The sequence below is a fragment of the Python bivittatus genome, unplaced genomic scaffold (genome assembly GCF_059951505.1).
Source record: "Python bivittatus isolate LINGU-HERP-01145 unplaced genomic scaffold, Pbiv_v1 ctg000310_np1212, whole genome shotgun sequence".
NCBI lineage: Eukaryota > Metazoa > Chordata > Lepidosauria > Squamata > Pythonidae > Python > Python bivittatus.
In genome coordinates this window covers 4,713,118-4,764,255 of record NW_028277054.1, presented here as the reverse complement: position 1 = coordinate 4,764,255, position 51,138 = coordinate 4,713,118, and the positions used below count along the sequence as shown (strand labels likewise).

The window sequence follows — 51,138 nt, the reverse complement described above, 5'->3', positions numbered from 1 at the left end:
GTGACACAGACCCCCGTCGCTCTGCGAGGCTGAGTGCGTGCAACTCAGCATCCTAATCCTGGATTAGCCAAACAACTGCGTGTTGTGTGAACCCTGCAAACAAAACCCAACCCCTGAACAACCCTGCTTTTCGTTTCCGCCCCTTTCCCCGGATCGGACTCAAAGGCAACCTTGGATCCGAACCCCGATAAATGCCCACAAGGACCCCGAGGCTTCCCTTTGCTCGGGCCATCCGAGGCGAAAGATGCTCCTTGGGCCAAGGCCTGCCCCTTCCCGACCCCTGAAGCCTCCTGGTGGGCGGACGGAGGGGTCGATCCACCTGCCCGGCCCGTCGGTGGTGCTGAAGGGGCAAGGGATGAGGTGGGACGCCTCGGCTAACTCGGGAAACCCAAAGGCTCCTGTCTCCTAGCAACGCGGATGCCTTGCCAGGAAGTGGAGGGGAGGAGCAGCGCTCGGGCTGACAGACATTTGTCAGTGCACCCACGTTTTGCACGCCCCTGCTTGGTCCTGCCCGGGTCAGCCTTGGGCCCTGGTGTGCAGGGGCCATGGGCCTCCAGAGAAGGGCGTGTGCGCGTGGTGCAAGGCTGTCATCATCTTCTAATTAAATTAAACTCAACGGCCTCCAGGAGAAAAGGCTCGGTTTTTCACCCTTGACTTGCATTCGCTGTCCCTGGGTTCCTCTCTTGAACGCCCCAGTCCCCACTCCTCTACTTACCCCCCCAAAACCTGATGATGGTGAGGGGGGAGCCTTTACATTCCTGTACTGGAAGGCTGTGGGTGTGGAAGATACTTCCTTTTTGGTCTTGTCTCCCCTGTCGATGGCTACTTGGCTATCATGAGGCCAGTCGAGTGGTCAGCACTGCTGCGTCCAGACGGCGAAGCTCCAGATTTCTCTTGCAGTCGCGCAGGAATTGGTTCGTTCCAGGGATTTAATGAGGGCTGGCGATGGCTAGGAATGGTCACTCCTAACGGGCCACTTCCAGCATGATCAGCCTGGCTAGTTGGCAAGCAGGATGAGACGAAGAGGACCAGTTCTAGGGACTTGACTCTGGCACTGGGAAATGAGCAGGACTACGCAGAACGTCAACTTCTCACAGTCTCGGGCCACCTCGGTTTTACTTAACTTGGCTTCAAACGTTTGCATCCAGTTTTATTTCTGCAGCCTCCCACGTATACTCCAAGAAGGGATATTCAACAATAGTCCTGGAGATGTTGTATAGCCATTGTGATTACTAGTAGCGATTAATGTCTGTGTTTCTGGTGAATGCTCAGGTTTCTGGCACATTAGCCAAGAGGTTTATCGGTCTCTCTGGTATAGAGTCATGCCCAACACATATTCCATAGATCAGTGTTTCTCGGCAACTTTAAGACATGTGGACTTCAACTCCCAGAATTCCCCAGCCAGCCTGCTGGCTGGGGAATTCTGGGAGTTGAAGTCCACATGTCTTAAAGTTGCCACGGTTGAGAAACACTCCAATAGATTAAACATTCCTCAGTGGGTTTTTAAGGCCCCGGCCTAGTGCTGGAACTTTAGTAACCATTTTACCGGTAGAAAGCAGAACATTATAGAAGGTATGAGTTGGGAGGGACCACAGAGCACATTTAATCCATTCCCCGTCTCAAGACAGGAATCTGTCAAACGATTACCAACCCAATTATTCCCAACCGGTAGCCCTCCGATACTTACCCAAAAACCTCTAGTGGGGGAATCCACAACTGCTCTAAACTGTGCCACAACTCTTACTGCCAGTACGTTCTTCCTAATATGCCAGCTAAATCTCCTCCATTTGTCAACCTGCTGGTCCTTCTCCTATTCTTACAGTTTTAACCCCTTTGTACATGACACCTGTTTAGATATTTGTAGACTGCTCCATTTAGTCTTCTCATTTGCAAGCTGAATGCATGCAGTCCCTTTGGCCAAGGTCTCACAGCACTTGGCTTCCAGATCCTGGTAGCTCTCCCCTGAACCTGCTCCCGCTTCTCCATGTCTCTTTCAAAACGCAGTCCAGAACTGGACACAGTAGTCAGTGCAGTCTAACCAGCACAGAATATAATGAAACAATTACTTCCTGCAATCTGGACATGATGCTTCTGTTAATGCAGCCCAAGATTGCACCGGCCTTGTTAGTGGCTACATTACGCTATTGCTCACATTCAGGTGAACGTAGACCAAGACCTTTCTAGTCCCTTCTCCCATTCACTGGCCCCCAAGCCAGGCTTCCCTGCTCTGATTCACTCCCTTCTATGCCGTCCTCTAGATCAGGGGATTTCAAACTTCTTTTAGGCCATAGTACCCAAACATTTTGCAAAACACTTTGCCCAACCCTGCTCTAGATCACTTATCAGATAAATAATACATCAGGCAAAGTATTTTGTGGAATGAGGATAATCTAACCACCTGCCACAAACTGATGCTAAAGAAAGAGGCACGTAGGCAGTTCAAAGAAAAAGTTAACAGTTAGAAAAGATGTTCAGAATCAGACTATAATGGCAGCGGATTAAAAAAAAATAAAGATCCCCTTGAGTTGAACTCAACTTCTGTTTACTGTACGGACACATCTGTAAAATTTTGCTGGTAACAGCATGGAAGTGAGTCACTACAGTCCTGACTTAGAGGATTATTTTTTCCAACGTCCCAATCTGGCCAACAGCCTTAGGATTCCTGGTCTCCAGTCCAAGTACAAACAGGCCTGATTCTTTTTAGCTTCCAAGCTCAGATATGATTGGCTAGCACCGATTCATTAACTGGTTGGAAACATTAATGGTGTGCAGCTCCAGGGTTCAGTATGTCTAAAAGTTCTCTTTCCCCTGCTTATTGTTTTATCGGCGCTCTAAGAAAGACCGTATTTCCACCTAGATCTTCTTTGTCTCTTGACTTTTGATCTCCCAGGAGACTGTCCACCACTAGGGTAGCTATCAGCCTGGGGTAGAAATCAACCTTTTCCTGGTTGGATTGCCCAGTGCCTGTCCAAACTGCCTGGTTCACATTTATGGGGCAAACAGACTGGAGAACACCTGGACGACTGACTCCTAAATCCAGATGTGTTGGGAGAGGTTGTGCTTTTTCCATTCTGCGCAGAGAGGCGTATTTTGCACAGGTGCAGAAATATGCTGGGTCCCATAATTCCAGAGATGAAAGAATTTTTAAAAAATGGTTTGAGAGAGCCAGGCTCTGATTCAGATATAGTCCTGTTCCAAAGCAAAACTTGTTTGGGCAAGTGGGTGAGCTTTTTAGACTACAGTAATTGTCGATCAGACACAAACGCACCCGGTTTGCTAATTATACTAGATCCTAGTACCGTGTGTGGAGTTCATCTCAGGAGGTTGATTAGCAAAGAAAATTTAACGTCAGGAAATAGTGTTTTGCATAATGCCAATACTATCGTAAAGGCTACACCGACTTTCCCCCACCTAGCACCCCAACAAGTTGGGCCTGCAACTCTCAGCTGGGAAGTCTGGAACTTACCCTGAACAACAAATCTGTTGTGTGCCAAATTAGGAGAGGCTGACGTAGACATATACTGTATATATACACAAAGGAGAGCAAAATGCTACCTTCGTGTCCAAAAGCTGTTTAGCTCTATAATTATTAGAAGAAAGAGTACGAGGAGGCGATCAACACTGTAGCCTAACTCATAAGCTTCATGAACCATGAAGGAACCAGGGCCACTGGGTGATGACCGTTTGCTTGACTGGCTGGGGTTGATAGCGTGTTCTCCACCGGTTTTCAACAGCAGAAGCCAGATGCCTCGGACCGACTGCTGGGCTCGGTGGGCCTTGGATGGAATCAGGCAATTCTGATGTGGATTTGGGTCAAGTCTAGCAGGGGCTCGAAATTCACCCTGTAGGTCATTTTCAACCCAGCACTCGCTTTGGAGAGCCTTATTCCAGTTGTCGGTTTTCAGCCATTGTGGTCAGAGGGGGGTTCTGTGGGCTACAAAGAGGGTCCTTGGGCTTCAGGTTGCCCAAACTGACCTTGCCTTAAGAAGCAGGCTACATGCGCACATGTGTAGGTAGAAAGCAGTCGTCTTTCAAGTGCTCCAAGTGCCCCCTAGTGGATCCCACACAGGAGCACCGCCCCAGCCCCCCCCCCAGGTTGAGACAAACCCTCCCTGAACGGGCTTATGGATCACCTGAATGAGAGAAACTGATTTGCCAAGGTGGAAGGGTGGGGAGGATCGATTCTCCCTGTCAACAGTGGTTGAGAGAGATTTCACAGTGGCTGCATTCACTTAACACGCTAAGCTACGGTTTGCTGAATGAAGGTTAATAGCAAGTTTGTACAATGTGCTCAACCACAAACCACATTGCTGATTAGAAGATTGTGCAATGCCAGCGATGATCTTCCACATGGGGGGGGGGGGGGAAAAACAACCCACCTGGGATCTTTGCCCTAAAGGAGTGTTTTTCAAACTTGGGAACTTTAAGATGTGTGGACTTCAACTCTGGCTAGGGAATTCTGGGAGTTGGAGTCCACACACCTTAAAGTTCCCAAGTTTGAAAAGCACTGCTCTAAAGCTTTGGCTCCTCTCCCCGCAATAATGGAGGACATACAAGGAATTCCCCTGACTGACTCACACATGAGAGGCTACGTGTAGCCTTCCAGACATCGGAAGCCGGGAACTAATTCCCCACCCATTATATATCGCTAGTCATGTACCAGCTCAGAGGTCAATGCAACCAGTTTCCAGAAATGCGCCATATCACGGTAGCCTAGAGTTGTTTTTACTGGAATAGTATCAGGAAGCAGGACACAACCCATCCAGCTTTTACTTTGCACCAAATGTGGGCTGGATTTTATCACACACATAACCTGGTTACTAAATCCCCTCATTTTCTGAGTTTGCACAATACCTTGGTTTCTTAACTAACCATAGCCTCAGTCCCCTTCCACCTCTCCCTCATTAGTGGCATGGCAAATATAGGCTCCCTCTCCTTCCTCGGAAGAAAAGCCCACGTTCCTTTTTGTATATAGCTGTTTACTGGGGGGGGGGACTGCGTTTCAGGGAAGCAGTTGTTTCAGGAAGTGAACTCCATGCAAATGTTCTTTGCAACAATTTGGTAATCCCAATAAATCTACTGAAATATGAATCCTACAAACTGGGAGTTGGTGCAGTATAGCAGTTAAGGTGCTGGGCTAGAAACCGGGAGACAGTGAGTCCCAGTCCTTCTTTAGGCGTGGAAGCCGGGTTGGTGACTTTGGGCCAATCCCTCTCTCTTAGCCCAACCCACCTCACAGGGCTGTTGTTGTAAGGAAAATAGGAGGTGAGAGCATAAATAGTTTGATAAAATAGAAGGCGGGAGAGAAATCAAATAAATACAGTGCTCAATAGGGCTTACCATATGGAGCTGCCTTCCCCAAAATCATGTTCTCCAGAAATGCTGGAATTATATCCCCAAATTCCTATATGGGGCGTCTAATCTCAATATTATCCTAATACATCACCCAGAGTCATTGCTTTGAGATGAATCATCGCTTGGGGAAGACTACAGCTTCAAGTTTTATTTTTTAAAAAATCCCAAAGGGAACAAGGAACATAGATATTATTCTGTTATGTTCGGTCATTCCTGCTTATTCCAGAATGAAATTCAGGCCTTCCAGATTTGCAATAAACACATATTTTCATCTCTGACTTATGTTGGTTCAAGATGTGTGCCAATTTCAGCTATTTGCATTTTTTCCCATTTTCTTTCTTGGCTAGTTCAGGTTTTAACAGCACCAAGAGACAAGTGTCAAAACATCTTTTAGCTTGGTCAACTTCCAATATTTGGAAGATGACAGCAGAAGTGCTGTTTTAAGAGTCTCCTCATGTGGCTATTCATACTGTATTATCACAATCTGCAAAGTGGCTAGTAATGAAATTAAAATTGAACTATAAAATAAAGTAAGAAAGACTAGCGCAGATAAATGCAAGCAAAACGTAGGTCATGAGATCTCACTAAGTAATTCATTCCTAATTTGCTACTTCTTCCTAACTGTGGGGTGGGGGGGGGGGGGAAGATGGTTACTGCACCAACAACAGGACTGCAAGAATTTCTATTTCAGTCCCTTTATGCTCATGTGTTCTTCAAAACGATGTGAAATGTAGGACGTTCTCCCTCTCTTTCATGACTGCTTCTATTTTAAATCACTGCAGCCATTTGGGGAAGGTGTTCTGTCTTCCATGCAGATTATGTAAGTCAGCCACCTCAGCCCTACTGGTTGTAGACTAGCTAAATTTGCCTTATGTCAGGTGGCTAATAATGAGCTTTGAAAAGGCTATCAGCTCCTCACAAACTTCACCAGGAGCTCCCCAAGTTCTGCCTATGGGCTCAAGTATTTGGGAAATACTGATTACTACATAGTTCAGAAGAGCAGCCACAGAGCTAGGCAGGCTCTAAACAGTGCTTCTCAACCTTGGCCACTTTAAGATGTGTGGACTCCCACACATCCAGGGGAATTCTGGGAGTTGAAGTCCACACTTCTTAAAGTGACCAAGGTTGAGAAACACTTTGTTAGAATGAAAACCAGAAAGACCTGGATTAAATTAAATTAAATTCCTACACCTCTATGAAATGTAGTGGTTGATCTAACAGCCCAACTTCACTGGGTTCTCTGGAGATAAATCGAGGAAAGGCTATATTGCACCGCCTTCAGTTTGGGGGAAAGACAAATGTTTTAAAAATGCAAATATATAACATGCCTCACTGCCATTGATCCTCCAGGCAAACGATCGTGGGAAAAAAAGACCGCTTGCTTAGGAAGCTTTGGTGCCTGAGCCACTGAGGTTAGCAGAGTTAAGGCGTGCGAACCTGCAGAGCAGAAGACTCTGCTCTCTAGAGACTCCAAGATGCCTTTGCTCCAGCAGTGCGAACTACAACTTCCAGAAGTCCTTTCGGGGGCAGAGCGGTGCACGATGGGAAGCGTACCTGGGCCGCACTGCATGCCCTGAAGGCCGCCGTTCTCAGAAGAGCTCTCCTGGCTGGTTTCTAAACCTGGGGCACCGTCCGCTTCGTTGGACATCGCGGTTCCCGCCTGCCGTGGCGGGGGCGAAGGGTTTCGCGGCTCCTCGATGCTTCGGCGGCCTCGTTCCCTTCCCGTAACAACGGCTTTTCTGTTCGCAAAGCACTATGGGAGCCGTAGTCCGCCCATCGTAGTCCGCACCCCAATCGAGTCACGAGGTCCGCGCAAAGCACTTCGGGAAAAGCAGTGCCGAAGCACCGCAACTCGTCTCCCTTCATGCATCGCGACACAGCCTGATAGGCCTCAGGGCGGATCCCTTTGAGTGAGATAATGGATAAGAAATCGCGATGGGCACAAGGTTAAGTCTCTTGGCTTTTTTCAGGTGGCTGAGCGTTTGCACCGCTTCTCTATTGCACCTCATGATTCCTTTTCCTGCTCTGGTTGGGAGGAGCCAAACTCAAATCTTTCCCCTTTAGCCCTCCCCTTGCCTCTTGTGCGATAGGCTGGCCACGTCCGCGCGAGGAATGCTGGGAAATGGAGTCCTCTCTATCAGATCTGTGCTTGGCACTATGCAGATTAGAACTCCATTTCCCGCGTTCCCTCGCTTCATGTCATAGGCACGCTGGAGCTTATAGTCCTGAACCCGGCCGGCAGTAGAGGGGTGCGGAATGAGAGGACTCTCCGTCCCATCATGTCTCTCGGCAGGCGCTCTTAAGGCCATCCCCTCCGCGACTCCTTCTGGGAAATAGAGTTCTCTCTTCCGTAACAAATAAGTAGGCGGGCCGTGCCCGAGACTCCATTTCCCATCGGCTCTTGCAACAGGGCCGGGCAGGGCCGGCTCCCAAGCCGCCTCGGACGGAGCCAGCCAGCGCGGCCCCCCCTCCCTTTTCCCCGGTGTCGGCCTCACCATGAGCAGCGGCAGCGCCGGTTCTTCCCGGCCCCGAACGAGCTCCTTCGCAGACCCGTCCGGCGGGGCTCCCGCCACGGCCCCCACCGCGCCCGGCCCAACCTCGGGGGCAGCGCCTGGGGGCAAACCCGGGGGGGCTGTCGGGCCTGGGCCGGGGGGAGGCGGGACCAGCTCGACGGTCGCCTTCCCGGGGCTCAAGCTCGGGCGTAAGTGTGGGCCGGGCGAGGCGGGGTGGGAATGAATGGGCAGAAGCGGGAGGGGGAGAGACACAAAGGAGGAGCGCGGAGGGGGCTCAAGTGGGATGGGGCGGGAGGCCGAGAGGGGGCGCGGGTCGGGGCACGAGGCGCGAGGGGGAATCGGGCGGGGGCGGCGCTGGGGGAGACCCTGGCCGGTCTGCTGGGGGCCTCGGGGAGGAGACCCCGCGCGCCTCATCTGCCCCCGGGCGGCGGGAGTTGCGTTTTGGGGCTCTGGAGGAGGGAGGGAGGGAGCACGTTGGGGGGCGAGAGGATGCCCGTCGGGTGGGTGGGGGGCGTCGTTGTTCGGGGCCAGGGAGAGAGCGCGACGGGGGGCAGGAAGGGAAGGCAGACTGGGTTCGCCCAAGGTGAGCCTTTCCGGCTGGAGGTTCTCCCTCGGCAGGACCGGGTCTGGAGGAAGAAGCTATCTGAGGTCAGCGACTGGATGAGGGCTCCAGAATTACTCCAGTGACGTCAGGATGAAATCACGGGCTGGGGGCTGGCGGGAGGGATTGGGCAAGGGGAGCCCGAGGTGTTCCTTTCCTGGGGCTGTCACCGGCTGCCAGTTGCGAGCACGTAGCCTTTATTTAGCGCCGGTTGGGCTCTGAGAAGAGCGGAGGGACGGAAGCGCCCGGTGCCTTCAGCTGGAGGCTTTCCGTGGAAGCCGGAGGGGGCGAAGGGGAGGCAGCGGGATGGAAGAGGAGAGGGGGGGCCTGGGGGCCCAATAAAAGGTGGTGTCCGATGGGTGGGGCTGGGGGAGGGGGCCAGGTGAGGGGCGAGGGCGTTGGAGTGGCAAGGCTGAAAGAGAAACTCGCCAGGATGCAAGTTGCAGCAGGAAAACCGGGTGAGGCAGGCAGAAGGACGTAGCCCATGATGGTAATTGCCAGCTCCTTCGAAAAAAGCAGACGCATGCCCAAACCCTCTGTCCTTCTGGTCTTCTCGCTGACTATTTGCCCATACATTCTCTTATTACTCGTCCCTCCATTTGGTAGCAGCCAGGCATCACACCTGAAAGGGTCAAGTTGGCTACAACAGCACCTAGTTGCTGCTTCCAGGCATTAAAACATGTAAGGAGTTGGGATGTGATGGATTTCCGTAGGAGTCTGGGTTGTCTTAGGAAGGATAGAATTTGAGTTTGGAAACCACAGGGCAAATGATGAACCAGCTTTTTTTTTTTTTTTATGTGGGTTGGGTGTAGATCACCTTTTTAGTTGGAACTGGAAGTGTTTTAACTGTTAATTGTTTATTAATTAATTCCTTTAATTGTTCATTGTTGAGATGGATTGGGAAGGGCAGAGAAAGTTATTTAGGGAGTTCAAACGGTACATTAGGCTGCTTGGACTAAATCAGACTTTTTGTCTGAGTCGTCTGGACTTGACCATACTTCCTCTTTTCAGGAGATAGTAGTAAAGTGACTACTGTTGTGGCCACACCTGGCCAGGGTCCTGATCGCCCTCAAGAAGTCTCATATTCCGATATCAAAGTGATCGGCAATGGGTCCTTTGGGGTCGTGTACCAGGCCCGATTAGCAGACTCTGGTGAGCTGGTGGCTATCAAGAAGGTGTTACAAGATAAACGTTTCAAGGTGAGACTGGAAGGAAAGGGGCTGGTCTGTCTCGCTGGTTTTACCACTGGGATTTCATCCCTTATTTTGGTCTGTCTGTCTTTACTTCAGAACCGTGAGCTGCAGATCATGCGAAAACTGGATCACTGCAATATTGTCCGCCTGCGATATTTCTTCTACTCGAGTGGAGAAAAGGTGAGGGAAAGTTGGAAAGAGAGAGAGGAAGAATGACAGGGCTTGCTTTCTCTATTCCCTCCTTGTGCCTTTGAAGGTCTGTCTTAGATTAGTGCCCACTTTATGTTTTGGACTGGAACTCCCACAGTCCCTTTCCTGGTCTATCCTGGAAGGCATTGATGGGAATCCACGACCTGTGGAAGGACCAAGTTTCTGACTCAAGTTATCAAATTCAGGTTAACACTTGAAGCCCCTTCATGTTCACAATCAAAGTATACCCTTTCTACTTCATATCTCATTCTTCCTAGAAATGTATCAGGATAGTATACTTGGTCTTGAGAGGGGAAGAAAACATAATTTATTTCCTTCCCTCTCAGGATCTTTGTCCTTGATGGGCACAATCACTTCAAAAGGAAACCGTTCAAAGTGCAACAGTTACTTAGGTTTATTGAATCAAAGCTTGAATACAGGTGTCCCTTTAATAGTTCTCAGTTCCACCATGACTAGTTAGAAGTCCATGTTGCTGATCAACACAGTTTCCCCAACTAATGTAGGTATAGATGGTATCTGGATTAGTAATTAGATCATTACCAACAATTGTCTTGTAGCTCCTTGATTCCAGAAAGATTTCTTAGTGTGGAAAAACTAGCAAGAGAAATCAGGGAAAAAACAGCAGTTAAACAGACAGGCTATAGAATGGAGAAATTCTTTATACTGCTTACTTCTTACAGAACTTCCTTTGTCTCATTTTATAAGCTAAAAATATTGGACTGTGACCAGCTGGTTTTTATCCATCTCATCATAAAATATTGTTACATTTTTAGAAGACAGTTTGGGGAGGGGTCTAGTTCCTTGGCTAGTTCTTGATCATGGAAATTCATGTCCTGACTCTTGATACTTTTATCTATCAGTCATACTTTGATGTTCTCCTGGTCTTTGATACAACATTGTTTTAAGTCCACCTTACCATATGTTGTGCTTCCATGTACCCGTGTATTCAGATGGACTATATGTACTCCATTAGATTGTATATTCATCCTATTGTTCATTAAGTTTATTATCCATCATGAACACTAGAAAAGGTCATTTTCTGGACAAACCTGCAGAGAGGTTACACTCCATTCAGACATGGATTCTCTCTGGTTGAGCTGGCTCTTGGTTTCTGTACCGTATGTCCAAAGTATCCTTCCAACACTTAGTTCTTTTGGTCTCCTCTTTTCCTCAATTCTACCTTCACATCAGCCTTGTGAGGCAGATTAGGTTGATAGATATTGTCTGATCTCCCAGTTATACTGAGCCAAAATCTGGTTTGTTTGATTTTGTCTTAAAGCACTGCATGTGTGCTTTAAGTGGCACACAGCTAAGTGTGCCAAATCATCTAGTAAGCTTGGTAGCCAAATAGGGGTTTAAACCTGGTTGCCGCCAAGCTGACCTCCCACACTGACAGTTCTCTGTCCCAAAGGGAATTTGAATGTGGATTAACAAGATTTATGTAATGAGGATACTGTACAGGTTAATTGTTAAGTACGCTGTATTCTACTGTGTTTCTATCCAGAAAAGCTTGCCAGATCTTGAGACATCCTTATCTGTCAGCTTAAAAGAGTGAACATTGGGAGATGGTTATTTTAGCGATTTGGTTGGCAAATCTACACGTACAAGTTCTTAAATCTAGGCTGTAGGGATGTCTAAAAAATGAAAAGCAATAATGAATTGAGAGGTGTTTAATTGTCCTCTTCATTTCCAACCCTTTGGTGTTTTAGCCAAAGCTTAATCTGAGGCAGGACTCTCGGTGCTCAGCTGCAAGATGCACGTTTGTTGTTGAAGCTCAATCCAAAAATAATTGAAGGTAGTAATAGCAGGATGCCTCTGAGCACAAAAGCTCAAGAATTACAGGGAAGAAAGCCACAACCGTGCTGTCTGAACCTGGAATTTCAGCTATGGCTTTCTGAGAGGGTGAGAAGGAAGGGCATTTCTCATTTTATAAATAAAACATGTTTATCTCTGCATTTTTATACTGCAGCTATCAGGGCTAGAATCCTTCTTTACTGAAATTAAAAGTGGCATTTCGAACAGGAGCCTTCCATATAGACCATTCTTATATGTTTGTATATTGATACTTGTTTTTGTTGGGTGGTTTTTACCTGTTGTGAGCCACCCAGAGTCGCTTAGGTGAGATGGGCAGCCATATAAACCAAATAAATAATAATATAGTCTACTGCCCTATTATGAGATGCTGTTAGCTGGGGGATTCCATTTGACCTCTTCTACTCTGCACTCTTTTGCAGAAGGATGAAGTTTACCTTAATTTAGTCCTTGATTATGTGCCCGAAACGGTCTATCGTGTGGCCCGCCACTTCACCAAAGCCAAACAGACCATCCCTGTCATCTATGTGAAGGTAAGTATGGCTCCTCTCTCAGAACCTCTCATAGCAGCAAAGGGAGGCTGTGGCTAATTTTGGCCACATACAAACCTGTAAAGGAGATTGGAGATTTGGGTTTAGCATCATGGGAGAATCCATCAGGTTGCCTCAGTAGGCCCTGCTGAGGTGGTCTCCAACTCTTAAGCAAATGCAAGTGGTTTGGGCTGTGAAGAACTTTGCAAACATGTTGCAGGGGCATGAGGAGAATCTAAATACTTGTCCTTCCCCAAAAGGGAGAGGGTGACCTTGAACAGAACTGCTGGAGGCGAGTCTGCAGAGAAAAATAAGGGCAGAGAAGTGAGTGTGCTTCTCCACACACATTCACTTTGGGTACGCTCCCTTTGTGTTTCCCCTCCCTGTCCCTCTAGGCGCCTCTTCACTCACAGCTTAGCATTATGAGCAAGCCATTGAAGTTTGTTCAGCAAACCAGGGTTTAAAAATCATGGCTTAGGTTTATGTGAAAACCAAGCTGTTGTCTTCATGCTGAGGATTGGAGGAAGTTGGTGGGAGTCAGTTACAGTTTTCTGGTTTGTCAGAACTCGTGTCAAACATGGGAAATTGCGGGTTCCTTGTTGGTAATACCTTGGTGAGCATTTGTTTCCTTATCAAAAATAAAGGGAAACTTGGTGGAAATGAAATCCTTTGCCCATAATACTGTCTTCTTTTATCCCTGGTATCTCTGTATCCCTGTTATCCCTGTTTTATCCCAAATTATCCCTGTAAGATTGTTTTGTCCACGAAACACTCACGCCTTGCTCCTTCCCTGGCCATTTGATTTTGATGTGCCATTGAGTTGGTGTCGGTTCTTAGCAGCCATAGAGATAGATTCTTCTCCAGAGTGAACCTTGTTTATACTGCATGAATTTGGTATGGCTGCTGTTTTCCTACCTGGTGCCTGTTTTAGTTTTACATCGTGCGTGGAAGGTGCTTGATTGGGTCCAAATTCACTAGTCCCAAAGTCCCTTGATTTTTCAATGGATCTGCTTGTTGTAGGGCTCAGTCTGGATACAACTTTTTACTGTTCTCTTCCCCTACTTACCTGCCTGCACCTTTGAATTACTCAGGGAAGGAAAATAATATTTGGGCTACAATGTCAGGACAGGCATAGGAGAAACTGTAGCTCTCTGGTTGTTGCTGGACTGCACCTCCTGGCATCCCTCACAATTGGCCATACTGGCTGGAAGTTGGTGTCCAGCTCCATCTGAAGGGACATCAGTGTTCTCATTTAACACCTCTTTGCATACTAGTAGCTTTTTGCCTTCTGCTTACCTTTTGGGTGACTGGGGCGTGTACCAAGAAAATGCCCAATTCCAAAGAAAACCTTTGGTTCCACCAGCTGGGCATTATCTGACTTGAAGAATAGCAGCTTTATAGGGGTCCTAATTGAAGTCTTTCCCACCACCTCTGACCTGAGCTCCTTTTCATCAGAAATGCTGGGAGGAGACTTTCCTTACACAAAGCCTATGCTTTTTCTTTTTTTATCTCTCCCCTCTTCCCCCCCACCCTGTATCACTTAAACAGATTTGGTCCCCATTGTACAACCTGTTCTGAGTGCCACCATGCCTTAAATTCTTCCTAATCACTTGAGTTTAAATACCTTGGTCTTTTTTTCAGACTACCCTTTCATCAAACATAATGCTTTTGTGGTGCTGTGGGTTTTTTAAATTGCTGTTTTCTTATTTTTAATGGTTGATCTTTTTGTCTGAAAGGTGGGTCGAGTTTGATTTGTCTTTATCCTCAAGTGGCAGGGCGTAATCATGGAAAGGAATGGCATTTTACAATGGCCTTAGCAGCTACTTCTTTAGTATTATTTTTTACTTGTAGGAAATCCAAAGGCAAAGATCTGTTTTGCCCTTATGGCTATTTAGTATATATTTGTTTAATATCCTTATTTCTTTCAAGTCTTTCAGGAGAGCAGTCCTCTCAAAATGGCATTTAAGCAATCCAAAAGATTGTAAATAAATGGTTATTTAAGGAGAACCAGTGAACCTCTAGAATCACTCCACAGGATGGTGGGTGGTGAGGGCCGTATGCGGAGGAGAGTCCAGTGAACAGACTTCTGGGACAGACTCTGCCTGTCTTCCTCGCTGTCTATCCAGGGATCCTTCCCTCAGGGCAAGTGGTAATGAAAGATGGCCAAAGTATGACTCATAAGTTGGATGCCGTAGTGATACCCATCTGCCATTGATGGCTGATGTGGGTGGCAACTGCAAGTCGCCTCAGGTCAAGCAAAAAGAAGTGGATTTCCCCATGGGGGGAAAAACTTACTTGGACTGTTTTGTAGTTAAAAAAACTCCTAACCTGATTTTCTTTCAATAATGTATTGAAGAAGCAGCAAAATAAAGTAACATGTGGCATTCCCTACCACAATTAAGTCTGCAACCCATGAACGTTCACTATGTGAATATTGGAGCAGGTCTATTCACCTGTCTTCTTGTTCATTTTTTTTTTCTCCCCACATTCTTCATGCTCTGTTGTTTCTCTTTCCTCTCATTCTCTAAATCCCCTTAGGTTCCCTGTCAGGGATTCTCAAACATCTCCAATTATTTCTTCTGGGCTGTGATTGTTTCTGTCTGCCTCTTGCCTAGGTTTTCTCTCCAGTTAGCTAGCATTAGCTTAGCAGACAGAATGATACAACAAAAGATTCCTTCTTTCTTTATCCATCTCTGTGAGAGGCATCGCATCTTCCCCATGCGTTCTCTGTTGGCAAAAGTGGAGGACAGCGAGCATAGATGCTTTAAGGAAGGGTTGATGCCTCCACGGTGCCGGGGTCTACCAACATTGATAGGCAAGCTGCCCGAATGTGATCCTGTTTTTGCAGAAGTACTATATCAGATGGTAAGGACAAATGTTAAAGGAGGGGATTATCTTACTTAAATTCTGAAAGATACTTGCCCGGCTGCTGAAAGTATCTGCTCTGATACAACAAGGACATTCTGTTCTTGTAATCTTAAGATAGGTTGGGGAAGGCGAACACCTTCTAAATATGCTGAACTTCAACTCCCAGAATCTCCCAGAGAGTAAGGGAATTGATGTCAGCAGACTGGGGAAGCTGCTTTAAAACAGCAGGTCATTGCATTATCCATAATGAGAGTGAGCACATGGTTTACTGTCGTATTATCCTTTATCTATGTTTGCTGTAATTTGTATTAAGAAAGTAGATGTTTATAGGTAGTTTTTACTTTAAAGTATTATTATTACCGTATTGTTGTTGTATTATTATATTTTTATCCTACTTTTTAAATATATATTTTGGTCAACTCAAGGTGGCGAACATACCGAATACTCCTTCCTCCTCCTATTTTCCCCACCACAACAACCCTGTGAGGTGGGTTGGGCTGAGAGAGGGGGACTGGCCCAAAGTCCCCCAGCCAGCTTTCATGCCTAAGGTGGGACTAGAACTCACCACCTCCTGGGTTCTAGGCCAGTACTTTAACCACTAGACCGAGCTGGCTCTCGTTAATGGCTGCTTCCTTTCCTCCATTCAGGTATACATGTATCAGTTGTTCCGCAGCCTCGCTTACATCCATTCTCAAGGTGTGTGTCATCGAGACATCAAACCTCAGAATCTGTTGGTGGATCCTGATACAGCAGTACTGAAGCTTTGCGACTTCGGCAGGTGAGAGAAGGTGCAACATAGACTTCTAACCAGAGGACTGGGGTTATCTTTGGCCTGATGCTCTAAACCTACAAGTAGGCTCGTTCTGTCGGAGTTGAAATCTTTCCCTAAAGATTTATGTGCTTCTTGCCTTACATGCAACTCTGCTTCCCTGTGTCTGATGCCTTTGTGCTGCACCTGGCTGCGTCAGATGAGGCTTTCCTTTCAGGCAAAATCGTTCTTTCAGAGCTGTTGCACGTGGCTGGTCAACGGTCTTGACTGACCCTTCCTCCCCCCACCCCTGGTGTTCAGAATGTTGGTCATTCTGTGACATTGTTTCTGTGCAGCCGTTAGTTTTTGTTGCTGGCACGGTTTAATGGATCATCTTGCAAGGCTACCCAAGAAAGAGTTTATGAGCCACGTTCTGTAAATAAATGTTACAGATCTTGCCTTTCCTCTGAGATATTTGGGGCAGCATAGCCAGATTTTCCCTCTCCTGTCATTTTCCCTCCCCACAACGCTGTGGGGAGGTTGAGAGTGAAAGCAACTGGCCAGAGGTCACTTGTTGAGCTCCAAGGTTAAGCAAGTTATGGATCCCCATCTTCCTGCTGAGACTCTAAGGCTGTAAACTTGGGGGCAAGTATCCTTTTTTAGGCTGAGATCTGCCTGAGGCTCTTGAGTGGGGTGCTGAGAGCAAACTGCATCCCAAAAAACTGGATGGAGCCAGGACAAAACCTAACCTTGTATTCATGTTGTTTACATGTAACTTTATTGTACATTTACTGTAATTTATATTACTATTCTTAAGTCATGTATTAAATCATTTCCATCTTTTGTAAGATAAAATATACAGTTAACACATTTTGGAGGTCTTGAGGGTGGGGGGCCATACTGGGGCTTCAATTTATGCATCTCTGCCCTCATTTTAACAGCATTCTAGTTCTTTGTAGATCCCCATATACCGTTCTCCCTTTTTTCAGTGCAAAGCAGCTGGTGCGAGGCGAACCAAATGTTTCCTACATCTGTTCTCGCTATTACCGTGCGCCTGAGCTCATTTTTGGAGCCACGGATTACACCTCAAATATAGGTGAGAATGACCTAGGTGCCCACTGAGGCATCTTGTAAGTTTTTGCTGCTCATACCAAGTGAATTTCCTTCCATAGATGTGGTTGCTTCTGGAAGCAAACTCTGTGCATGAACTGCAAAAAGATTGCTTGAACAGTTTTGAGTTGGCTTTCCCAAAACCTCCAGGTGTGTTGAGTTACAACTTCCAGAAATGCCTTAGCTGGGGAATTCTGGGAGTTGTAATCTAGTCCACCTGGAAACATGGTGCAATATACCATAGCTGTAAGTCTGCTGTATCATAGGAAGTTAGACTTATAATTGTCAGGTGGGAATCGGAAGTGCCCGTTGGGCCATTGAGTTCCCCACTTCTGTTTAGCAAGCGTATAGATTCCCGTAGTTTGCTCAGTATTTCTGTGGTGATTGGCAAGCATCTCATCTGGACCTTACTGTTTTGCCATCTACTTGGAGATGCTCAGCTTTGAACCTGGGATCTTTTGCCTGCCCTGAACTTCAGTGAGCTAGGATGGTGACTTCTGCAACAAAGTGGAAGCACTGGAGTTCTTTACTACAAGCAATGGGGTACTGCTTCTCTCTGCATGGGACTGATGACACTCCTTTCCTGCTTTCTTCATAGATATCTGGTCTGCTGGCTGTGTGCTGGCAGAGCTGCTCCTGGGACAGCCAATATTTCCTGGGGACAGTGGAGTGGATCAGCTAGTGGAGATCATCAAGGTAATGACTGGGCCACCCTCTTTGTGAGGTCTCTGCTGCTGCCAGGGATGGCTTGACCTCCCTTGATGGCTTCCATGCCTCCTCCTGTAGGGAAAGCAAGGAAAATAAAAGTGGGATAGAAATATATATTTATATATAACTACGTAAGGCAGGATATCCATGTAAACTCTTTCCCTGTGAACTTGCCTGGTTGGGTGGTTTTGTGCATCAGAAGGTTCCCAACCTCCCTTTTCCTAGAGAACACTGAATAGCTCTATCCATCTCCTTTTCATGGCACTTGACTCCAGGCTACAGGTAACATGTGAATACCCGAAGACACATGATGATAAGCAAGCGATTGATTGATTGTTTGATGGTGCAAGCACAAAATTAAAAAAAAAACATATAGCACACAGTTAACACATGTATAAATGTATATAAAAGGGAGAAACCCTATAAAGTTAACTTGCATAGAAGGTTCCTATAAGCAAAGGCTGTATCTGCTTGAATATAAAAGTTGAGTCTGTTTCGCACATCCTTTTAGAGTGCCTACTTACATGTGCCGGCAATTAGAGCTAATACACCTGCTCTTTAGTTTGATAAACTCCATTCGTGATGAGGGGATTGATGTATTCTTATTTAAATGACCAATACCCAGGTGTTTTGAAGGCAGTAGAGCAAGTAATCTTTCAGAGAAGCTGGTGCACCATGTTGCTCTTGTCCCTCAAGAGCTGCTTTTGAGGGACTTTAACAGATTTCCCGCTTTCCATCCAAAAAAAAACAACCCAAAAGCTGCCAGCCCCATTTTGCTGTATTATAAAACTTGCTATTCTGGGAGTTGAAGTCCACATCTCTTAAAGCCACCAAGGTTGAGAAACACTGGGCAAGACAGTCTTCCCATCCGCCATTTTGGGAGGGTGCTGACAACCTATTTTCAGCACTGCAAATGTGCCCCAAAAAGTGGAATTGGAGAGTCACCCTAATGGGCTGAGTAACCAGGCTTTTGTCTTGTCCTTAAAGTACCATAGAGGCTTGCTGTAATCTTATTGTTCTTCTCCCCTTCCCTTCTGCAGGTGCTGGGAACACCGACGCGAGAACAGATACGAGAGATGAACCCCAACTATACAGAGTTTAAGTTTCCCCAGATCAAAGCACATCCATGGATAAAGGTAAAAGGGGAGTAGGGAGGTTGTGGAAAAGTTTGAAAGATGATGAGTTACTTCCTGCCATTGCCCGAGATAATTATGTTCCTAAAGTATCATTGAAAAGGGCACACTTGAGGGGTTCTGGCACAGGTTCGGTTACATACGCCTGGCTTTAGAATAAATCTCTGCAACCAGGCCACCCGAGGAAAGTAGAATTCTGCAATCTGCTGTTGTGCAAATTAAGTACAGTACAGCAAACATACGCATTATATTTATAAGGCTGCTGGCTTACATTGTAAGTCTGTGCTGGCTGCAGTAATGTGAGAACTGCAGTTCCCATGCATCTGGAGAGTGCCAGGTTGGGGAAGCTGACTTAGAGAGTGCTAGGTTGCGTGTCTCCTGTGAGAGAGAAATGTTGATTTCCCTCTCTTTCTGTCACAGTCCTACTGAAAGCATGGTCCCGCCAAATATCCCTTGAAAGGCGGTGAATAATAGCTGAAAATGATAACTGGCCCCTGGAGCCTCTCTTCAGACTGTGGCATTCTGTTTCTTCGCTTCAGACTGTTGAAGCATGTGCTGCTCTAGTGGCTAGAGGCCACATCGTGAAGCCCTTGGAATGCTGTTCTCAATTACCCTACGTTGATATGCAAAATGGGGCAAAAAGATACAAAACGTGGTAGCACAGTGGGTGTTGATTCTTGGCAAAACTCAGATGCTTGTGAGATAAGCACAGGGGCTGGTTATCAATATTTACCAGTTTTTCTTGCTTTGTCTGGCTGACTTAGTATCTCTTGGTAGGCATTCTATAGAGAATGTGTGTCAAATCTGCTATTTATCTTCTCTCTCCCTCTCTGCACATTCACTGTCATGAACTCCAAATGTACCAACTCACAAAACTGATGTCTAGAGCAGTGTTTCTCAACCCTGGGAACCTTAAGATGTGTGGATTTCAACTCCCAGAATTCCCCAGCCAGCATGGCTGGCTAGGGAATTCTGGGAATTGAAGTCCACACATCTTAAAGTTCCCAAGGTTGAGAAACACTAGTCTAGAGGATTAACTCTGATTTCTGGAGAACTTTCAGTGTTGGGTATAAGTGAGAGTTTTAAGAGGCAGAGAGCATCTGGTTTTGGCGTGACCATGCACCCTCGACTCCCCCTCTCCAGGTGTTTAAGCCTCGCACGCCGCTAGAGGCCATCTCGCTGTGCAGTCGCCTGCTTGAGTACACCCCAGCCACTCGCCTCTCTCCACTCGAGGCCTGTGCCAACAGTTTCTTTGACGAGCTGCGTGAGCCCAACGCTCGGTTGCCCAATGGCCGTGATTTGCCTCCGCTCTTCAACTTCAGCCCTGTGGGTAAGTGGCTGGGATATAGTGAGTTGGACACAACTGGGAAGTTTTTTTTAAAGAAAAAATCCATAGGGAGATCAGGCACAACAGTCCCCAAAATGCTGAAAAATTCAGGGAAGCCCAGCTGCTTGCTATGGAAAATGTCCTCCTTAGAATATTCCTTAATTGACCAGGAATCAAATCAAATGCTGTTGAATATGGGAAACTGGGATAAACTATTTATTCTGTTGTTACATAACATTTTGGCTTTATATTTTTGGTAGCCATTTTCACCACCCATTCTACCTTCTGCTGCTTCATATTCCCTGTTTTTGAATGAGTAAATGATTGAGGGAATTATTTGGTTTGGTCCCTCTCTGTACAAAAGGTCATGTGAGGTTTCACAGGAAGAGTTTGAGCCTCAATGAAGTAGAACTGGGGAGGGAATAAAATACTGCAGCTAGAAACAGAATTGGCTCAATGTGGAATGCTCTTGTTTAACAGCCTCACTCCTTTCAGTTGATCCAGTAAGCGTTCAGTACAGTTGGCCAAGTTGATGCTGTCGTCAATGGAGAAAAGTGCCCTTGATGGTATCCTGTTGCCTGCAGCCTTTAGTGTTGGGCTAGTCCAGTGTTTCTCAGCCTTAGCAACTTTAAGATGCATGAACTTCAACTCCCTGAATTCCTCAGCCAGCATGAGCTGAAGTCCACACATCTTAAAGTTGCCGAGGTTGAGAAACACTGGGCTAGTCCCACGCATGATTCCAAGTACTGCAGTGTGAATGATCCTTAAAACAATGTTCTTTTTTGCATTGTTGTTGAATAATTAATTGGGATCTGAGGCATTGCAGTGTTAGAGGAGCAAAGTGCTTTTTTTTTTTAAACTGGTGAAGAGGGTTATCAGTTCATTCTTTGCAAAGTTGCTCTTTTTTATGCTCAGTGGCACGGCCCTTACATCAAAAAAGCATTTCAGATGGGGCCCTCTGCTTTTGTAGGTTAATGGCTCAGGTAGATTGAGGGGACTGTGGAAAAGAGTGAATCCTCCCCAAGTGAGTTATGGACTGGAGTCTACCAGAGAGCTCTCCAACAGATACTGGGGTGCCTCATCCTCTCTTTTTCCTTGCAGAGCTGTCCATCCAGCCGGGGTTGAATTCCAACCTCATTCCACCACACATCCGGTCCCAGGCTAGCTCAGTGGGGTCGGTGTCTGGCTCTGGAACCTCGCACAGTGAGTGCTTTCTCCTTCCTGCTTCTTCACTTGAATTTTGGGGGGGGGGGGAATGTGACACAAGTGGGGTATTTGTGTGAAGTGTACAACAAAGGCACTGGTTCTTTTTGGAAAGGAAGGTCTAACGTGGCTTCACATTGAATGTTTCTTGTCTCTCTCTCTCTCTAGGTGAGGGAAGAATGAGCACTGACAGGAGCCAGGTCACACCAGGAGACGGCGCAGGATCCATTGCCAATACGTCCTGAGGGGTCGCTGGGCCAGGGGGCAGGTCCCCTCCACTACCCCCTACCCCCAGGCCACCCACATGGACTTCTCTGAACTGTGAATGGTGGGGGAAAGCAATCTTGGCCCGGGGACCATGTGGAGGGGGAGGCCTTTTGGAGATGAGATGGCCACTTGGACGGGAGGGGAAGTCCCTGTCCCTCCGTATCACTTGTGATTTCCTCACAGGTTGTCCTCTGATGCCTTGGCTCAGGGGGGAGAACAGAAAAGTCCCATGGCTTGAGGGCTCCCTTCTTTGTCAAAAGTGGTTCAGGTTGGTGCCTCTGGAGAGGGGGAAGGACCGGAGAGCTGCTGTCATCTTCCTTTCTTCCTCCTCCTCTCCCTCTGGCTAATTCCAAGTATGTCCTAATTGAGTTTTAAGTTGCTCTTGTTTTTAACATCCCCTGGGGAGGAAAAAATGGTTTTATTTCCAGTCTCATGTCATTCATGCTTTCTGACCTCCATCTCTGTGGCCCTTCACACTGTATTGTTCCTTCGCCAGGTTGCCCTCCATCTGAGACCTGTCTGCCTATGAAACACGGATGCTGTATTTTTAAGCGGGTCAGTTTTATCGCCCAAAACATTCAGTTTGTCCCATTCCAGTGGGGAATCAGTGTTCTTCCCCTGGCAACGCCCATCCCTCCCAACCTGGTCATTTGCTTGCCATGCCTCCACCGCAGTCTTACTGGGAACAAGAAACTCCTCTCCCCCTTGCCTTGGATTGTAAGGGGGGCATGGCCAACCATTCCTTGCTCCTCCTGCGATCCCATCAGAGGTAGCACTGGGATTTCTTGTGGGAAATCCTTTTGTGTGTGTGTGTGTGTGTGTGTGTGTGCGTGCGTGTGTATCTGGAACAAGCTGGTATTAGAGCAGGCAGGAAAATAGCAGCAGCTTGCTCTGAATTCCGTTGCATCTGCTCCCTATAGCAGCTTCCTCCCCAGCACTGCAAATCAGTTTTGTGGACCTCTGGGGGCGTAGGGTTCTCAAAGGGAACTGGAGAAGGCAAGTTTTAATTTAATGCCTGTTCCCTTCCTGCTGTAAATACATATTTTCCTCATCTATATTCCTTAAAATGGCTTCCTTTTTCCATTTTCCCTGTAAATAGATAATTTTTTTCTTAATGCAATGTTGCAATGATTGACCCAAACCCCATTTCCCTTTCCATCTTCAAATCATCTAGGATTGACGGTTCCCCCAGGGAGCCAGGGTGCAGCCTGTGGATAATTTCCCTCACCCTCATATTTATCCTATCAACACTGCCTTCCTTCCTTCCAACATTGTGTGTTAGTTTCTTTCTTAGGTTTTTTGGCTGTGTACAGACATCCGGTTCAATAAATTATTGGCATGAACGGAAGGACTGTCATGAAGCTCCTTATTAATGGGGAGAGAACCTAACGAGATAAACTTAATAGTGGGATAGCCCAAGAAAATGAAAGGAAAATCACTATTGGGGAGTTGGTTGCCAAATACAGATCTCAATGAGGGTGGAGTTGGTTCAGTTTTGTACCATCCTAGTTTCACTATTTAAGTTTGAATGTGCAGATTTTTTAAAAAAGAATCAGTTCCTTAACAGTTGGGACCAAAGTTTCTCTGCCCCAAGCATTTGTGGATGACTTTTGGGGGGTGGGAAGTGAGACTAGAGCTATGTTATCTATGTTTGGCTCCAGCTACTATAGTCCTGTGTCAACACAGGCTACTTGAAATGCCATGAATTCCCTACACACAAATCAAGTTCACAAAAGAATGCATATGGCATGTAGATTGGACGACATAGCTCTACTTCGTTCAATGTGGAGAAATGCCGTCTCAGCAACGTCAGCTATAAAGCTTGCTATTGAACTACATCCAATTAAAAAAAAATAGCCTTTAGCATTAGCTGAGAACTTGTCAACTGGATTGTAGCTAGGTGTGCACAATTAATATCTCCATTGTGGCCCTAACCAAGTGGCATAATTCCATGGTTAGTTGGTACATTAGGATTTTTCCACTGAACATGGCAGCTTTACCCCTGTAGTTCACATCTGCTTGAGTAGTTATACTCTTGAGTTTTATATTATAAAAGGGCAATATCCTGACATGTAACTAACATGCCTGTTTGCTAACAATTCCAGATTCTGCAAATACTTAAAATGAAGCCAGCCAATATAGTTAAAGTTCAGTATGCTGAGTGAACTCAAAGAATTGGATTACATCAGTCATGTTAGTGTGTTGTCCAAACAGCCAATATAACACCATAAAACAAACTACCCAGGGAGATGTTCACTGCCATAGAAATCATTATTTCCTTTCCCTATTATGCTAAAACCTTTTGGTCTGGAAAGTCATCGTAAAAATTCTGAGTTTTAAAACATGCACAATTCACCAGTCACCGTATTTCTATCATCTAAATATGGTACAGAGCGTTTCCAATTTAAAAAAAAATGGATCTGGCCTTCAACTACGAGTCACATATTAAAGCAGAAATCCTGTACTTTTACTTGTTGCTCAGATGGGACGGCTTTAATAAACGTGGCTTGTTCTGCTAGGACTGCATAATAAAAACTGTTTGTGTCAAACTATCAAAACACAGAAGTATCCCCTTTCTTTTGCATTAAGATCTAGCAATGTTATTCTAGCCTAAAAATACAACTTTCATATTTTGGACTTAATAGTGGATTACATCTTCTTCTTAAAAGCAGGGGAATGATTTAATAGTCAAACTATAGGACAGCGTGACCTAAATATCAAGCCATTTCTTAGAATCTCAGATATGAAAACTGGGAGACCTTAAATGGAATATAACACATCTCTTTTAATTTACAGTAAACACCTTGTGGTCAAGGTGAGTGACCTAACCCCAATCCATAGCACCACCCTTACACAAAAAAGGCATCGCCTGGAGAAATTCTCAAGATGAGGTCCGGGAGTTGCAACAAGGCCCCAATACATAACTAAACAGGCTGACAAGCAGCTTCTGCTGCTGTGAGAAGCCTGCTGGATCGATGCATGAAGAGAAGTTGCACTCCACCTCCTGCTGGCATGTCAAGCCTTTGTATACAGAAGAGTTACGATTATTAAAACCTCTGCGCCAAGGCAAAAATGTGGACACTGCCTTCAAGTGTCCCTTGTAAATCTAGATACACAAAAAAGCAGAAGATGGGAAATTCCCCTCCCTCGCATGGCTTGTGTGTTTCTTGAAATTTACATCTCTAGATAGATCTCTATTGTCTCCATCATGGGGAGAGGCTCAGCACTCTCAATTATAGTAATTGTCTCCCCAAACTTGGTGCACATAATTGTCTGGGTGGACTGGCTGGAAGCTACGAGAGATTCAGAAGACTGCAGAGCATCTTGGCCAGCAGCTAGTGCCGTGTGCGTCTTGCGGTGGCTCCGTAAGTTAGAGACGGTCTTGAAAGTCTTGGGGCAGAGGGGGCAAGGGTGAGGGCGCTCCCCAGTGTGGATCCGTCTATGCTCAGCAAGGTGCATGGATTGCACAAACGCCTTGCCACACTCTGGACAGCGATAGGGCCGTTCCCCAGTATGCAGGCGTCTGTGTTCACGAAGATGGGTAGCTTGTCGGAAAGCTTTGCCACAGTCTGGGCAGAGGAACGGGCGTTCACCTGTGTGTGTGCGTTGGTGCAGCTGCAGCCCAGAGGCTGCCACAAATGTCTTGCTGCAAGTAGGGCACTTGTGAGGGCGCAGGCCAGCATGGCGTTGCTGATGTCGGCTCAGCCCGCTAGGGGTGGTGAAGGCTTTCCCACAGAGTGGACAGGTATAAGGACGCTGGCCAGAATGAACCAGTTGGTGCAATGCCAGCTTGGCCAATGAACCCATATACTTGCCACAAGACGTGCAGAGATACGACTGCTGTGCCCCCCCTTGCTCGCGTTGCCTGGCACAGCGGTGCTCCTGCAACTTGGAGGCCATCACAAAAAGAGCGCCGCAGTCTGGGCAGCGGTGAGGCTCATGCCCAGAGTGGCTAAGCTGGTGCAGTTCAAGGAGACGATGGCGTGAAAAGGATTTGTCGCAGTCTGGACAAGGGAAAGGCAAGCACCCTGTGTGTACAGTTCGATGCAAGGCTAATTGATGGGCTCGGAGAAACGCAGCCCCACAGTCATCACAAGAGTGGGGCCCATCTCCGTTAGGGGCCATGTGCAAGAGGCGGTGCTGACGAAGATTGGAGGACTGAGTGAAGCGCTTGTCACACACCTGGCACTGGTAGGGCCGTTCTCCAGTGTGTGTCACGTGGTGTCGGGCCAAGTTAGCCTGGGAGACGAATGTCTTGCCACATTCTGAGCACTGAAATGGCCTCTCCCCCGTATGTGTCCGCAGGTGGTTCCGCACATGTACCAGCTTCTTGAACTTTTTGCCACACGTGGGACATTTATGCTTGCGCTCCAGCACATGCACAACTCGCTTATGTCGCACCATCCGGATGTGAGTGGAGAACGCCTTTCCACACTGAGGACACAAGAACCCACCGCCTGGGACCTCTGCCGAGGTCCCTGGTGAAAGGAAGGGAGGGGCTGAGCCATTTACAAGCGGTTCCCCATCCCTGGGCACTGGCTCAGTAGGCTGGCTGGATGCAGGGTCTCCCACTGCCCCACGTGTGGTTGGGATCCCACTCTTGCCAGCGTGTGTGCGTCGATGGTAAAGAAACTTGGTCATATTGCTGAAAGTCTTGCCACAATGACAACGGTGTAGAGGGTTGGCAGTATGATTTTTGCGGTGCATAATTAAGGTCATCTCGGTGGAGAAGCCAAGCCCGCAGTCCACACAGAGGTAGAGTGCCTCACCTTTGTGGATGCGCATGTGTTGTTCAAGAGATGCTGCCTTTTTGAAGATCTTGTTGCAATTTGGACACTCGTACGTGCCATCCACATGCACCCGCTGGTGAGCCAATAACCGCTTGGCTGTTGTGAAGCCACGCTGGCATTCCCCACACAGGAATTCCTCACTGCTCCCCACATGTTCTTGTTGATGCTGTTGAAGTGCCTCCATTGTGCCAAAAGCCTGCTTGCACTCAGTACAGCAGAAAACCTGAGCAGGGGGAGGCACTGCTGTAGTTTCCTCAGGGTCTGGCACTGGGGACATGTAGGGACTGCGCACCTCTTGTGTCGCCACCTCAGCTGGCTCCCCACTCTCTTTCTCAATCTCAGTAAAATGTTCGCCCTGATGCTCTAGCAGCTCCTCTGGTGTTAAGAAAAGACAGGCACACTCTGAGCATTCATAAGGATGCATGGGTGGAACTGACTGTGGCGACACTGGAAGTAATTCCTGCAAGGCTGATGGGGAAGCAGTATGGGGAGGCTGAGGATTGGGTATTTGGGAAAGAGGGGAGGGAGGTGGCTGGGGAGAAGGTAAAGTTAATGGCAAAGAGTTTGTTGAAGCCTCCTGCTTCTGGTGTGTCCGGCGGTGAGCTAGCCACAGGCTTGTAGAAGGAAAAAGTTCATTACACTCATTGCATTGGTAGCGGATCTGTCCAGTGGTAGCTGGGAGAGATGAAGGGCGGGTTGGTACTTCTCTGGGATGCACTTCCTGGTGGGCTAACAATTCATCAGGTGACCACAAGACACACCCGCATTCCAGGCACTGATAGTGGTTGTCCTGTTGGGATTCTGCGTCTGCAACAGTGGCAGCAGCTGCAAACTCACAGGACTCCCCTAAATGACTCTGGTGGTGGATCAGCACCCCCTCCAAAGTGTTGTAGAGAAGTCCACACTCAGAACACATATACTGATGCTGGAAAAACAAAGACGGAGCCAAGTCCTCTGCCATTATGGCTATACCTGTGTGGGTGGGAGGAGAGAGATTGGAAGGAGAGGAAAAGAGAGAAACCTTGCTGAATGAAAGGAACACTGCAGAAATGCGGGGGGGGGGGGGACACGAACAGAGTGAGAATACTTTAACCCACAAAGGGATATGGCATTTTCAACATAAAAAGCATGAATGGAACAGGACTTGCTGGAAAAGGCTCTCCTTGAACAAAAGGAGCCTACAGTACGCACACTCTGTGTGTTAGTAAAAAAAAAAAAAAAAAGCAAGCATGTTGATGAAAACGCTAAACTGAAATCCTTTCTGCTGGGAGCAGGAGGGAGTCCGTGGATGCTACCCTGAGCTCCTTGCAGGGGTGGAACCGCCAAAGAAATAAAGAAGTCGGGACCATCTGCAACGATAAGGGAAGTATCTGAGCAGCAGATACCGGCGTCTCTGGGAAGTCAATGCTACAGCAGTGCCACGGCCCAGGGCGCTTTCCTCAGTAGTCCGCGGGTCTCCCTCTCCTAAACCAAGCTCCTGATTCACCTCCTGCTCCAGTCCTACATTCTGACAGGTAGAAGCTAGGATCACCCATCGCGCTAAGCCGTAGTTTGATGCTGGCTCGTGGCGCACACGCGATCGGCCGGGCGGGCTCGCAGCACCTCATGCCTTAAGGTGGCAAGGGAGAACTCAGCCTGAAAGGGGAGAGCCTGAAACGGGTGCAGGCTGGGGAGCCGAGCTCGCTGATCCCGCCGGTGCAGGGAGCGCCCGGGCGTGACCGGGATCGGGGGAAGGAAGCGATTAACGAGGGAAGGGCTCCGGCGGTGGTAGGAGCGCCGCACTCACCCGGCCCGTGGGCCAAACCCACCGCCGCTGCCACCGCCCGGCGCTCGCCCTCTCTCTCGCCGCTCCCTCGTCACACAGGCCCGGCTTGGCCTAGGTGCACCGCGCCTTCTCATTGCCTCCCCCACAACCCCGGGGGAGCCAATCAGCGATCTCGATACTAGAGAGGCGGGTCGGCGCGGAAGATTTTTGTGACGTTCCAGCCCGTCCTTCAGGAGGGAAGGGAGAGCGAAGCTTGAAACCCTGGCCAATCAGCACTGTAGCGTGAGGGGAGGTGGGCGGGCCTGGGCGCTCTTTAGTCCCGCCCCGACACGAGGAAGAAGACCTGTGCTTCCCCCTCCCCTCCCTCTTTTGTGCGCCTGTGGCGTAGCTCCCGCCTCCGCATCGATTTTTGTGACCGCTTACGCAATCAGCGCCGTCTCCTTGACGCCACTTTACGTAAACACTGCGTCGCCGCTAGCGCATAAAGACGGCAGAGTCGTCTTCTTCGCCTCACGTCAGTGACCCACTTTTTAGTTCACGCAAATTACGGTGCGGCACCGCTGACTCTGATCTCGCGGCGGCGCAGCAGTTGCTGTTATTGTTATACTCTGAATGACTAACCCTCCCCCCCGCAGGTAGGTCACAGGGACAGTAGCAAGCTGCCACGTGAACGGGGGAAACACGACGCAGGCGCCGACGCCGCTTAGTCCGCCGAGGGGCCGCCTGGCGCATGCGCAGGAGAGCGCCTCCTCTACGCCTAGTTGGGCCAAGGGGAACACAAACAGCCTTGGTGCGCATGCGCGGTCAGTTGCCTAGCCGTGGGAAGCGCAGGCGCAGATGTGTCGAAGGTGCCAGAAAGATTGAAACGGCGGCGGTGACGGCTGTGGCGACAGGAGATCTGGTGAGGGGTCAATTTATTTCGTGCCAAAGTGCGGACGGTCAGGAAAAGATGGGAAATAACATCGGGATGTCAAGAGGAGGGAGCTGTGCGTGATAGGGAAGGAGGGGGTCGTTCTGTGGTGTATTTGAGGGAGAGGCGTTTGAGGGGGTGGTTCCTACCAGAAAAAAATGCAGAAGGGGGGGCGAGGAATAAACGAAAGAAATGGAGAGGGGCGAAATATCGAAACCGGGGGGAGGGGAAGAGGCTTCCTGCGACGTAAGAGTGGAAAAACGAGGGGAGGGGCGCGGGAGGGTTGTCTGTCGAGGAAATGGAGGAGGGATGTCAAAACAGGTGAAAAGCGCCGTGGGGGAGGGGCCTCAGACGGTCGTTCCGACGGGCCATCGCCCCTCCCCCGTGTGGGCGGGGCTGCCTGTCCCTGCAGGGGCGGAGTTTCATGCGGGGTGGGGCAGGTGGGGGCTCGGCCTGTGCAGCTGGGGAGGAGGCGGGCGCTGCGCCAAGCCGGGGTTGAGCCCCAGCGCGGGATTCGTCCACACCTCGGGCGGTTGTGCTGGTCCTTGTGACAAACAGCGGGGGCCGGGGGCGTCGGGGCAAGGAAGGCCCGCGGCCGCCCTCGTGTGGTGTGTCCGCGCCTTGCAGGCTTTCGGAAAGGCGGCTGGTCGGCCATGAAACAGCATTTTGCTCGTCCAAAGGGCAGTTCGAGAAAGGGTTTGTCTCTGGCTTTTGCTGGGGAATCGGAAGCAGAATTGGGCTCTCAGAGCTGGCTGGTTGTTGTTGTTTTTCTCCTCCTCTTAGCCTTGTTAGAGCCAGTTTGGTGTAATGGTTAAGGCACCAGGCTAGAAACTGCGAGATTGAGAGTTCTAGTCTCGCTTTAGGCAGGAAGCTAGCTGGGTGATTCTCTCAGCCCTAGGAAGAAGGTACGGGCAAATCACTTCCTGAAATGTTGCCAAGAAAACTGCACGGACTTGTTCAGGTAGTCACCAGGAGCCAACACTGACTCAAAGTCACGCACACTCTTAGACTTGTAGTGTTTATGAAGATGTAGATCTTTTTTTTATTCCTAGTGTTTTTGCACAGGTGCAGGGTCTGCTTTTTTCAGATCAACCAAATGTTGATTGGTTGGCTGTGACAGGAATTGACCAACTGGCTTGTTGCCCGAGCCTGATGTCAGGGGCTGAGAGTGACTGGCCCAAAGTCACCCAGCTGGCTGTCATGTCTAAGGCAGGACTAGAACTCAGAGTCTCCTGTTTCTAGCCTGGAGCCTTAAATAGTAGACCAAACTGGCTCTCAATAGATTTGTATGGTTACTGTTCTCTTAATTGGGGTAACAGCTGGAAGAGTTGAACTGATCCAGTAACTCCCATTTCTCATTTTGCAGATCTTTGTGTGGTGAAATTGGAATCTGAAAGGATCCTCCTTCAAGGCTTCTGATCAGTTTCTGTATTTTCTTAATTTAACCTGGCAAGAGACTCTTCTTTTTTATCTGTTTTCAAGTACAGCATATCCATTCAATCCTAGTTTATAATCTTTAAACTTCCTAGGATTAGCATTTCTACATGGCTGACATGAGAAGGCAACTTTTTGCCCACATTTGGGAAGAGGAAGAATGCCTCGAGTACTATGGGATGATTTCCCTGCATCAGATGTTTGAAGTAATTGGTTCTCAGCTCACAGAGAATGACGTGGATGTGCTCTCGTTCCTTCTGGATGAGACACAGCCCTGGACTCATCCACTGGATCCTGCCCTTTGGACTGTGGCAGCAGCAGAAGAAGGCGGTTCTGAGATTTCCTCACCGGCATTAGAGAACTGGAAGAGGAAAAACCAGTGCCAGTGTAATTTGGGCAAGAATGATGGCAATCTTGAGACAGTTGCAGGGAAGCGGCAGCCAAAGAATGGTGTCCAGCTATTCCTGGAGCTAGAGAGGAGAGGCAGATGTGACGAAACCAACTTTGTACAGCTCTTACAGCTTCTGAGGGTGCTAACAAGGCACGATCTATTACCATATGTTACCCTGAAAAGGCAGCGCACAGGTACTGGATTAGTACAGTAGAGAAAATGTATCCTTTCATTGTTGACTGAATCTAACAAAGTAACAGGTTTCTTTTATTAGTGGGTATTTAGCCCTAGCTCACATTCCACCTACCTTGCAGCCGTTTTAGTAACAGTAGGATAAATTTTAAAGGAGGTGAATGGTTATGACAATTTCAGGCACTGAATAATTCTTTGCATATAATATTGTTTTGAATATTGTGACCAATAAGTATATCAGCAGAACTGATATCTAAGCTGATTTGACCAATTGGTATTGTTTCCTTGCAGAACTCTTCCAGTTGAAGTACTGCCTACTTAGTATAACTTTCAAAACTCTTTTAATTTCAGTTTCTCCTGAGAGATACACCTATGGACCATCTGTTCTGTCAGCAGATCAGCAAGTGGACAACTGTCTGAATTCAGCCTCTTCAGAGCCTCGGCATGATCAGTGGGAGACAGGTGTGTGAATTGTGCAGTCTGAAAAGAGAGTGATATCATTCCGTGTTCTGGATTGTCTTTTAACTGTATTGATTGCAAACGCTGAGCTCTTACAAAATTCAGGTTATTAATTCCAAACTATATAGTGCTATAGCTAGTAAAAGACTCATTTTTAAACTAACCTAACTTTTCTCAGATAAATTATAAGCAATGGCTATCTTTTATCTGCTGGTATTTGACATTATTGAATCATCGATGTAGGATGGCAGATCTGTGTAATGTGAGATTTATTACTAGGCTGACGGGGAACACCACTAATAGCTTGTACCATCCCCCCCCTTTTTCCTCTAGGCTCTAATTCAAGCAAAAGGAAGCGAGTAAGCAGAGGTCGATCAAAGGCTACTCCTCCCTGTAGACGACGGGGAGCTAAAGCAGCTTCTGCTCCAAAGCAGGAGGTCCCAGCTCCCACCAAAGTGACTTGTGGTAGGTGTCTGCCTAGCATGAGCTGTGTTCCTGGGGTTCACTTGATCTGGAATTTTTTTTTGGGGGGGGGAACCCATGAAACCACTCTAAAACACATTAGCAACCTTGGTTTCTATTAAGGGTCATTCATTCTATTTCTCTCTTTCTTTGACTGGAATCAAAGGAGAACACCTGGTTGGGGGAGGAAAGTATATATTCAGTAGCTAAATTACAGGCTGTCCTGTGTAGGTAATGAAACTGAAGTTTTGGCTTACACTATTAAGTGCAGTTTAAACCTGGTGTTAAGTGAAAATGGGAGTTTTGGCCCCTCCTTGAGAGAGGGTGGGAAGTCTCCAACCCACTTCACAGAATTTGTCTTCAGTTCCCTGTGTGATCTGGTGATGGACAATTATTTTCATTACTATCAAAATGATCAGATTTATAATCAATAAAATGTATAGCCCAGTCTTCATACAAAATTTTCTTGGGCATCTGACATAACATAAAAAGTCTTATGAATGCCTTCCAACTAGGATATCCGTAACATCAGTTTTTGGGAGACTTATTTCAGTACACCAAAGTGCTTCATATGCTGGTCTTGAAGAGAGTGTCTTAATGGCTCTGATGATGATATCCGTGTTGAGCTGGAGAAGTGCCAAGATAATCTGGTTAGTTCCGCTTTCATTTAATAATTTCAGATGAAAAATTGCATCAACTTCTGGTGAAAATATTAATTCCAAATGAAAGACTTCTGACCTCAGACTGGAAAGATTTAGAGGGCTTTTTTATGTGTTAGATAAATAACAGAAACTTGTCAGGATAAACCAAGTTTCTTTTGAAGCTAGTTTTTTCATACTAAATCATTGGGAAAATAATTATTCCTGTTTATGCTGCAAGGAGTTCATACATGCCAACTCATTCTCTGTGGGATGGTGTTATGTAGTAATAAAACTCATGAGTGATGGGGCCATACTATTTTGATTGGAGACAAAATGAATGTGTTCACCAAGTAATATGGCTGTTGTATTCTTTGGAATGACTTGCCCATCCTTTCATCAAAGGCCAAAACTTGATCTGAGCAATTCCACTGACTTTCTAAGAAGTTTATTCTCCTGCCTCGGTTGGTAGTTAGTAATCTATTGAATCATACTTCACTGAAATCAGTAATACATTTTTAAATTATAAACTAAAACTCATACAAGTGAATTAATATTCAGATTTCTGGCTTGATTTCCAGCTCTGTGTAAGTGCCTGTCTCTAAGACCAGCATATTTTATTTCCTTTGAGTAATTTAAGGCTATTTCAAATATGTGTTTCTTGTTAGCTGGAGACTCTGCATAAGAAAACTGTGAAATCTGCAGGTGGACTGTTGTCTGTGACAAACCACATAATGTGTTTACAGTTTCCTTATCTGGAAGTGCTCTGTGTTCCACCTGCATAAAATTTAAAGTACCCTCACTCAGCCAATGGGTACCCAGGGCTGGCAGATGATCCCTACAGAACTCACTGTGCTATTGTGTTTGTGTCAGTGCAATGCAAATGAAACAAAAGCGAATGCACAAAAACACTTGTCTTACCATCTGACCAATTTACAGGCCATGGGTTCTAACGAAGAATGTTCAAAAATAATACAATGAGGGTCAAAACTGCAACTTCAAGGTGCAGCTAAGGCTTCTGCCGGGTAGGTGCAAGGATCAAACTGTAAGCTCCATTCAACACCTAGATTGTTGCCTGTATTCTTTGTAACATTACCTTGCTTCACTGGGGCAGAAATTAAGATTCATGTTATCCAGGCAGCTGCTTCTGAAATGAGCTCTGCTTTTTTATTATCTTTCTGAGTTGCACATCTAAACCTGGGAGTCTTAATACCCATCTCCCTTTCTAATGTGCTATAGTCCTGTAGGCTATCTCAGTTTGCAAGAGCGGTACCTTAACAAATAAAAATCCATGCAAACTCCCGAATGAACTTTTTTTTTTGTTGCTGCTTGATTTCTGCCAATTCTTTCTCAATCCACCATTTAAATTCCAGGTTACTAAGCAAAAGTTGATGATAAAGAGACTCTGTCTCACTTGTGCACTCTCCTCACAGAATGGTCTCGCAAAGGTAAATGAATCCATGCACCCAAATTTCCACCAGTACTTTGTGAAAAGCAAATTTGTATTTTAATGTCTGCTGAGTTACTATTTCTAGAAAAACATAGGTTGCCCACCCTGCATGCCAGCCTCTCAGACAGCCAGTTCATAAAGGCATGTTGACTGTTTGGATGCCCAAAGGGGACAGGGCTGCACTGTCAGCTCCTGGGTTTATGACAATGTGTAGAGCCACTCCAGACTGGCACCGCGGGGGGCTTGTGCCGCAAACCTCCAGCAGGGTCTGATGGAAACAGGCTGGGATAGTATAGCTATGAGGGATGTGCCCTTTGGGAGTTGTCATTCTTTGATGTGTCATGTCAATCCATTGAAGACCTCCCTATCAGTTGATCTTAATTTTGCATATAATTACTGCTGCAGATATCAGGCCATTATAAACTGCTATGGAATTCTTGGGGGTCCTTTTTATCCCTTTTGATTGGGGCAGAAAGATCCCCTTAATTTCTTCACATCAGTTTACTTGGGCAGTTCCTTCTGGTTAGCCAACATTTATTATTGGTATATGTGTTCATAATCATATTTCTGAAATCTTTCATTGTTGTTACTAGTCAGTCTTTCCCAGTTCCAGTAAATATGCTAGGAATAATGATTTGTGTGTCACTTAGTCCTCACGAATAAAGAACTAATAGCCTTGCAGGGAAACATCCAGTATTAAGTCTGGTATCTGCAGCAGTCCCTGTCAGAAGTTAGCTTAGGTCCTTTACACCATTTTGTGTTCTTTTACAATATTGAATCTCAGAATGATTTCTTGATGTTACCATGTGCTAAAAGTCTTGAACCCTGTTTCTCTCGGTCCACAGTTGAAATCCATCCCTGGAAAAGCATAAGTATTGGCCCAGGCAAGCGGGCCAAGTACCAGACACTGGTAAAAATACCCAAACAAGTTTAAAAGCAAAAACTTAAGTGTGGCCCACTTGATTATTTCACCTGCCTCTTCAGCGCTTCTTCTATGTTAGAAGCGAACCTGCATCTGGACCCTGCAGCACTCTTGTATTACAAGCTGTGAGGGACACAGCCTTGGACTCTGGGACTTGTGGCCTTCTGCACAGCAGAGGCCTTTTCCTGCGGTTAAATTGTCTGTAATGGTTTTTGTTGGCCTGTAAACATTTAATTTTTGTTTTGGGGAGGGGGCAGCGTAATATATATCTATCTATATATCTATATCTATAGATATAGATATATCTGAATCAGGGATATCTGTAGGTCCCAACGTTTCTAGGAAACTGATAATTAAAGGTCTCTGCTTCTTGTTGGGTCCTCTGATCTTGGTTTGTAATCTCTTAATAGTGCTGAACACATGCTAATGGGGTTGCATGGATACTGAGGTGACAGGCCTCCTTCTCTGAAACCATCCTACTTGAGTGATAATGGACCTGGAGGCCTTTCCTTCATTCTTGCTACTGTGGCTCAAACTTGGGAAAAGACATTGGCAGAAGCCTGTGCAGTATGTGGCTCAGAGACAAGTTTTTCAAGTTTGTCTTTACTTCTACATAATAACCACAATGGGATTATTTGACTGGGACTGGAACTGGGGCTTGGAAATGATGGGTTGGGTGGGTGTGATAGGGTTTGTGCTGCCTCAGCTGGTGTTTTTGCCCATGAGTGTAGTGTTTAATTCAGTGCAGCTGTTCAGAGCTTGCATTACAGCTGGCTGGGGAAAATGGTTGAACTAATTCCCACTGTCTAGAAGTCATTTATGCAGACCTTTCCCCCATAGCCAGAAATTGATATGCTTCCTGCCTATTTTGAAATAAAAGCTGGGATTGTTTCATGCAGTCTAATTTCCGTCCTGTCCTGGGGAGGTAAGAGGCTAAAGTCATTAAAGTGCAAAGTAACTCTGATTCAAGGATTGCCAGTATGTTAACGCCAACTCTGACAGCTGCCTCATGAAGTACTCCAGAACACTGTTGATATTAGAAACTGGGTGAACTGTTCTGATGAAATCATGTGCCAAATCATGGATGCAAAAAGTCTGTATCTTAAGCTGTGTACAGTGGTAAGGGAAATTTTCAGCTAATCTGTATCTGGTCAGCAGTTGGGTGGGAACCTGTGTTTGAAACCCCAAAATGGTTTCCAATGGGCCCAGCAGCTGAGCTCCTTTAACATGCTGCCTTATCAAAGCAAGCAGGTGTTGAGTGTATGGACTAGCAAGCTTCTGGTACATTGATCTTAAATGTGGGTGGAAAGGACACTGTTTCTAGTTGAAACTCCTGTAGGTCTTATATGGATTTAAATTGTGCTGCTTACTGGCTGTCTGTCATTGAATTAAAGACCAACAAATGCTATCGGCCACTGTTAAATGAAGTTTGCTGCACAGCTTTGCTGTTGCCCATCTGGAAAAAAAAAAGGATTCTGAAGGTCCTGCTGCTTGAGGGCTCTCAGTTGGCTACTGAAAAGCTGTCTTGTAGCTTGGTGGTGTGGGTGGGTGTGGGCTCCAGGCCGTGCAAAGTTACTGGTAAAGGGCTGTGACTGCACTTTGAGTTAATGCTTCTACAGGTGATGACCACAAGACACAGAGAAATTAAAGCTGACGGCCTTGTTGAGCGTATGTAATGCACCACCTGCCTCGTTTTTTTAAACGTATCCTACTCTGTATTCGTTCCATTTATCCCTCCCTTTTGAACCTTTTTAACATTTTCAGCTACAATGCTGATGATAATGGGGTGATTGAACAAAACAGACCTGTCCTTTTGCTTCCACAGTCCACAGTTAGAGTTGAACTTCGCTAATTATTGAGGCATCTGCAGCACAGCTGTAAGCCTGCCTTGCAGCATACCAGTGACAGTATGTTCGGAATATAACTAACAAGGCTTGATGCAGAAGAGTTAGCTGGCTTTAGTTCAGAATCTGTAATCTCTTTTCAAATCCAGCCAATAGTTCAGGTTGATTTAGCCTTACATCCATTAATTCAAGTTGTTTTAGGTGTGTAATTAACTTGCAGTGATTACTTCAGTGGATTGAAAAGTATGCTACATTGTATCAACCATCAGGACTAATGCTGATGGCTCTTTAGTAGGCATGGGGTGGTAATGGTGGAGGATATATTACACTAAGGGATTTGTTCTTTTGATCCTGTGGGTAGGAATTGAGGCTGGATATGTATTTAATTTGGAAGTGGGGAGGTGCTACAGGTTGAATATGGAGTCTAACAGATAAGTATAAACGAAGTTCAGCTCTAACTTTGTGCCAAAGGAACACTTAAAAAATTAGTGGAAATGCCCCTTGCTGAGTCTGACCCCTCCAGGACCCTGAATTTTTGGGGAAACCTGAATGGGCTTGATCTTCAGCTTGGTTGGTCTTTATGCTCAGGGCTATTGGAAAGCCTGACCCTGGAATACCGCTGCATGACTGTGTGTTTGTCTTCCTGCTCTCTTTGTGACGTCCAGCTCTAATGGCCCTCTTCTTCTTCCTTCCCCCTCCTTTTTCTCTCTCTGTTTCGTGTGTTCCACTCAGACATCCGGCTTCGTGTTCGGGCAGAATACTGTGAGCATGAGCCTGTCTTGCGTCAGAACGTGATGTCAAATAAGCAGAACCGTTTGGAACGTCAGTTTGATGTATTTGGGCAGTCAAACACGATCCTGAAATCCCGTGACCTGGGCTCAATCATCTGTGACATCAAGTTCTCAGAGCTGTCTTATCTTGATGCCTTCTGGAGTGACTATATGAATGGTTCACTGCTTGAGGCATTGAAAGGAGTCTTTATCACAGACTCTCTCAAAGAAGCTGTGGGCCAAGAAGCTATTCGGCTGCTAGTCAATGTGGATGAGGATGATTACGAGGAGGGTCGACGTTTGTTACTGGAGAATGTTATTCCCCAGGTGTAATGGCAGCCTCTAGGTAACGTAGGTATGTTCCCTCCAAACCAGCTTGTGGCACTATCTTTGAATTACTAGGAATCTCTCATTTTTCAGAAGTTGATTTACTCCTTTGACTCAGCACATTTGTTCTACAGATAATGAATGCAACAGAGACACTCAGTGCTTCAAAGAATTTGGGGTGGCCTTTATCTATGAAGAGCCTAGCTAATAAAATCTTTTTCAAAAATGATACAGAACCATAATGTGATGTGGTTTTTGTCTTGATGGTACAGCTTTCTGTTTCCCAGAACAAGGTGGCCTCATGACATACTGCTGAATGTGTAGGCAATACATTCTTTCCTGTCTACTGGAAATACCCAATAGCTATTTTATTGAAACATTTTTGTTTAGAATATATAGCCTAAGATAAAAATAAACATAAATGCACTAGAAAAATAGGCAAGAGCGTAACTAAATCCCACAGATGTATTGACGCTTAAAGACTATCTGTGGAAGTAAGACTAGTGGTGTCTGAGTACAAGCTAAATATCAAACTAGTACTCTGTTTTAACCATCTCTTTTCTTACAGGGTACTTCATTTTTACTACTTGATTATTGTTGGATATAGACTTCAGGAAAAAAAATGACTTTAGGAAATCATCATTCCGTCATGCAACAGGGCTGGATCTTGGCAGCGACGGGACTCCCAGGAATCAATTGTGCCACAGAAGCATTGAAAGAACAGCCAAGAATGGTCTTGATGGACATTCAAGTGTAGCAGAACATGAACACAGGCAATAACTCAGTGTGGATTCCTCTTATTTGGAGTGAATGGAAAATCTTTGGGAGAGAGAATTTATTCTACTAATGAAGCATTAAAGGGCCTTGATGCTCTTTTGGCCTGACTTATGTACATCTTGCTTGCAACCCGTACTTGTCATTTTTGTACGTGCTCTTGCAACACTGGAGAGTAATCTTAATTTTGCCAAATAGCAGGTACACTTCGTTGAAGGATGGCAGCAGAGCGGGCTGCTTTAACTATTCTTTTTTTTTTTTTTTTTGAAGAAAGAAATCTTACATCTCTAGAATGTGATGCTGGGGTGGATTCTTTTCCTTAAATGAAAAAAAACAACCCAGCCCCATGTTGCGAGGGTCGATCATAAAGGAAGTTTGAGTCACTTTTCTAAGGATAATTTTCAATTCTGTGGTTGCTTGTACATACTGTAAATAATAGACTTTAAAAAGATGAAAAGGTTTGGGTTATATTTCTGGATAAAGGAAGCTGCTGATTTGCAGTTGGAAGAGCCAGAAATATGTAATTTAAAAATTGTATTTTTTTTACCAAAAAAAACAAAAACAAAACACAAACCACTTTTGGACAAAATTCTTAATGTATTGTATTTGCAAGTGACAATGTTAATAAAGAAGATAATTTGCAACTGCCTTTAATTCCTAACAAGTACACAGCTGGCCTAGAGGCATAGAGTCCAACCTTTCAACCCTATATTCCTGTAATTGTTCCTGTGTTACAGAATGACATAAGTATGGGTTAGTCTTTAGGATATGTTAAATGATGCTGAATATTTGCTGGTCAGAGAAGATAGGCCTGCACCCTTCCTGTGGGAACTGGAGTAAAAGTCTTTTAATAGGAACCCAAGAGTAATGGAAGGGCATGATCCGAGCTAGTAGATGTTCCATTTCTTTCCCCTTGATTTAGGTTGTACCCTTGACAAATGAAATACATTAATATGAGAGATAGCAGAGATTGGAAACAAGGTGGGAGGCCTCCAGAATAGTGTGATGGCTGAGCCAAGGTACTGAATTTGTCTTGTTAAGGGTTTTCTGCCCTGTCAGTGTCCGTAAGTCAGTCCCTGGATGGGGGCAAGGCAAGAGAGAGGACCGAAGATCAACTGTGTGAAATGAAAACTGAGCTTCACGTGTTGGGACTGATTTCAAGGCTTCCCAGCTAGCATGACTAAAAGACGTAAGTTGGTGCAGTTGCAATATCTACTCACCTCTTTTTACGTTGCCTTTTTATTCTGTTTCAACAGGAGCATTTTTTAAAATCTTAGAAAAAAAACAAGACAAAAAAGGCCCCAAGTGGGTCTAAGATTTTGTCTTGGTGTCACAGCCCAACTAACGCTCCTCCAGAGACTGCAAAGCAAGGTTAAATTTTCTACCACAGATTGAACCTAAATGCCAGTTAAGAAAATACAATTGATGCTCATTTAGCTTGTGCCCCAACCAACCAGATTCTAGCTTCAGCCGATGGCCTGAGAGAAACCCCATTTTAGCCCAAGCTAGTGAGTGGTGGGACCCAGCCAACTGAGCGTCTCCTCTGCTCCCCCTTGTCACCACCACGTTGAGGCCGGTTTGGTGTAGTGGTGAAGGGCTTGGCTTAGAAACCGAGGGATGGCGAGTGCTAGGACTCCTTTAGGCATGAAAGCCAGCTGGAGGACTTTGGGCCAGTCCCCTCTCAGCCCAACCCGCCTTACAGGGTCGTTGTGGGGAAAATACAGTAGCAGGGGGCGGGAATATTAGGTATGTTTGCTGCCTTGATATATGTTATATTAAATTTATTGGCCACTGGACTCCAGTGGATACATGAAAAGGGAGGAGGAGGAGGATGATACTCTGGGGCATCATGAGAAACCCAGAGGGTGGCTCGGCTCCAGCAATGCGCAGCACAGAGCTCAGCTGTGGGCCAGAGCAGGGCCCTGGAGCATCTCCAAGAGGTGACTTCAAATCGGGCCCAGTAAGAAAACGGGATTCAAGGGTGAGTTGCCTTGTTCTTGGTCCCCACAAGACCCCCTCCATGCTGAGCCATAACGGCCAGGTTACTCTGTCGCCTGGAGAAGGTGCTTCCTGGTTGGGGTGTGGAGCGAGCTCCCGACTGCCCCTGCACAAACAGCAGTTTGGCTCTGGAAAGCAGCCTGCCACACGGCTGTGCCAGCCCTCCAGCTACGTAGGACTACCCTCCTGCTACCGCCACCCCCAGAAGGGAGGGGTGGGCACAGTGCCCCTGGTTTGGCAACAAGGGAGATTTGGAGACAGCATTGGGGGGGAGGCGTGTCGAGATGGCCTTAGAGAAGGAATTCAACAGCCATGATGCACACATCACCTTCGCCTGGGTAGACGGGAAGGGGTGAGGAAAAAGCTCAAGATTGTCCTCCCTTCTTTGGTATCGGAGAGGAGAGAGGATCTCTGTTTCCACGAGCCTGTTACACCCTCTAGCAATAACTATAACAATTCCAGTAACCATGGTGGAGTCTGACTCCTGACTAGGCCTACCTCAGAGGCCTGACGGGGGGAGCCAGACTGGTGCCGTGGTGAAGGGGCTGGACTAGAAACCAGGAGGCTGTGAGTTCTAATCCTCCCTTAGGCATGGAGCGGGGTGACTTCGGGCCAACCCGCCTCACAAGGTCGTCGTGGTGGGGGAAAGGAGAAGGAGGGAGCATCAGGTATGTACCCTGCCTCGAGCTGACCAGAAATGAAGATGGGATGAAAAAGTAATCGATAAATAAGCCACAGAGCAGCGCGCTGGGAGGGAAGGGAGAGAACTGGATGGCGTGAGAAGGAAGGAAGGAGGTGAAGGTGCATCTGGGGAAATTTGGGGAGGTGGTCCTGAGGGAAGGGAAATGTTATTCTGCAACACGTTTCGGGACATGGTGGCTGCCTCTTCTCTTCAGGCTCGTAGGCGAATTACCCGCCTTTTAGCCTCACCAGTATGCCAGTCTATGAAATGGATGTTTTGGGGCAGATTGTGTTTCCCTGAGGCAACCATTTTGTAGTGGTGTCGGCGGCATCTATGGCTGTTAATGCTTCCAGAGGGCTGCATTGGCCTCAAAAAAAAAAAAAAAAAAAGGATCCCGGCATATTATCCAAGTGGTTTTTCTCCTAGCTGTTTACTTCAGTATTGCTGCAACTTTAAGAAGTCATGCTGTGACTTCCTTTTGTGTCCCCCAGCTCCTTCCTTCCTTTTTAAAGGACAAATCTTTTAGATTGTAAATCCATGAGGGGGGGCTCTTATAATAATAATAATAATAATAATAATAATAATAATAATACAAAAACATAATTTAAGATTAAAAATGGAAACAGAAGAACAATTGCAATGCCATTAATAAATTGTTGAAGCACTCTTAGTATTAAATCATTTAGCATATTGCCAATGGTTATATTTGATATTATTGTTGGTCACACAGTCAGCCAGATGTTTAGACTGGATCTGGCATTTTTATCCACCTATCAAGTCCTTCCCAAGGATCTGGGATAGGCAGATGTTGTTGTTGGATGGTGTGAAAGGTACCGTCACAGGATTTAAGCTGTTCCAAGTAAAGCTGCCTTTTGCAATGGACTGATGGTGATGTTGTCAACAAGACCTGGCAATGTCTAAGAACAGGAAAGTTGAAGAAAGAGACAGAGGGGCTAATTCTGCCTGCACAAGACCAAGCCTTAAGAACAAATGCATACGAAGCCAGAATGGAGAAGACAGCAACAGACAGCAAATGCCGCCTCTGCAAAGAAGCTGAAGAAACAGTGGACCGCCTAGTTAGCTGCTGCAAGAAGATTGCACAGACTGACTACAAACAACGGCACGACAAAGTAGCAACAATGGTGCATTGGAAGATCTGCAAGAAATACCATTTGCCTGCAAGCAGGAACTGGCGGGACCCCAAAACAGACAAAGCAAGAGAAAATGAAGACGCTCAAGTGCTCTGGGACTTTAGAATTCAGACAGACAAGCACCTGCCACACAACAGCCCAGACTCAGCAACTGTTGATAAGAAAGGCAAAAAAGTCTGGATAGCGGACATTGCAATACCTGGAGACAGCAGAATAGGAGAGAAGGAACTGGAGGAAATCACAAAATATAAAGACCTGCAAAGAGAAGTAGAGCGACTATGGCAAAAGGAAGCAAAGGTAGTACCAATAGTAACGGGCGTCTTGGGTGCGATCCCAAAACGTCTGGAGCACCACTTGAAGACCATCGGCATTGACAAAATCACTGTCAGTCCATTGCAAAAGACAGTTTTATTTGGAACAGCTTCCATCCTGTGACGATACCTATAACCCCATCAAACAACATCTGCCTATCCCAGGTCCTTGGGAAGGACTTGATAGGTGGATAAAAATGCCAAATCCAGTCTAAACATCTGGCTGACTGTGCAACCAAGCAAAATAATAATAATAATAATAATAATAATAATAATAATATAACCATTTTGGTTGAAAAGCAAGATAAAAAACAATATTGCTACCTCATGCAAGGCTCCAGCCATTTACGAATCTTATGCTGTTCCCACTGCAATTCCTGCATGCATTTGTTTTCTTGAATTCTGCAGCCTGAAAAGACAAGTACAATGTATTGGCGAAGGAATGTGAAGGAACATAGCTCCAGGACATTTTTCCCCAGATCATAAATTATTTTGTTACCTCCTGGATGTAAAATCATGGGGGCATCCGCTTTGCTTTGGTGAGTAATTGAGAACAAAACTTTCAAGTTTTACTATTGTGTGGTTAGCAAAAAGGGGACTGGGTTTGTGCAATACACTGAGCTCAGATATAATTCACTCTCTGCTTTAGTCGGTTGCGTGGGAAAAAATAGGTCTTGTTCTGCACATAATCTATGTGCGTACTAAATAAAAATACTATACCATATTGTGCTATACCCCACTTGGGTTCATTCCTCTATGTTGTTTCAGTTAACTTTTTCATATTATGCAGACACATCCAAAGTTAAAAAACGAAAACAAAATCAGTGGCTGAATGCATCCTTCTGTTTGGTAGAGTTCCTACTTCAGCCTCGCAATTTTAATTGCCTCGCTTCTGTGAAAGATGCTTTGTTTTTCTAATGAAAAGCTTTAGAAAGTAAGTTTTAGCTTGAGAAAGCGTATTTCATTTCATTTATTTATTTATTTATTTCTGCTTATTTGCTGTATTTTTATACCATCCCACCCATTTCACCAGACTCGGGGTAGTGTGCCAACACATAAAAGCAGCTGATATAATAACACTTTATCAAGCCCCCAACACCAAGTAAAACACATATAAAAACATATAAAAGAAGAAACAGGGACAGCCCAATTGCCATTGATCCAAAAAAGCCTGCCTAAATATTATTGTTCTGACAGTCTTGCAAAATTTCAGTAACAAAGGGGTCAGGTGCACTTGGGGGGAGATGACATGAAGGGGGTTCCAAAGCATTGGGGTTACAACAGAGAAGGGCCGCCATCTGGTCATGATTCCCTATACAGTAAAATAAATAAAATAATATTCATATAATAAAATAAAATCTATAAAAACAACATTGTGTGTGTGTGTGTGTGTGTGTGTATTAACCTATATGTTATATGTATATTAACCTATATTAATATGTATATTAACCTATAAATGTATACTGGGTTTTATAGATTTGTTACTTGTGATTTTAATTGGGGGGTATTTATACTTCTATTGTTTTTATTGTCTTGGTTTTTATTGTAAGCCACCCAGAGTCACCCAATGGGCAGCATATAAGTTTAATAATAAATAATAAATAAATAAATAAAATAAATTTTAGCACTTTGAACTGAGCCTGGGAGCTAGCAGTATCTAGTGCAATGTTGGAAGTATGGAAAGTGTTATATTGCACAAGCAAGTCTCGTGTGCCAGCAATGTGGCTGTTGCCTTCTGCACCAGCTGTAACTTACAAGTTGTCTTCAAGGGCAGCCCCACACAGAGCACATTGCAGTAGTCAAGCCACATGGTCAGGAAGGTGTGGGTCAGCACTGCTAGGAGTTTATGTTTATACAGGAGTAGATGCGTGGTCATCCTAAAAAGCAGCCATTCCACAAGGTACTGCTGTTCCTTGGAAGTATGTAATGGATCAGAACAAATGCCTCTGGTTTTAAGTCTACTCCAAGATACGACAATGGTGGTGGTAATGTTTCAGAAATACATACCACCATTCAAAACACTCCTGCCTACGGGAGTTTACAAAACATTTTAACCAGCTATGGAAATTGCAGAAATAAACAAATAATAAAGTAGAACATCAGCTTAAAAACACACACCCTACAAACTTTAGGCAGCCCAAATTAAAAATCTTAAAACAGATGATTTAAAAAACTTAATAACAGCACAACTCTTCATATTAAACTATCTAAGTAGTAAAAGACCTGGGAGATTAAAAATATTTTCTATTAAAAATATCATAAAGTAGATGTACTTCACTGGGACAGAAACAAATTTTACTGTACTGTATTGAAGTAGAGCTATTTGCCAATGTGACCACTAGGTGGCTCCACTAATCTGTGACTACCCTGTGCCCAACTTCTGTCTATGTTCAACCTGTTTCCTTTTGAAAGTCCTCAATATTAATGAGTGCTGAGGTTGAGAAACACTGTGATAGGGGGTCAAAAGAGTCAAGATGACAGCCACAATCATGTGCTCGAAACCCCACTGTTTTTTACGGGCACCTTTTTAATTGCAGGGTTGTGGTTGCCATTTTGACTTTTTTGACCTCCCTGCGGACGCCTCCGACTGAGCTGACCTTGGGGAAGGAAGGAGAGGCCTGCTGAGAAGCGACCTGAGCTGAGATTAGAGCCCGGAGAAAGAGAAAAGTGTGAGAAGGAAACTCCGAACACCACCACTTTGATTTTGTTTAATATACCATAAGAGGGGAAAGAGAAAAATGTGAACAGGCTTTCCAGATTCTGTCACTGCACCTTAGGACAATAAAGGGCATTCCTGGAACCGCTGCTGTGCCTTTTTCTTGACCTGGCCCACCTTGAAGGGTTAGGGTTCCTTTCATGCGAGGGACATAAAATGACTCTTCTGCTACTTTCCCTGTAGAGCCTTAGCAATACAAATCACCTGAGATGGGCATCCCTAATCTAGCTTTAGATTGTGCCCGTCGTAGGCATTGTAGGGCCCACAGGCCCCAAATGCCCCATTAGGTCCACTCAGCTCCTGCTCTCCCTGTCTTTTAATATGATTTTAACGTAAATAAACAGGAATTTGGCCTGTTGCAAACAACCAGCCTTAAGGATCACGGCCGTTTACTGGAATTGTGGGAGGCTGATACATCTTCTTGTAAATAGGTGTTTCGTGACCGGCCTTGCCCAATCGGCAGCCATTTTAATGGGCGGGTTTCCCACGGCAGCCATTTTGTGGGTGTGCCTACCCCATAAGTCTCCAAATTCCAAATGTCCCCCGGGCCCCTAAAGTTGCTTATACCTGGACTATTTACCTATTATCCCCAACCAGTTTGGCCACCTGCAGTTTTCCAAGCTGGGGAAAGCTATATCCCAACTTGAGAAACAAAGACCACCAATTATTATACTAACATAACTGAATACAGCATTGTCTGTTTACTGTTTCTGGCTCCATGGAGCTCCTACGTGGGGGTTCCTCTGTCTTTCAACAACTGATTTCACAAAGGAGCACTTGTGAAAGAATCTAGTACACGGTTTCTCACCCTTGGCAACTTTAAGATGTGTGGACTTCAACTCCCAGAATTCCCCAGCCAGCATAGGCTGGTTGGGGAATTCTGGGAATTGAAGTTCACACATCTTAAAGTTGCCAAGGTTGAGAAACCCTGATAGCTTTGGCAATGGTGAAGTATGTCTGATCTGAAGAAGAGCCAAGTTTTCATGAAGTGCTTCATTTCCTCGTATTTAACTGCTTGGAGGTGAAAAAAATTACAAGATCAACCCTTGTGCTGAGCCCTTTGCATGTGGATTTGCAAATAAGTCGTCTGGAGCTTGTTCTGCAATAGCTTTCATTGGTTTTGAAGAGGAAGCCCACTTCTTCCCAAGCTTATCTTTAGATGCTGTTAATCTGCAGACTATACAGCATTTATATCTTACCCAAGCCAAATAAAAAATAAAAAAAATAAAAATCTTCCTCTTTTTTTAAAAAGAACAATGCTTTAACATCCAACCTGATTAAGAGTTTGGATTACTTCAAAGGCTTGCTCACTTATATGAAATCTTCTCTGAACTAATGCTATAGACCTGGCTACTTAGTCTGTGTTTAAAAGCATTTTTTATCCCCCTCCTCCAATTTAGATCAGAGCTGTAGTACGTGGGTGTGCGTATATGGCTAAGTCGTTCCTTCCCACGTTCGTCTATTTACTATGCCTGCCATGACAGTATTAGCAAAAGCATGGGGGGGGGGATATGGGCATAGGATTAATTTGTCTTTCCTACCTTTTCCTTAGCAAATAGTAGGTGGGGGGGGGGGCATTGAGAAAATGGCAGCAGGAAAAAGACTGAAATACTACCTTCTCCTTGCCCCCCAAAAAGTCCCTAGGGCTGTTTATAACTAAGAAAAAAATACACTGGAAGGAGTTTGGATCACTAGTCCCTCAAACTGAGTCCCGTTTTGCTCTTAGATGTCATAAAGGCACCGTCACGTTAATCGTATTTGTCTAAACTTGCTCAGCGCATATAAGAAAATCTCCCGTTTTACAGCATTCAGAACAAAAGCTAACTTGTAGCGTTCAAACTGGAGATGTTCTATTGCAGGGTTCCTCAATCTCAGCAACTTTAAGATGGGTGGACCAACTCCCAGAATTCCCCAACCTATCTTAAAGTTGCTGAGGCTGAGGAACCCTGTTCTATTGGATCAGGGGATTCTTTATTCAGAAGGAAAAAAAGGCTCCCTCAACTCCTTAGTGACACACAAAAAAGTCCATGTGATAATTAAAGGTTATCATGGAAATACAGATAAATGTTCTTAACCACTATACGAAGAACGGACATATTCTGTGAGCGCCAATCCATACCAACTCCAGTTTTACCCAAGCATAAGATGGAAGTAACAGAGAAGATGCTCTTCCATGCAGTCCACAGCTGGCTAGACTGGGAATCAAATGTTAATTTGACAACAGCCATAGAGCAACATTTCCCCTTTAAAGGCAGGACTGTAGGCTAAGTTTGGATCCACCTCTGGCCATGTGACACAAGGTGCTTGGTTCTCAGCACTCTGTAGCCCAGAATCCCCTGCTTCAGGCAGCAACTCATTTGGCAGGTTCTCTTTTGGAATTTGTTCTTCCTCTGGATTCACAAAAGTGTCTTTTTTTTTTTGGCAAAAAACTCTGTGTGTCTGTAATTTGTTTTAAGAGATTTCATATGGTCAGGCCCAGCCCAAGAACAACAATGAAACAGTCCAGTCGAGTACAGTTCCCTTATTTGCTTACTCCTTATAGATAGAATCTTGCCAAACTCAATCTGTACTACAGCAACTAGTGGATATACCCTGGGAGATTCTAGGGAGTGGCTACCCTGAACCTCTTTCACTTCCTACACTCCCCCTGCGGACTGTGTTGTCCCTTGTCTCCTTTCCCCTCCTGGAATGCACCCCCTCCCTCCTGATAGCCTCGATCTCCCACATCAACTTCCTTGTAGATTCATTCCATCACACATATTTTGAAATTTCTTACCAAACCCCTGGCTTCAGGAGTGGATGCTTCAGCAGTTCTCCCTTTCCTGGATCTGCTCGAACTGCATTTTCCACCCGTCAGTTTGGGTTGGACAAATTAGCATCCAGCTGAAGGTTAAGCAAGATGGCTGGTGTGGGTGTTCCGGGCTGTGTGGCCGTGTTCTTGAAGTTTTGTTTCCTAACGTTTCGCCAGCACCTGTGACTGGCATCTTCAGAGTGCAGGAGCACAGACAGGAGCAGTTCTCTCTGTGCCCAGCAACTGCTCCTGTCTGTGCTCCTGCACTCTGAAGATGCCGGTCACAGGTGCTGGCGAAACGTTAGGAAACAAAACTTCAAGAACACGGCCACACAGCCCGGAACACCCACACCAGCCATCCTATGCCGGCCATGAAAGCCTTCGACAATACGTTAAGCAAGATCTTGCAAGAAGGCCTTTGTCAAAGAAGAACTGGGATTTCATACTGAATCTCCTAACTGTAATACTAGGGCTGCTTTTCCTCTCCCCATGCCTTCCAGGTAGGTTGAGCTGGTCGGAAACATTGATTTGATACATTTACAGCAATTAAAACAATATTGACAGGTGAGCACTCAATGGAGCCTCCATGGCCAGTAGAAAACTACCTCCAAAGAAACACTGTTGGACCAACTACCAAAGTTGGCAATCCTCATCATATCCTTTTATGAACATCCCTTAATATCTGGTCAGCTGCTGTTTGGAAACGGAATGAACAGATTGTGGGACACGTAGGTTCTTCGCGGCTAGTACACCTATGGTTCCAGGCACAGGAAATATGATTAAAGAAATAAGGGACATATAAGACATAGTAAGGGACAGAATGGCTTTTCCTCCTCCCAAATAACATTACAAATAATTAAAACAAAAATACTATCTTCATCTTCCAGAATGAAGATAGCCTCACTTGGCATGTCCAACATGAAGTTCACACATATTAACGTAGAATGTTTAAACCAATTATCTTGGCATAGTGCAACACCAAGACCTTATTCGGGTCTTAAGAGTTGCTCTTTTCTTTTCTATCCTAAAACCAGGATCTCCTCAAACAGGTGTGCTTTTCAAAAGGTTGCATGCCTGTCCAAATGGATGTTGGTATCATCCACTGCAGACAGATCTGAACTTCCAAACTAGCCTAGTAGATCTGCAAGCATTGCTCTGGATTTTTGCTCTTCTCAGACCCAAAAGATATTGAAGAGTTCTTGCCCTCCCATGTTCCCTACTCTTTTTCCATGCTGTATAATTTTCCCTTCCCACCTATGGATTGGGCGGAGTGAAGCACGGGGTTTTCATGAGCAGAGATGCACAATCGGACGCTCCCACCTGCATGCCTCTCTGGAAAGCTTGGCGTGGGCCCCTAACCCTTTCCCAGAAGTTGTCCCCAAACTGTAATTTTTAATGTGACAGAAGTGGAAAATTATTCCCATGTGGGGAGCAATCATTCTTAAATTGTATTGAATTAATTGAATTTAAAATTAAACCAAAGCAGTTGTTTTCGTGGCTCCATCTTTGTCTTGACCTGTGTATTCCCTAGAATACAGCTCCTAGCAAGCAGCTGGAGAAAAAAGATGTACACTTTTGACTTACTGTCTTGATGTACCTCCTCTTTCCTTTCATGTATTCATGTACCTGCGAGTCCTTTTGTGGTTCTGCAAATGTACCCATTCAGTGTCTTCCTCTCCTTTCTTCCCCTGCTTTATCTATTTTAGCTTTCATTTTGCCTTTCCCCTCTATATAAACACTTTGCAGTGTGCTTCAGTTCCTTACATTTTGGCCTGACCTGAAAGACCCAGGACATTTCCACTGTATGGCCAAGCGTGAAATCTCTGCACATTTGCAGGGAAATATTTTTGAACCTGGCATTCCCAAATCTTTTGGCAAGAGGGCGCCACTGGCCTTGATAGAAATTGCTTGCCTGCTTCCATGGCAAGCCTACCTTGATATTAATTCATGCGTTCCTGTCCTCCATCCTTGTGAAACGGTGGTGGAGCAAGAGGAGGAAACCATGCTGAGGTTTGCAGCAACTGGTAACGCTGGAGCCCAATGTATCTCCTTAAAAGGTACCTGAAGTTCTTCAGAGGGAGAGGAAGCCAACAGGGAGACTGGACTTAGAAAGCCATTTTGATGGTTGAATCTTGGCCTACCACAGGCCGACTCTGTTCTGGAAGGGACTATCCAGCAAAGCTAGTTACTGAACAGGGAAAGGCTGTGGGAATTAGGAGAAAAATTCAGCCTATCAAAATGTGTGTCTTTCTGGGCTACAAAAGGGCCATTCAAGTTGCAGAGCAAAAGTTGTAGAGTGCTAGTTAACAATAAAAACCTATTTTATACTTATATCCTTTCAGAAAATGCTTAAATAAATAAACAGCAAAAACCTCTAATCCAGATGTGGATAAACTACAGCTTTATGATTATGCATATGTTATGTATGCACAGACAACTGCAATTAACAGAATTGGAATGCTTGTAATATTATTGTTCTGCATTATGTGGTGCTTCACAAAATCATCTCTGAATGCCATAGAATTCCCAGTGATCCTGTTTGCTGTCCAAGCTTCCAACTTTCGCACAGTCCCCTTCTAGGTCCCTGTGGTTGGTGCTTCACCCCACAAGCACAGCTCTAAGTTCAAGGAAACTATGGATTTAATCAAAAGGAAGTCATTATCTTTTGCTAGGAAGGCTTGCCAAGACCAATTGTGTACCACTCTTTCTGCATTCAGAATTCTACCTTGTAGGCTGTCTGATGCTAGTTTTTCATTAAGATTTTCTTCTGTTTGGTGCAGTTG

The 51,138-nt window shown here is 45.7% G+C and overlaps 3 protein-coding genes across 6 annotated transcripts; 2 read left to right on the top strand and 1 right to left on the bottom strand.

Annotated features, from left to right (window-relative positions):
• Positions 1-7,172: 7,172 nt before the first annotated feature.
• Positions 7,173-22,926, top strand: GSK3A (glycogen synthase kinase 3 alpha). 2 transcript variants are annotated; one of them, XM_007442290.4, is made up of 11 exons: positions 7,173-7,301; positions 9,481-9,668; positions 9,759-9,842; positions 12,107-12,217; positions 15,730-15,860; positions 16,820-16,926; positions 17,539-17,636; positions 18,689-18,784; positions 19,925-20,111; positions 21,210-21,311; positions 21,480-22,926. In XM_007442290.4, exons 1-11 carry the CDS (start codon positions 7,274-7,276, stop codon positions 21,554-21,556), a joined length of 1,209 nt encoding a protein of 402 aa, XP_007442352.1. In that variant the 5' UTR covers positions 7,173-7,273; the 3' UTR covers positions 21,557-22,926. The 2 variants fall into 2 exon arrangements, with proteins under 2 accessions (XP_007442352.1, XP_087996028.1); XM_088139902.1 differs by lacking the exon at positions 7,173-7,301 and adding an exon at positions 7,631-8,056.
• A 1,417-nt stretch (positions 22,927-24,343) lies between these two features.
• LOC103049693 (zinc finger protein 574-like) lies at positions 24,344-28,760 on the bottom strand. Of its 3 annotated transcripts, none has more exons than XM_088139901.1 (2): positions 28,557-28,760; positions 24,344-27,340 (listed from the first exon to the last, which is right to left on the bottom strand). In XM_088139901.1, the coding sequence occupies exon 2, from the start codon at positions 27,327-27,329 to the stop codon at positions 24,753-24,755; it is 2,577 nt and encodes an 858-aa protein (XP_087996027.1). In that variant the 5' UTR covers positions 27,330-27,340; positions 28,557-28,760; the 3' UTR covers positions 24,344-24,752. The 3 variants fall into 3 exon arrangements, with proteins under 3 accessions (XP_087996027.1, XP_007442353.1, XP_087996026.1); XM_007442291.4 differs by lacking the exon at positions 28,557-28,760 and adding an exon at positions 28,155-28,286; XM_088139900.1 differs by lacking the exon at positions 28,557-28,760 and adding an exon at positions 27,971-28,237.
• A 119-nt stretch (positions 28,761-28,879) lies between these two features.
• DEDD2 (death effector domain containing 2) lies at positions 28,880-39,350 on the top strand. The gene is made up of 6 exons (XM_007442292.4): positions 28,880-29,034; positions 30,410-31,062; positions 31,412-31,522; positions 31,853-31,984; positions 37,568-37,960; positions 38,501-39,350. The coding sequence occupies exons 2-5, from the start codon at positions 30,588-30,590 to the stop codon at positions 37,936-37,938; spliced, it is 1,089 nt and encodes a 362-aa protein (XP_007442354.1). The 5' UTR covers positions 28,880-29,034; positions 30,410-30,587; the 3' UTR covers positions 37,939-37,960; positions 38,501-39,350.
• Positions 39,351-51,138: the final 11,788 nt, after the last annotated feature.

What these genes read in the sequence shown, in the direction of transcription:
- LOC103049693 (XM_088139901.1), bottom strand. Translation starts at nt 27,329, where the DNA reads ATGGCAGAGGACTTGGCTCCGTCTTTGTTTTTCCAGCATCAGTATATG.
- DEDD2 (XM_007442292.4), top strand. Translation starts at nt 30,588, where the DNA reads ATGGCTGACATGAGAAGGCAACTTTTTGCCCACATTTGGGAAGAGGAA. An exon ending in CCTGAAAAGGCAGCGCACAG is followed by an intron (nt 31,063 to 31,411) that starts GTACTGGATTAG and finishes TTTTAATTTCAG; the next exon opens with TTTCTCCTGAGAGATACACC. An exon ending in GCATGATCAGTGGGAGACAG is followed by an intron (nt 31,523 to 31,852) that starts GTGTGTGAATTG and finishes TTTTTCCTCTAG; the next exon opens with GCTCTAATTCAAGCAAAAGG.
- GSK3A (XM_088139902.1), top strand. Translation starts at nt 7,852, where the DNA reads ATGAGCAGCGGCAGCGCCGGTTCTTCCCGGCCCCGAACGAGCTCCTTC. An exon ending in CCCGGGGCTCAAGCTCGGGC is followed by an intron (nt 8,057 to 9,480) that starts GTAAGTGTGGGC and finishes TCCTCTTTTCAG; the next exon opens with GAGATAGTAGTAAAGTGACT. An exon ending in TACAAGATAAACGTTTCAAG is followed by an intron (nt 9,669 to 9,758) that starts GTGAGACTGGAA and finishes TCTTTACTTCAG; the next exon opens with AACCGTGAGCTGCAGATCAT.